We start from the raw sequence: 72,089 nt of genomic DNA on the forward strand, positions 1-72,089 counted from the left end.
TCAATGGCGGCTGCTGTAATCAGAGAGAAGATCAAAGCTAACCTAGCGACTGTCAATCAACAAACCAGATTCCCCTTCCCCAGACTCAGTGACAGCATTCTATCAGACAGCATGCTAGGAGCAGCCTATGCAGCACCACTCACAATTGCAACCTCCAACATGACTGAGACCTATAACCTGATATATGCATTGGCAGCAGCAGTCCTAGAAATGCTAGGCTACAAAATGAAATACTGTTATAACCACCACCCCCGGAGACGATGATTGGAAGCCAGGATGAAAACCACAAAAGTGGAGGTCAATAGACTAACTAAGCTGCAGAAAGGAGGAAAGACCAAAGTCCTATCTCGGCTACTAAGGAAGTACAGAGATAAATCCATAGCCGAAGCACTGGAAACTGCCAAGGGTGGTTAACAGCTCTGGCTACCAGACCACAGAGGTACACTAAGAACACAAAGGCCAAGCAAATAAATGCACTCTTTTGCAAAAAACCAGGAAAAAGTATTCACACAGTTCTAGAACATCAACACGCCAGTACATGAACCAATCAAAGCAGCAAATGAGGAGTACTGGAAGGATATATGGGAGAAAGAAGTGAAACTCCTTTTTACCAGGCATTTCTAGAACAATGGTTAGTTAGCCCTTCGTTAACAAGCCAATGGACTTAGCTGTGAGAAAACCACCTTCCCAAACTCCATACATCTAGGATCGATATGACTCTGGTTCCACCAGACTGTGAGAGCCAGGATGTTTCCAACACCCACACCCCCGCAATCAGAGAAAGCACCGTGTAAATGCTGCCCACTTGCAATTACCCATTGGCAAGAAATAACAGATTGTACACTGCATACAGTTATAAAGGAAGTATACTTATAAATTTCATCTTTATCAAACAGTTAGTAGGAAAAAGAAAGAAAGAAAATGGCCCATTACAATTAACCCAGTCCAAATATGCACATAAGCTGGAGCTCATTTTGCAGCTGACTTTAACTCACGTGCTGAAGCCACAATCTGTGTGAAAGCACTCATTACCTTCCGAGTGTCGCTGGACATCCATCTCAAATGAAAGGACTCCCCCATGGGAATATTGGCCCTTCCTCCTTGAAACCATTCTTCTGCACAAAGCACCTTGCATAACAAGGATGGCATCCTCAGCCTTCTTCCCTCCTGTCTTCTTTCAGCTCTCATCAAAAGCTGATGACCCACACCAGAGTCCAAACTTCTCCACCAAGCATTTTCTATAACCTTTTCCCATTTCCACCATCCTGATTGGCTGACACAATGTTCCTAAGTTGAACATAGTCCCTTATCTTTAGATCAAACCCAAACATGCTTAAAGCAGACAGATTGCTCCAACAAAACTGCTAAAATGAAACCTCTACAGCATAGCAATAAAAAATCTTCTCCAGAGCATTACATTCTCCCCCACCAAAAAGGTACTAGCCTGTCTATGGGTTTCCTGACTCTTTGAGAGCTCCTTATCCCATCTTCGGCTCCTCCAAATTCAACCAGCCCCTGTGGCTCTTCCTGTGTACCAGAGAGTGCTTCCTCCTGTCTATCACTCGTGTCTTTCAGCCACTCAGGTCCCCCCGTTCTGTGACTGAACTTAATTTCCTTCAGTTTAAGCAGATGCTGACAAACATCTTCAGTCTCTGCTTGTTCTTAATACTAAATGTGTCAAATACTGGTTGCAAAAGGATCTATAAAGCAAAGTAACTTGAGAATGTTCATCAAGTATGGCCTTAGCATAAACACCTTCAAATGGATGGATACATCAGAGTTTGGTCCCACTAAACCTTCAGGAATAGTGCTTTGTACTTTAGTATTTTCCTTGATACACTGGTAGGAATGTATCCTCTCTGAAACACCAGTCCATTCCTTTACTGGGTCCCTCCGTAGTTTTACCTCTTTTCTTCACTGTTTGATTAACCGCTGACTTACTTTCCAAAGATTTTCCTGTCCTTCAGAGTCTCTGTTGAAATGTCCATCTTCTCCACAGTTGCAACAGGAAACACTGGTCACCTACCTGGTCGAGGGACCTCACTCAGTGGCAGCCTTCACCTTGGTACGTCTCACCAGTGAGTCCGGCTTCCTATAGGTTTTGTCATGCTTGGTGGCAGCACCAGCTGATATAATCCATAATACCTCATTCTCAGATCTTTCCCCATATCCTGCAAAACCCCCGCTTGTGTGGCATCGGGGATGCTTTAGCAACAGAGGTTACTACTGAGGACTGTACCCTGCTGATGGAGGCAAACCGCTCTTCCATCACGTTTTCCTCCTCTCTAGCTTCTCTGAGTAACTCGGTAAAAGATGGAGGAGGATGCATCTTGTGGGTCATTCGAACATGTAGAGCAATCAGGTCATGTGACAGCGCGCCCTTCACAGCTTGCTCCGTCCTCAAGCGATTTCTCTCAGACAGTAGAATGGCCCCTTTGTGGCACCAACAATGCAGCAGCTTCTCCAACCTGAAAATGTGGGCAGACAACTTCTCTCCTTCCTCCTGGAATGCGTGCCTAAACTTCATCCTAAGGTCGGCTACACTTCCAACAGTGCCAAAAGCATCTTCCAAAGCTTGCAGATAATTAGTTGATGTGGCTAATAGATTTTCTGCCTTGAGGAACCTCACTATATCAGCAGTTGGCTCCTTTAAGCTCTCTACCAGTGTCTGTTTTTTTGTATTATCTGAGCACGGCCACTCATCCAGTAACTGAGATGTCTGCTCAGCCCAAGCCTCATATTCTTCTTCCCCATCAGGTGTGGGCTTGACCCCAGAGAACACTCCCAGCCTACAATAACTTTGGCTCTCTGCAGGTACACTTCTGCATTTATCAACCAGCCAAAACCAGCTCAGAATGTAAATCAACAGCTGAAGGACCCATTAGCCCTTTCACATCAGACAACTCCTTCTCCTCACTCTGCAAAAATGAGAGCAACTTGTCTTTAAAGTCTCCGCCCTCAGCTACAGGAAACTTGCCTTCCAGTTTGGCACCCTCATCTTCACTCCCCACTTCTCTGAGAGTATGGACGGCCCATGGCTCTACTTCTCCAGGTGTCCCAGTGGCACCAGGCAGATCCGTTCCCATTATGCCCCTGCTAATCTGGACGAACACAGCATCCTTACCAGCCAATTGATCAAAATGCCATTCAACAAGGGTAACTTTCCCTAATACTTTAATGGTACTTAAACCCCTGATCAACAATTCATCTGGGCTACAGATATCACCCCTGCTCAGAACACAAGCATTAGTTGCGAGTAATCTCTTTGAATCCCACCAAAGCTTAGTCTCTGCAGCACCCAAAATCAAGTATCTTAATTCTTTCCCAAGCATGAGTTTAACCACACAATCCACTTAATAAATTCTTACAACACATTCACAATATTAACAAATCAGATCCCGGATGAGCCCCACAATGGAATCGCTTTTTACCGGGCGTCTCTAGAGACATGACTGGTTAGCCCCTCACTAACAAGCTAATGGACTCACTGGTGAGAGAACCACCTTTCTTGAATTCCGTACGTCTAGGGTTGATATGGCTTGGAGCCCACCAGACTGGGTGAGCTGGGATGTTTCAACCACCCACACCTCCCAATCGGAGTGAAAATTTTTAAAATGCTGCCCACTTGCAATTGTCCGGAAGAAATAACAGATCATACACCACATACAATCATAAAGAAAGTATATTTACAAATTTCAGCTTTATTGAACAGTTAGAAGGAAAAAGAAAAGAAAAGAAATAAAAAGGGCCCATTATAGTTATCCCAGTCCAAATGTGCACATAAATTAGAGCTCATCTTGATGGGCTCTTTAACTCATATGCTGGATCCACGGTCTGCGAGAAAGCACACACCACCTTCTGAATGTTGTTTGAAATCCATCTCAAAACATGGGTCTCCCAGGGGAGTATTGGTCATTCCTCCTTGAAGCTATCCATCTGCGCAAAGCACCTTGTGCAACAGGGTCGCATCCTCAGCCATCTTCCCTCTTGTCTTCTCCCAGCTCCCACCACAAAGACCTTGACCCACACCACACACACACACACACACACACACACACGTGAAACAGAGAGAACGATGTTGTTTACTTAAGTACCGATGGCTTAGACTGTGGATTTCAGCTGTAGGAGTCGCAAACAGGAATATTTCATGATTCCCATCAGAGATGTACATGAAAAGTCGCCACGTATCGGTGCCATCTCGAGCTATTGGATGTTGGACTCTCGCCATATTCCACCGAAATACAACTCTGGGCGGCACGGGAGGTCGTTCCTGCCTGTGGCCATCGAACTTTGCAGCTCCTCCCGTGGAGGGTCAGACACTCTGAGCCAATAGGCTGGTCCTGGACTTATTTCCATCTGGCATAGTTTGCATTTTGTTGTTTGATTGTTTGTGGTTTTTGTATTGCTATATTTATGCTCTATTCTTGGTTGGTGCAGCTGTAACGAAACCCAATTTCCCTCGGGATCAATAAAGTATGTCTATCTATCTATCTATCTGGACAAAGGCGTAGAGGGAAAGTGTGAGGGAGAAACAAATGAAATAGATTAAACAAATTAAGGGAAAGTAAAATAAAGGGACTGACAGAATAACCAACTCTGTTAATGGGTAGCATCTGAATTGTTTTGTCATTGATGGATTCATCATAACATCCCATTCCCAAGTATTTGTGTAATAATCTTGAAAACATATGTAATGTCCGTCTGATATAAACCATATTCATACAAGACATTTTACAACAAACGGAGTTGTAATTTAAACAATTTATGGCACTAGAAACACTGACAAACTTATTACAGAGAAAGATTACTTGCTCTTAATTACTCCCATGGAGTGACTGGCAAGGAAAAATGCATGAGGAGGCTGACAATTCTAATGCTCTTCACTTTATTATTAATCATGGGAGGCTGACAACAGAGGAATTTTATTGCCATAACCGGTATTCAGAATTAACAACCCAATGAGATGTTATATTTCTGTCTGTCAAGGATGCTCTCCGGTTTTTAATTAAAGTGCACAAAAATACTTATTCCAAAACACAAGAATACAAGACCACCGCGGTAGCACAGTGGTTAGTGCGATGCTATTACAGCTTCAGGCATCGGGGTTCAGAGTTCATTTTCAGCATCCTCTGTATAAGTTCACACGTCCTGTCCATGAATATATGGGTTTCCTCCCACAGTCTAAAGACATACAAATTGATCATTGTAAATAGTCCTGTGATTAGGCTGGGGTTAATTAGATGGGCATGCAGCCTCTATATTCCTTATTTTTTAATGATGATAATACTGCAAAATATTTCATCATGGTAGCCCAGCGGCTAGCATGACACTATTACAGCTCAGGGTGTCAGAGTTCAGAGTTCAGAGTTCAATTCTAGCGTCCTCTGTCAGCCATTCAGCGTCCTCACTGTGACCACCAGGGTTTCCTCACAGGACAGTTTACAATGACTAATTAACTACTAACCCGCTCCAAAGATGTATGGGTTAGTAGGTTAATTGGTCATTATAAATTGTCCTGTGATTATGCTAGTTTAAATTGGTGGGTCGCTGGGTGGTGCCATTGGGCCAGAAGGGCCTGTTCCACAATGTAACTCTAAATAATAAAAAAAGAGATTCCGCAGATGAAGAAATTCCAAGGTATCACACACAAAATGCTGGAGGAACTCAACAGGCAAGGCAGTGTCAGTGGAGGGGGATAAAGAGTCGATGTTTCAAGCTGAGACCCTTCATCAGAACTGGAAGAGAAGAGGAGGTTGGGAGGAGAGGAAGGTGGTAATGGGTGGGTGGGTGGGTGGGTTAGGGAGGATGAAGTAAGCAGCTGGGAGTCGATATGAGAATATGGTAAAGAGTAAAAGAAGCAGGAAGCTGACCGGTGACAACAATGGACCGTGGGAGAAAGGGAAGGAGGAAGCAAAATGAGAATCAGATTTAAGATCACCAGATATGTTGTGAAATGTGTTAACTTCCAACACTAGTCCTATGTTCTAGGTTCTATTTCCTAACAGATCAAAGTTCAAAGTATATTTATTATCAAAGTATGTATACTATATACAACATTGAGATCCATCTCCTTGCAGGCAGACACATGATAAATAAGTATAGAGAAAAAAGCTGACTAACACTAAATATATATATATATATATACACACACACACATATTCAGTTTAGTGAGCAGAGCAGCGGACACCCCGGCTGAAATCTGGAGGAAAACATACAGAGGATGCAGAGGGGGATCACAAAGGTGAGGAAAGCGGACCGGGTCAAGACAACAGAGATTTATGGAAAAGAGAAGTTGGGTGGGTAATAAAATGGACGAGTTCACGGCGCTAGCCAGGCATCAGAGAACATTTCGGGAGTGCAGTGTTATGTGTTTTACTGGAACGGGGCTGCACGAGGACATACCCGATCAAAACTTTTCCATGGACGGCTTCCAGACCGTTCGGGCTGACCGGAAGTGCACTGAGAGTGGTAAGCGTGAAGGAGTTGGGGGCTTACTGTTCTGTTTAACAACAGATGGTGCAATCCAGGTCATATTACGATTGAGGAACGTGTTTGTAGACCAGATATTGAACTTTTTGCTGTTGGACTCTGGCCATATTCCACTGAGATACAACACTGGGTATCATGGGAGGTTATTCTTGCCTGTGGCCATCGAACATGCAGCTCCTCCCATGGAGGATCAGACACCCTGAGCGAATAGGCTGGTCCTGGACTTATTTCCATCTGGCATAGTTTGCATTTTGATGTTTGATTGTTTGTGGTTTTTGTATTGCTATATTTATGTTCTGTTCTTGGTTGGTGCAGCTGTAATGAAACCCAATTTCCCTCAGGATCAATAAAGTATATCTATCTATCTATCTACTACGGAGGGTAGTACCCATGATGGAGCTGACTAATTTTACAAGTTTATACAACTTATTTTGATCTTGTGCAGAAGCCTCCCACCCCCCATACCAAATGGTGATTCAGCCAGCAGGGACACCAGACTGGTTCACTGCCCTATCCTATCAGATTACTTCTTCTTCCACATTTTACCTCCTAGCTTTTTATTGTATTCCTGCTCCCCCACCCAACACCCACTCACTTGCTAATTTGAACACCTCCCTCTCCCACCACCTTCTTGTTCTGGCTTCTGCCCCCTTCCTTTTCAGTCCTGATGAAGGCTTTCGACCCAGGGTGTTGACTCTTTATTCCTCTCCACAGATGCTGGCTGACCTGCTGAGTTCCTCCAGCAGTTTGTGTTTTTTTTCCAAATTATCATGGATTGAGATTCTTCAAAATATTTTAAACCAGAAAATCAAAGCTAGACTGTAATCCTAAATTTACATATGCAACTATTACAATTCTTAACTCATAGACATTCATTACTTCTGGTAGGCGTGGACCATCAGCTTCAAAGACTGACTGCCTGTAAAAATAGTAATATTAACCAAAAGCAATTTTGATCTAATTGATCTGGAATATCTTTGTTTATTTATGTCTTTAAAGTAAAGCTGGTGGTTGGTTCCTTAAGATTGGCATTATCAGGGGTTGGGATAAGCTTCCACTACCCATTAAATGCTCCCAATTGCCTACGTCTCTAATAAGTTCTGACAATCATGTCCAGCTCCTAGCCTTCACGTCTGGCTTAGCTATTAAGCCCAGCAGAACTGTTTCTACTGATGAGAGAAGGGGCAAAGGTGGGTTACTGGCCCTAAAACCAGTTGCTTCGGGACTTTTTCCCAGGGTTGAAATGTCTAATACCAGACGGCATGCAATTAAGGTGAGAGGGGGTAATTTCAAAGGAGATGTGAGGGACAAGTTTTTTCCACAGGGAGTGGTGGGTGCCTGGAATGAATTGCCTGGGGTGGTGGTAGAGGCAGATATATTACAGACTTTCAAGAGACTTTTAGATAGGCATGTGAATGTGAGGAAAATAGAAGGGTACTGACCTTATGTTGACAGAAGCGATTAGTTCAGTTGGCTATTTGATTATTAATTTATTTGGCTTGGCATAACATTGTGGTGGAAGGGCCTGTTCCTGTGCTGTTCTATGTTCTAGGTTCTATTTCCTAACAGGTCAAAGTTCAAAGTACATTTATTATCAAAGTATGTATACTATATACAACCTTGAGATCCATCTCCTTTCAGGCAGACACAAAGTACATCAGTGATTCTAATTCCAATTCTAAATGTTCTAATTGTTCCTGCTCCAACCACTTCCTCTGTCAGCTTCTTCCATATACACACCACCCTCTGTATGAAGAAACTGCTCCTCAGTTCCTCTCTCTATGCCCTCTAGTTTCCTCTGGGAAAAATTCTCAGTGCATTTGCCCTGTCTACGACTCTCATGATTTTATACACCTCTGTAAGATCTCCCTTCCATTTCCAACAATCCAAGGAATGAAATTCTCATCTGTCCAATCTTTCCCTATGACCCAGGCCCTCGAGTCCTGGCTGGATTCTCATCAATATAGATGTATGATAGCAAAACATAAATATATACAGTGGATGCCGGTTAATTGGATCACATCAGGACATTTTGGCCTAATTAAGCATCTGCCCCAATTAGCCAAAGTTTCATGGAATTAGTTAAAAAGTATAAGAGACAAGCTGAATAACAAGCTATGTATTTAAATGAAATACAAAACAAATTAGAACACTACCAATACTACTGCAGTACTGTAAAACTACAGTATATTAATTCCTAATAGTTATCAACAGAGGAATTCATCCAGTGTACGGATAAACAAAATCAGTGTAGTCAATCAGAACAGATATTAGACTACCTTCATGCAATGCTGTTGATGATTGCATCCTCCAATCTTCATTTTCATTTTAATATTACAGACAATTGCTGGTACCTTCAAATTCTTCACAATTTCTAACTTAGTGAATTAGTGAAATCATTTCATTTTCACTCCCAGCCATTTCTGGCTTCTCCAAATCTGAATGCTTGAAACTACAGACAGCAAAATATTTCAGAATAGTGTCACATACCCTGTGATGGGTTAAAGAACCAGCAGAGATGGGAAACACTTTGGAGTCCAGTATTGCTATTAACTAATGATATTTATTAGTAACTATGCAATATAGTAATATAAATGTAGATAAATCAAACAGGTTAGCAATGATTATATATAAGTAAGTATATCAATAAGTGGAGAAATATATATAAAAATCAAGCTTCTTCAAGTCTAGGGGTAAAAAGATACAGTCTTAAAGTTCAGTTCAGTTCGTAGTTTTGAGTTGAGTAGTGATGGACAGAGAGAGAGGGAGAGAATTGAGTCTTCAGTTGAACTGACGCCATCGATCTTCTCGTTGTCCTCCGAAATCCTTCAAAAGTCACCGACTGTGACTTCAACAAAGGGGACTGGTTTTCTGTGTTGGAGCTATCACCCAGGCAAGGGTGGAAACATGGACAACTCCCCACTGGTCACTGCCTTTCCTTTTCACTGCAAGAGCTGCTGATCGATCTGCCTGATCGATCCTCCAAGAACCCACTTTTTCTGCAGGCACAACAAAGCTCATTCAGTGTCCAAAACATGTGTCTCTGGTCTATTATCTGACCTCCTATTTATCTCACCGTACTGAGTATCAACTGTCATTCAAATAACTTCTTCTTCCTCTCTCTGTGTAAGAAATGCACAAGCAGGCAAATGTCCTTGTGAAGTATCAACACGCTGCTGAAAAATCAGAACATCGATCGGCCATTAAATAACGTAACCCTCCATCACCATAGCAACTTACGAGCTGCTCGGTGCCATGTCCAATTCAGCAGAAATCCAAAAGTTAACCGGTTCTTTCTTGTGCCTTAAAATGATGGTCTAACAGTTAGTCTTCATCTCTCTCTCTTTTCAAAACAACATGTTGGTGTTAAATAACTTTCTCTCTCTCTTTTCAAAAGCACAGTTCACAGGGGTAATTCAGGACCCCATCACAATAGTCTTACTGTTTATTTCTCACCAACCAACAGTGACAAAAATCACTTTTTTTTAAACACAAATGAAACTGATGCTACTTAAAAACTGTTCACAAAAGAGCGCATGACTGACGTTAGTTACAACCTGTTCAACAACAGTCTCCTGCCCCAAGAAAGTGACCTAGTGTCCCAAATAAGCAAGTGGAATCCCAGCAATTTTCTCAATTAGTTTTTGTTTTTTAAGAGTTGTGTCAAATAAGTGGCTGCCACAATTAAATGATGGCCCAAATAACCAAATCCATAGTATTTCTAATTTCCAGGGCCTAATCCTGAATAAGGTTATTTGTTCCCAACTAAAGATCTCCCTATTTTACACATTCACAGATACTATTGGGGCCATTTATCCCACGTAGGAACAGAATTAGCCCATTTGGCCCATTGAGTCTGCTCCATCATTCCATCAGAACTGATTTATTATCCCTCTCAACCACATTCTCTGCCTTCTCCCGGTAACCTTTGATGCCCTGATTTATTCACATATCATAAGTCCCTTTGTTGGTCGGGGTCAACCATGGAAGTTACATCCAAGCTGTCAATACACAAGAGAGGGCAGTATGATATGGAGAGCAAGCTGCTGCCCAAGTAGTAGGGTCCCCTTTTCCACACAACCGATGAATCCAAAGGACCAATGCAGTTTAGAATTAGCAATATTGCGAGAGTTTCCAGTCAGTGTTGAACTTAAGCTAGGTCTGGCTTATGGGCTCCAGCTCCGAACTTTTCCTCGGGGTTTACCCCCGAAGCCTTCCACATGAGTGGTGATCAGCGGAGGTTTGAGATCAGAGTTTTCCTTCTCCAAGATGAGCTGCCAACCACGGCTGATGAGCTCCATCTGCCCAAAGTCAGGAACCTGCCTTTGCCCTTCTCCTGTCAGTAGAAACTGTCCTGCTGCCTCAGGCTTAGAAGCTAAGACGCACCTGAAGGCCAGGAGCCACACTTGGTTGTCAGAGGCTATTTGAGATGCATGTCATTTGTCACGTGATTGGCAACAATGAATATCAATCGAGTCAGGTTTTATAAAAACAATCAAACATTTATTAAACGCTACTTAATATAAAAAAATAAACAAACAAAAATCTTAACCGGAAGTAAACTGCTACGCGTCCATTTAACAAACCACCACTCAGTGCTAGTTCTTAAAGTGATAAATGAGAGAACAGTTCTTAAAGTGGTAAATTCAAACACAGTTCTTAGAATGGTAAATTCGGAAGTCCAAGAGATTTATACAGTCAATTAGGAGAGAGCTTCCTGAAGTAAAGAATTCCTCGAAGAGACAACGTTAGTGCCAATCCCAGCCAGATCTTGCCTTGTCCGCAGGATTCATGACGACGGAAATAAAATGGTTTAAAGGCACTGACCTTTTCCTCTGGATACTAGATACTGCACAGCCTTTTCTGCTTCTTTTAGGAGAGACTGTCTCATGTTCTTTCTTGAACAAATTCAATAATGGTCGATTCCCTCCAAAACTGCTGAACTTCAGGTTCCCGTCTTCACTCTCAAATATTACTGAAAAGATACATCAACAAACCTGACAACGATTGGTTAAATTGCTGGCCCAACACTTTTGTACCTTACAACAGAACATAAAACTCCGTTTCAAATCAAAACTGCGTCATAAGGCAAATATGCATCAGAGGGGAGTATCTGGCTGATGTTCTAGCTGGAAAACTAACTGCGTCACCCCAGGGGTCTCCTTTTATTCCAGATGAACATGTCATCATGTAACCTCGTATCGGTGGGAAATTTACATCATGTGACCTCCGCAAGACCACTACATCATCCTCATAAGACAGTCACAAGATATCCATAAGGTATGTAACACATTGGGAGCATTAAACAGGTAGTGGGAGCTTATCTCAACTACCAGACCCCAGCTATGACAACCTTAAGAAACCTATTCCTCTGTGCAAAAGTCTTCCCTGCCAGAACACAAGGCCAAGTCCTCTACCTATCTCTCTTTTAGCCCCTTCCTTTCGCACTTCCCATTTTATAAAGAATGAAGCAAACTGGAGCAGAACATGAACAATCTGAAACTCCTGATTATCCCATCGCTCCATTCTCTCAGTCTCAGGAATTATATTGGAGAGAACAACATTACCCAGGTGCACACACAAAATGCTGAAGGAATTCAGCAGGTCAAGCAGCATCTATGGAAATGAATAAATAGTCAATATTTGGTTGAAAATGTTGACTATGTATTAATTTTTCCGCCACTTCCGCCATACTTCCATACTTCCGCCACCTTCAACAGGATCCCACCACTAAGCACATCTTCCCTCTCTACCCCCTTCGCTTTCCGCAGGGATCGTTCCCTCCGCAACTCCCTGGTCCACACGACCCTCCCCACGGATCTCCCACCGGCACTTATCCCTGTAAGCGAAAGTTCTACACCTGTCCCTACACCTCCTCTCTCCCACTTCAACTCTGCTTCACATTCCCATCCGGATATGTCCATACATGGCATCCTCTACTGCCATGATGAGGCCAAGCTCAGGGTGAAGGAGCAAAACCTCATATACCGTCTAGGTAGTCTCCAGCCCCTGGGCATGAACTCTTTGAATTCTCCAACTTCCGGTAATTCCCTCCCTTCCTTATCCCAGTTTCACTCTGCCCCCTTCTCCAGCTGCCTATCATCTCCCTCTTGGTTTTCCCTCCTTCTACTACCCATTGTGTTTTCCCCTATTCTTTCTTCACCTTTCCTGCCTGCCTCCCCTCCCCCACCCCTTTATCTTTCCCCTTACTGGTTTTTCACCTGGAACCTACCAGCCTTCTCCTTCCCACCCTCCCCCCACCTTCTTTATAGGGCCTCTGCCCCTTCCCTCTACAGTCCTGACGAAGGGTTCCAGCCGGAAACATTGACTGGTCGTTTCCACAGATGCTGCCCTACCTGCTGAGTTCCTCCAACGTGTTGTGCGTGTTGCTTTGACCCAAACATCTACAGAATATTTTGTATTCATTTCCATAGATGCTGCCTGGCCTGCTGAATTCTTCCTGCATTTCAGAATCAGGTTTAATATCACTGGCTAAAACATGCCTTGCGGCAGCAGTACAGAGCAATACATAATAATAAAAACTATATATTACAATAAGAAGTATATATATATTAAATAAATAGTGAAAAAGTGAGGGGAAAAAGTAGTGAATTCGTTGTCCATTCAGAAATCTGATGGTGGAGTGAAGAAGCTGTTCCTGAAATGCTGAGTGTCTGTCTTCAGGCTCCTGTACTTCCTCCTTGATGGAGGCAATGTGAAGAGGGCATGTCCTGGATGATGGGGGTGCTTAAAGATGGATGCTGCCTTTATGAGGCATCATCTTTTGAAAGTGTCCTGGCTGCTGGGTAGTCTAGTGCCCATGATGTAGCTGACTGGGTTTGCAACTTTCTACAGCTCTTTCCGATCTGCTGCAGCAGCCCCTCCATGCCAGATGGTGATTCAAACCTTTAGAATCTCTCTACAGTACATCTGCTTCAACTTACGAGTGTTTTTGGTGACATACCAAATCTCCTCAGACTTCTGATGAAATGTAGCTATTGTGCCTTGTCATTTCATCGGTGTGTTGGGACCAGGATATTGACCCCAGAAACTTGAATCTGCTCACCACTTGTAGAATCTCTTCTGTTAATAACACATCCCTAGATTTAGTTTAGAAAACCTGTCACTTTAATGTAGATTAAACTGTCAGTGGGGTGATAAGGAACTCGTTTATTGAGAGTTGAGCGTTGGGTGGGGGGGGGAGCGGGTGGGAAGCAACTTTTCGAAATAGTGATGGGATTGAAAAATCTCATCAAATTTACTAAGTACCTGAAAGGCTTAACCTCAGCCTGGACTTTGAGCCTGCAAGTGGCTGGAATGCACATGATGGACCAAATGGCCTCTTCTGTGTTGTAGGTCTCTATGCTCCTCTCATTCAGTGTCTGAAGGGCTGAAGCTGAAGACTGCACTACCTCAGGCTAAACATTTACGGAGATACAAATGTGGCCTTGAACTGACCATTTTAAAAGGCTGTAAATTTGATAATATACAGACTAACAGCTCTCATGTTGGAGCATCTTGTCTGTTAAAACGCTATTTGCTAAGCCTATCTCATGTATCCTCAAGTGTTCCAGCACAGGGCACCTAGATTCTGATATCACACCATCAGACAACACAAAACACATTAAGCTCCTTGTATGGAACACAGTTCCGACCATTTCTTGCCAGGAGCCTCAATAAGGCAAACTGAGTATCTTCTACTGAATTCATTTGAGAAGCTATCAAAGGAGCTAATTTCAATATTATGTTTTATTTATATGTTACTGTGTACTTTACCTTCTTGTGTTTTTTCTTGTGCTGCATCAGATCTGGACTAGCAATTATTTTATTTACCTCTACATTTGTGTACTGCAAATGACATTAAACAATCTTGAATCCCTTGAGTCTCTTGAATTAGCTTCAACTGATTAAAAAATAATCACATATTAGCTTCTCTCCCCAGTGCAAATGGTCAATAGTCACAAGGCAAAATAAATTTATGTGCATGAGTGTTTTGAAAAGATCCTCACATTTCAGTGTCAAAAGTATATGGAACACAAGCCAGAATAGACTTTCTCTTCCTTTTCCACAGATGTCTCACCAATCTCCTATTGAATGCTGATGGAACACAAACTGTTATGGAAAGAGCAATGAAGAACTTTTTTGCATCTGGATGGCCAAGGACAGACAAAGATGGAGGACTTTCGTTGTTGCTCTAAACGTAGGTTAATTTGGATTCCAACTTGGAGCAAACATGGGAGAAAGGCATCCATCTCCATCCACCCTTTATTACCCCTTGAAACAGCAATGTCTTTTCATAAAAGTTTTTTCATTGAAAACCCTGGAAAGCTTTCAGCTCGGGTGATTTTTGAAAAGGTGTTGAACTCCCCACCAAGCTTTGTCCACAATGTACTGTGATGGTCACCATCGTCATTATGTAGCATGTCGTATGACATCAGAAAAGTCCATCTCCCCCACACCCCCATCCTCACCACATTCTACAGAGGTTGTATTGAGAGCATCCTGAGCAGCTGCATCACTGCCTGGTTCGGGAATTGCACCATCTCGGATCGCAAGACCCTGCAGCGGATAGTGTGAGGTCAGCTGAGAAGATCATCGGGGTCTCTCTTCCCACTATTACAGACATTTACATCACACGCTGCTCCTGTAAAGTCAACAGCATTGTGAAGGACCCCACGAACCTCTCACACAAACTCTTCTCCCTCCTGCCACCTGGCAAAAGGCACCAAAGCATTCAGGCTCTCATGACCAGACTGTGCAACAGTTTCTTCCCCCAAGCCATCAGACTCCTTAATACCCAGAGTCTAGACTGACATCTACATCATTTATTATTATATTGTAATTTGTCCTCTACTGTGTCTATTGTCTTGTTTATTATTTACTGTACTGCCCTGCACTATTTTGTGCACTTTATGCAGTCCTATGTAGGTCTGTAGTCTAGTGAAGTTTTTGTGTTATCTTATGTAGTCTAGTGTAGCGTTGTGTTGTCTCACTTAGTCTAGTGTAGTTTTGTGTTGGTTCGTGTAGCACCATGGTCCTGGAGGAACGTTGTTTTGTTTTTACTGTGTACTGTACCAGCAGTTAATGGTTGGCATCTGTTAGTCTTGCGAGACCATGGATCTGCGCCTGGAAAGTCTTCACTCTCCAGGGCGCAGGCCTGGGCAAGGTTGTATGGAAGACCGGCAGTTGCCCATCTGCAAGTCTCCCCTCTCCATGACACCGATGTTGTCCAAGGGAAGGGCAAGGGCCGATACAGCCTGGCACCAGTGTCGTCGCAGAGCAATGTGTGGTTTAGTGCCTTGATCAAGGACACAACACGTTGCCTCGGCTGGGGATCGAACTCACAACCTTCAGATCGCTAGTCCAATGCCTTAACCACTTGGCCATGTGCCATAAGCCACGTTTATGGTTGAAATGACAATAAAAAGCAACTTGACTTGACTTGATCATTGTGTGCCATGTCGTATGACATCATCATTATGTGCCGTGTCATATGATGTGCACGATCATGGTCTCCATGACCATGATTGTTCTGGGATATTTTTTCTACTGAAGTAGTTTGCCATTGCCTTCTTCTGGGCAGTGCCTTTACAAGATTGGTGACCCCAGCCATTATCAACAGTCCTTCGAGATTGTCTGCCTGACGTCAGTGATTGCATAACCAGGACTGGTGATACGCACCAGCTGTTCATATGACCACCCACCACCAGCACACATAATCATAACTCTAATAAGGGGACTAAGTAGGTGTTACACCTTGCCCAAGAGTGAATTGCAGGCTAGCGGAGGGATGGAGTGCCTTAAATTTCATCTGTTAGAGATGCATCTCCACCCTGCCACCAAAAATGTGAGGGCAGCAGAGTGAAAAGATAACTTGTCTTTGAAGGCACTGCCTCGGGCTGAATGCCAGCTTCCAACCCCACCAAGCTCTAGAGATCAGGTCAGAATGAGGTGCATCAATCACATCCTTGTGATGCTCAGGTAAAACCATGATTAGTAAAGCTGCATCATGGGCCCATGAAGTTCATGAAGTTGAAATGCTAATGGAAAAAGCTCATTGAAACATGGAGAAAGCCCGCATCAACATGTAGAAAGCTCGTGTAGAAACCACATTGAGTGGGTTCAAGAGGGACTGCGAGGCTGAGGCTACCTTGGCTTAGCAGAGACAACGGTGTATGAAGTAACAGCTGACTTAGACAGAAGTGATCTTCTCTCTAAGAAGGTGCCTGAAGAACTGACCAATGGTGCAAATCATCTAATATGATATGGTGTAAATGGCAGTAAGTAAAGAACACAGGCTGTAAGTATTTTGGTCAACTGCACGTCACTGGCTGGATAATTGATCCTCTTTCTCAACAATAAATTTATCTTTAAATGCTCTGATGGAGAGTTCACCTCTATTATCAAGCAAGACTGCCCATTGAATGATATCCATTCAGCTCTATTTTGTACTTTCAGACTAACAGGTTCTTTGACTTAATTGATTTGTCTTTGCCTTTTCTGAGTGGAAATTAGCAACCAAATTCATTGTGGCCATAGTTCCCTTTATAGACAATAGACAATAGACAATAGGTGAAGGAGTAGGCCATTCAGCCCTTTCACTGTGATCATGGCTGATCATCCACAATCAGTATCCAGTTCCTTATGTTTACTGATGTTGTTTCGAAGCCAAGATAACAGCTTACTGGGAGTTTGAGAGCAAAGGAATTCAATAAAAAATATTACCAATAACACTTTTTTGAAGTAAATTGTGGTAATCCATCACCACAAACAATGAAGAAGTGAGAGAATTTGCGTGATGTGCAGGCTGGTGCGCTGCAAAATCAATGCACTTGGAGTTGGAGCCTTGCTGGTTGGAGTGAACGATTTGGAGGGGAGAAGGCAGGATAGAGGAGTTCAAATGCCTGTCCAGCTGGGCCGGGTGCGAAGGTGAATCATTCTAAGCTCCAAGCCAACTTGGAGAAGTCGCGAACGGCTTCTTCAGCAGCAAAATCTAGGCTCGAAGTGAATGGCTGGGTGGGATATTCACAGCCCAGGGCAACTCACCATGCTGCAGCCTGGGTTCTAACACGAGGTACAATAGGCCATTTGGACAATCTAAAGACTGGAAGACAGGGTGATGGGCGAGGTTGGATCGTTCAAGGCGCCAAGCCAATTTGGAAAGGTTGAGAGTGGCTACTCTGGCAGAAAAATCTAAGCCTGAAGCGATTCACCACAGAGGGGCCAGGTCACAGGGCAAGGTTCAGACAATATAAAGGCTGACACAGTTAGTCTGGGGGTTCCTCTCTCCAGTTCACTAGGTTAATGAGACTGTCCTCTGCTGCTTTGCTTCATGTCTGCGAACTTCACAGCGATTTGCCCCACAAGTATGATGAACTGAAAGGTGAGGCTTTGGGCCTACTCTGGGCGGCTCCAGGGATTTTGACCTAAGGACTCAATTTGGTTCAGAATGATGTTGTTGTTGCTTGCTTCTATTGTTTGCATAATATTTTTGTGTTTTTTTTTCTCTTGGGTTTGGTCTTTTTTTTACTTGGGTACTTTTGGGTTCCTTGCTTTTTGACCGCCTGTAAGCAAACAAATCTTAAGGTTGTATAAATTATATATTCTTCAATAATAAATGCACTTTGAATCTTTGAACCCATGTACTCTAAAAGCTACAGATACATAGAATTCTAACACAGATAAAGCCCTCCCCACCATGGAGCCCATCTACACAGAACGCTGTCACAGGAAAGCGACATCCATCTTCAAAGATTCCCGCCACCCAGGCCATACTCTTTTCTCCCTGTTGCCATCAGGAAGGTGGTACAGGAGCATCAGGACCTATGTCAATGGTTTCAGGAATAGATCCTACCCCTCAACCATCAGGTTCTTGAACCAGAGGGGATAACTTCACTCACCCATCATTGAACTTACTTCACAACTATGGACTAATTTTTAAGGGCTCTACAAATCGTGTTCTCGATATTTATTGTTTATTATTATTATTATTACTTTCTTTTAGTATTTGCACAATTTCTTGTCTTTTACATACTGGTTGTTTGTCCTTGTGCAATTTTTCATTGACTCTGCTATGTTTCTTACTATTTGCTGTGAATGCCCACAAGAAAATAAATCTCAGGATAATATACGGTGACATATATATATACTTTGATAATAAATTTACTTCCAATTTTGAACTTCAATGAATTTGTCTTGCTCTTTTTGTGAGTAGAAATTGGTAACTGTGTTTATTGTTCACATGGCTTCCTGATTTTTTTTAATGCTAAGATAATGATGCTTCCGCAGATCTAACTAAACAAGAGCACACACAAAATGCTGGAGGAACTCAGCATGCATGGTAGCAACTATGGCAAAGAGTAAACAGTCAACGTTTCGGGCCGAGACCCTTCATCAGAACTGGAAATGAAGGGGAGAAGTCAGAGTAGGATCAGGGAAGGGGAAGCAGAAGGCGATAGGTGAAATAAGGAGAAGAAGAAGTGTTGAAATAAAGACCTAGGATCCTCAGAGGGTCGAATTGAGAAGCTTGAAAATGTCTCTGGAAGCCATATGGCACAAGATGGTGGTGAAGACAAGTTGCCAGGAAGTGTATGTGGCTGTGGTAGTGGGTTGGGGTGAGCACAGAGTCAAAGAGTCGGAAGGCGGCAGAGATCACAGAGCGGGAGCAGTGAGAAAGAGTATCACTGAATTCCCATCGAAGGCAAGACTTAAGCTTCTTCAGGGTAGGAATCCCTCAAAGAGATTTTGCAGTAGTAGTAGTAATGAGCAAAAAAATCTTCAACTGAGAAAAAAACAGGTTGGCAAGCGGAAGAAGTGCTTCACCTGCCCCTACACCTCCTTCCTCACTGCAATTCCCCTTCTACCTTCTACGCTCCAAAGAATAAAGACCCAACTTGTTCAACCTTTCTCTGTAACTTAGGTGCTGAAATCCAGGTAATATTCTAGTAAATCTTCTCTGTGCTCTCTCTATTTTGTTGACATCTTCCGTATAATTCGGTGACCAGAACTGTACACAATAATCCAAATTTAGCCTTACCAATGCCTTGTACAATTTTAACATTACATCCCAACTCCTGTACTCAATTCTCTGATTTATAAAGGCCAGCATACCAAAAGTTTTCTTCACCATCCTATCCACATGAGATTCCACCTTCAGGGAACTATGCACCATTATTCCTAGATCCCTCTGTTCTACTGCATTCTTCAATGCCCCATCATTTACCATGTATGTCCTATTTTGATTAGTCCTACCAAAATGTAGCACCTCACATTTATCAGCATTAAACTCCATCTGTCAATGTTCAGCCCACTCTTCTAACTGGCCTAACTCCCTCTGCAAGCTTTGAAAACCTACTTCATTATCCACAATGCCACTTATCTTAGTATCATCTGCATACTTACTAATCCAATTTACTACTCCATCATCCAGATTATTAATGTATATGACAAACAATATTGGACCCAGTACAGATCCCTAAGGCACACCACTAGTCATCGGCCTCCAATCAGACAAACAGTTATCCACCACTACTCTCTGGCATCTCCGTCCAGCCACTGCTGAATCCATTTTACTACTTCAATAGTAATACCTAACGATTGAACCTTCCTAATTAACCTTCTGTGTGGAACCTTGTCAAAGGCCTTACTGAAGTCCATATAGACAACATCCGTCACTTTACCCTCATCAACTTTCCTAGTAACCTCTTCAAAAAATTCAATAAGATTTGTCAAACATGACCTTCCACGCACAAATCCATGTTGACTGTTCCTAATCAGACCCTGTCTATCCAGATTATTATATATACCATCTCTAAGAATACTTTCCATCAATTTACCCACCACTGACATCAAATTCACAGGTCGATAATTGCTATGTTTACTCTTAGAACCCTTTTTAAACAATGGAACAACATGAGCAATACGCCAATCCTCCGGCACCATCCCCATTTAATGACATTTGAAATATTTCTGTCAGAGCCCCTCCTATTTCTACACTAATTTCCCTCAAGGTCCTAGGGAATATCCTGTCAGGACCCGGAGACTTATCCACTTACATATTCCTTAAAAGTGCTAGTACTTCCTCTTCTTTATGTTGCTTTTAACAAAAAAATTTACACAAAACAGAACTACCAATATCTACACAGATATTACATAGAACATGGAGCAGTACAGCACAGAAACAGGCTTTTTGGCCCATAGTATTATGATAAACCAATGGTGTCCAAGTGGATATGTGTCTTTACCGAAGGAGGTGTAAGACACTTCTTCCCTTCGCCAGCCTGGAGGCCACCATTGGGCAAGTTGTAGCACCTGCTAAGGCCTCTGATCAGGGTTAATTGAAGCCATGGGAGCAGGTGGTGGGTGGTCGTATGAGCAGCTGGTGCATATCACAATTCCTGGTTATTTGACCACTGGTACCAAAATATAAGATCTCTGAAGAGTATTGATAATGGATGGGGTCACCCATCTTGTAAAGCAGTGGTCCCCACCCACCGGCCGCAAAGCATGTGCTACCGGGCCGCAAGGAAACGATATGATTTGGCGATAGGAGTCAGCTGCACCTTTCCACATTCCCTGTCACACACTGTTGAGCTTGAACGCATGCGAGGTCGTTACCTGCGCGTCATCCATGTCGGTGTGGGAAGAAGATCAACTCCTCAAGCTTGCAAATGACGGCGGGCTGAAAAGTATGTTTGACATAACATCTCTGCCGGCATTCAGGATCAAAATCAAGGCTAAATATCCTGAGATAGCCACGAAAGCACTGAAAACGTTGCTTCCATTTCCAACATTTTTCTGCGAAGCGGAGTTTTCTGCAATGAATGCAACGAAAACTAAATTGCGGAATAGACTAGACATAAGGAACCCCCTTCGAGTATCGCTGTCTCCCATCACCCCTCGATGTTGTTGCAGGAAAACAAGCCCAGGGCTCCCACTGATCGGCGATATTGGTGTGTTGCAATGATTTTATATGTTCATACGGGGAAAATATGTGCTGTGTGTTTGATATCCAAACGTTACTTAAAATGTTTTGATGTTATTGACTTATAAGTGACTTATATAACCATATAACAATTACAGCACGGAAACAGGCCATCTCGGCCCTTCTAGTCCGTGCCGAACGCTACTCTCACCTAGTCCCACCGACCTGCACTCAGCCCATAAACCTCCATTCCTTTCCTGTCCATATACCTATCCAATTTTTCTTTAAATGATATCGAACCTGTCTCTACCACTTCTACTGGAAGTTTGTTCAACACTTACTTCAAACTCCTCTGATAATTGACTTATCGCTATATTCATGCGAGGAAAATATGCGCTGTGTGTTTAATGTTAAATACGTTAGATAAACCCTTTTAGAAACAAAATTGAGTGTATTAGCCACTTATCACCTATATTCTGGTCGTGATTAATACCCCCCCCCCACCATCCCGAACGGAATCGCCAAAAACGAATTGCAGAAAAAAAGGCACGTACACGCATACGCAAGTTACGCATGCGCACTGATGCCCGCTCAAGGCTTCATGGTCATTGTAGTCAACGTATTTGACTGCTGCTCTTGTCCGTTGGCAACCCTAACCCCCCACCCCCCCGTCGAGTCGGCTGGTCCGCAAGAATATTGTCAATATTATACCGGTCCGCAGTGCAAAAAAGGTTGGGGACCCCTGTTGTAAAGGTACTGACCAGAAGAAGACAATAGCAACCCACTTCTGTAGAGAAATTTGCCAAGAATAATCATGCTCATGGAAAGACGATGATCACCCAGGCCATACGACACGGCACATAACAAACAAACCCATAAACATGCACTTGTTCAGTGAATCCCTTGTGGTTACAGTTCTTTGTATCATTATGGCATACATAAATAGTTGTACCAGCTTTGGTCTGCCAACTGCTAAAGGCAGAATCTCTCAGTGGCTACCCACTTCAGTCCCATCCTGACATGTCTGCATGTGACCACCTCTACTGCCATGATGAGCCTAATCTCTGGTAGTCTCCTACTTGATGGCATGAACATCAATTTCTCTAACAACCGGTAATTTTTACCCTGTACCTCCTTCTCTCTTTTTTCCCATTCCTCATTCTGGTTACCCTCTCACGCATTCTCCACCTCCTCAACTGCCCATCACCTCCCTCTGGTTTCCCTTCTCCTTCCCTTTATTCCAAAGTAGATTGTCATCTTCGATTAGATTCCTTCTTCTTCAGCCTTTTTCCTCTTCCACCTCTCCCCTCCCATTTTTTACTTCATTTACCCTCCCACAGCTGTCCATCTACCCCCTCACTTGGTCTCACCTTCACCTGCCAGCTAGTCATCCTTCCCTCCATCACATTCTTAGCCTTCTTCGCCTTTCCTTCCAGCACTGATGAAGGTTCTCAGCCCAAAAAGTCAACTTTTCATAGAAACATAGAAAACCTACAGCACAATACAGGACCTTCGGCCCATAAAGCTATGCCGAACATGTCCTTACCCTAGTACTGCCTAGGGTTACCCATAGCCCTTTATTTTTCTAAGCTCCATGTACCTTTCCAGAAGTCTCTTAAAAGACCCTATTGTTTTCGCTTCCACCACTGTCGCTGGCAGCCCAATCCATGCACTCACCAATCTCTGCACAAAACATTTACCCCTGACAGCTCCTTTGTACCTACTTCCAAGCACCTTAAAACTATGCCCTCTTGTGTTAGCCATTTCAGCCCTGGGAAAAAGCCTCTAACTATCCTCACGATCGATGCTTCTCATTATCTTGTACACCTCTATCAGGTCACCTCTCATCCTCTGGTGCTCCAAGGAGAAAAGGCCGAGTTTACTCAGCCTATTCTTATAAGGCATGTTCCCCAATCCAGGCAACATCCGTGTAAATCTCCTCTGCACCCTCTCTATGGCTTCCACATCCTTCCTGTAGTGAGGCGACCAGAATTGAGCACAGTACTCCATGTGGGGTCTGACCAGGGTCCAATATAGCTGCAACATTACCTCTCAGCTCTTTTCCGTGGATTGTCAGCTTGTCGTGGTGGAGAAGCTTGTGTGGTCCTGTGATCCCAAGAGCAATGTCGTCTGGAGCTATGCTCCTGGTAGGGTCACCCATGACGGTAAGGTAGAGGGTGAGGTCCCTGACAAAGAACAATCCAACCAAGACCTCAACGGTGGAACAGGCGGACGAAGTTACTTCGAACTCAATGGCTGTGAAGGCGGATGAAGGCTGCAACAAATCCATCAGCTCCAATCATCGTGGTTTCCATGCCATTGGAATCAGTTGGTTGATTTGTGAAGTACCGTGTGCTTCTTGGAGTGCAACATCAAGTACACGTTAAACAAATACACGCACAGGCATCTTCGCTCTGTGGGCTACTTCTTCAGAATGAAGACCATCATCCTCAACCTCGAGGGATAGCCTTGACGACGACCTCTCAGCACTTAAACTTAATCCTACGGTTGATGAAGACCAATGCACCATATGCCTTTTTAACCACAGAATCAACCTGCGCAGCAGCTTTGAGTGTCCTATGGACTCGGACCCCAAGATCCCTCTGATCCTCCACACTGCCAAGAGTCTTACCATTAATACTATATTCTACCATCATATTTGACCTACCAAAATGAACCACCTCACACTTATCTGGGTTGAACTTCATCTGCCACTTCTCAGCCCAGTTTTGCATCCTATCAATGCCTGGCTGTAACCTTTTTATTTCCCTCCATTAATGCTTCCTGACTTGCTAAGTTCCTCAGCATTTTGTGGGTGTTACTTAAAATTTCCAGCACCTGCTAAATGCCTAGTGTTTATGAAAGGTTGGCATGTCTCACATTTTGATCAATAGTTATAAGGCACATCAATGATAGAATAATGTAGGACAGAAGCGTTTGATGAATCTGAGAGTAGGTTAAAGGGTCAGCACAACATTGTGGGCTGAAGGGGCTGCACTGTGCTGTAATGTTCTATATTCAATGTAATATCATCCATTGATGCTGGGAATGTTGTGTCAATGGACAGAAGAGAGACAGGAACCTGAAGATCCACTTTTGACAATTCAGGAACAGTTTCATTCTGTCCACTATCAGATTTCTGAATGGTCCATGAACACTAACTCGTTCTTTTTTGTTGTGTTTTGCAATTTATAGTAATTCTATGTCTTGCGTACTGTGACCAAAAAACAATAAATCTCAGATCATATAAATCAGGGATAATTAATCTTATTATGACTTGCATATGCTCTACTTCCATTCAACGAAACAGAATTTTGCAAGTGGAGAACAATAGAAACTCTTTTGAACATCTTTAGGTGGTGGGGTGGAGTTACGTCTCAACCCAAAGAGGCGTAAGGTGCTCTTTTCCTCCGCTAGTCTGGAGGCCATCCTTAGGTAAGGTGTAACACTTGCTTCGCCCCTGATCTCTGAAGTGTATTGATAGTGGCTGGGGTTACCCTTCTTGTAAAGACATTGCCCAGAAGAAGGCAATGCAAACCACTTCTGAAGAAATATTTGCCAAGAACTATCAAGATCATGGAAAGATATGAACGCCCACATCATACAACATGACAAAGAGTGCAATAAACAAATCAAATGGCTGACTAAATGAAACACTTCCATACAAATGATGTCTATGTCCTTCCATTTTCCTCACATTCTTTTACCTATCAAAATATTCTTCTCATGGGCCACAGAGCCAGGTATAGTAACATATAACATCTCACTAAACATTCAATGCCTAACCGAAAAAAAATCAGTCAGTTTGTACTTAATGTAATCTGCTGTTTTATTTTATATGTGGTCACTTACAATTTACAAAAACATTTGACGACAGCAACACACACAAAATGCTGGAGGAACTCAGCAGGTCAGGCAGCATTTATGAAAATGAATAAACAGTCAATGTTTCAGGCTGAGACCCTCCATCAGGACTGGAAAGGAGAGGGAAAGATGCGAAATAAGAAGATGGGGGAAGGGGGGGAATGCAAGTTAGCAGGTAATAGGTGAAAGCAGGTGAGGGGGAAGGTGGGTGGGTGGGGGAGAAATGAAGAAGTAAGAAGCTGGGAGGCAATTGGTTCAAAAGGTAAAGAGCTGAAGAAGAGAGACTGAAGAGTTACCAGAGTTTGGAGGAATTGATGTTCATGCTGTCAGGTTGGAGGCTACCCAGACAGAACATGAGGAATTGCTCTTCCAACCTGAGAGTGTCCTCTTCATAGCAGAAGAGAGGATCTTGGACTGATATGTCGAAGTGGGAGCAGAGATTGGAATTAAAATAGTTGGCCACTGGGAAATTCTGCTTTTTGGAGATGGAGTAGAAATGCTTGACAAAGCAGATCCCCAATCTACCAATCTATGTTGGGTCTCACCAATGTAGAGGAGATCACATCAGAAACATCAGATACAGTAGGTGACCCCAACAGATTCACAGATGAAGAGTTGTCTTACCTGGAAGGACTATTTGAGATTGACTTTTTCTTCCAACACTTTGTGTAAGTTTTAATAGAAAGTCAATAATGACAGTATTGGAAATTTTGAAGAGTATTTCGGCTTTTTAGCGCTTTTATTGAAATAATTATCATTGTGCTTACAGGCCCTGACATGGAGAGCTGTGCTGTAAGTGAATATTTAGTTATCCGCAAGAAATGGCAAAATTTTTGAATTTGCAGAATGGAGGAAACCATATTCATTGGTAACTGTCATGGAATCAGTGAAGCAACTCACCATGAGTATTTGGGAACCCTACATTGTCCTATTGGTGAATGAGTTTCCAAAATTTTGTCACTTCATTAAGCACCACAAAAGGTAGGCTTTCCTGGTGGGCACTCATTTCCCATTCCCATTCTAACATAGCGGTTCATGGCCTTCTCTACTGTCATGATGAAGCCACACTTAGGTTGGGGGAGCAACATCTCATATTATGTCTGGGAAGCCTCCAACCTGATGGCAATTTCTCCACCCTCTCGCTTCTATCTTTTTCCATTTGCCATTCTGGTTATTCCCCTACCTCATCTCCTCTCCTTAAATGCCCAACACCTCCCTCTAGTGCCTCTCCTCCTTCCCTTTCATCCATGATCCACTCTCCTCTCCTATCAGATTCCTTCTTCTCCAGTCCTTTGCCTTTTCCACCCATCACCTCCCATTTTCTTACTTCATCACTCCTCCCCATCCATCTGGCTTCACCTGTCACCTTCCAGTTTGTCCTCCTTCCCCTTCCTCCACCTTCTTATTCTGGCTTCTACCACCTTCCTTTCCAGGCGTGATGAAGGGTCTCACCCCAAGATGCTTATTCATTTCCACTTGCTTTTAGAGTTGAAGTTTCAAAAAATAGGTTGTGAGCAACCTACAAAGCAAATTGCAGAGGTATTCCATGTCTAACATTGATAGGTTATGATTTACGGGTTGCTTTTGAGGCTAAAGATTAATGGCATTCATTACTACCAATCAGGCTGGTATCAAACTTTTAACTTAGTTTTTAAATTTAGTGGTACAGTGTGGAATGGGGCCTTCTGGCCTTTTGAATAAGAATCAGAATTAGGTTTAATATCATCAGCATTAGTTATGACATTTGTTAACTTTCCTGCAGCAGTACAATGCAATACATGACAAAAACAGAAAAAAACTGATCTGCAGTAATTATACATATGAATATTAAATAGTTACATTGAAATAAGTTGTGCAAAAACAGAAATCAATAATAAAAAGTAGTGACGTAGTGTTCATGGGTACAATGTCCATTCAGAAATTGGATGGCAGAGGGGGAGAAGCTGTTCCTGAATCGCTGAGTGTGTGCTTCCTTCGTGATGGTAAAAATGAGAAGAGGGTATGTCTTAGGTGGTAGAGATCCTTAATGATGGGCGCCACTTTCTTGAGGAACCGCTGCTTGAAGATGTCCTGGATACTATGGAGGCTAGTGCCCATGATGGAGCTGAGTAATTTTACAACTTTCTGCAGCTTACTTCAATCCAGCGCAATATTTCCCCAACCCCACATCCCAGAAGATGACGCAGCCAGTGAGAATGCTCTTCCCCAGCAACCCCCGGTTTAACCCAAGCCTAATAGCAAGTCAATTTACAATGATCAATTAACCGATGAGTCTTAGTAGGTTAGTTGGGAGGAAGCTGGTGCACCCGGAGGAATCCCATACATTCCTCGGGGCGGACGTACAAACTCCTTCCAGGTGACAGTAGGATTGAACTCCAAATTCTGACACCCTGAACTGTAATAGTGTCATGTTAACCACTACGCTAATGTGGTGTCTATAAATTGTTAAATTTATAACACATTTGAGATCAACTTGATTTTTTAAAGTGAGAAGTGGAGCCGGGGTGACCTGCAGATAACTGCATATGCCTGGACTCTTTCCGTTTTGTTTTTTACATTCTGTGTTTTTCTTGGTCTCTTTGACCATTTGCATGGCCAAGGGGTTAAGGCATTGGACTAGCGACCTGAAGGTCGTGAGTTCGAACCCCAGCCGAGGCAACGTGTTGTGTCTTTGAGCAAAGCACTTAATCACACACTGGTGCCAAGCTGTATGGGTCTTAATGCCCTTCCTTTGGACAACATCGGTGGCATGGAGAGGGGAGATCTGCAGCATGGGCAACTGCTGGTCTTCCATACAACTGGAGAGTGAAGATTTTCCAGGCGCAGATCCATGGTCTCGCAAGACTAATGGATGCCTGATGTGCAATTTATTTTCTTTTGCATGTGGGGGGTTGGATGTTTATCTCTGAATGGGTTCCATGGTTTTCTTTATTTTGTGGCTGTTTTGAAGATGAATCTCAGGGTTGTGCACTGCAGACATACTTTATATGAAATCATTTGACCTACTTTGAGAGAGAAGATGGAACAAAGAATGGATATATTTTAGCATTAATCATGAAATATAAACTGAAAAATGGGTATTTGTGTTAGTGTTTCATTATATTTTAATGGAAGATATTAAGTACAAGATAAATAGCATTGTATTAGACATCAGAGAAACACAGCAAACACATAATTACCGCATAAATGCTAATCTGCTGAACTATTAACATTCTTAAATAAAGCAAATATCAGATTACATGAAGTGATATTTATCAATCCTTATGAAGGAGCGTATTATACAGTCCTGTTTCTTGCCTTCGGCAGTCACTGGTAAACATCAAAACTCTTTGGTGATGTGATTTGCTGGAGGGAGTTTCTTTCCTCTGCTGAAGCAGAAGTGAACAGGTACAGAAAGAAATGAAGAGACAAGGGACACTGGACAGGAAAATAACAGGCCACGCTCGGTACTCAGACGACTGAGTCAGTACATCTGTGAAGAAAGATAGGACTGTGATCCTTTCCACTCACATTTGATTCATGTTTCTTTCATTTATTCTAGTTCCAAATTAATGTCAAACTCCACAATTGTTAAAAAGCTGAAAAGAACAGGGTCAGGGGGATTTCTGATCCCTGTGTTCCATTATATTTAGAAAAATCTCACACCTAAAATTGATTACCTGATGCATCTAACCCAGACCCACAACACCTCCTCATTAGTCAAGAAGACACAGTAACAAGGAGAGTGAGGCATGCAAGGTTCTGTGTCTCCATTCCAGCAACATACAGGAACATCATCGGTAGCATCCTATCTGGCTGCATCATTGTGTGGTATGGAAGCTGCAAGCGGTCAGACCACAAGACCCAAAAGACAATAGTAAACACCACCAAGAGGATCACTGGGGTCTTCCTCCTCTCTATTTGAGACATTTACTGAGAGCATTTTAAATGAAACAAGCCAGCAAGCAAGTTTATTTGTATAGCACTTTTCAAACACAAGGCTATTCAAAGTGCTTGACATAGAACAAGATATAAAAATCAAACATCAAATTTCAGACAAATAAGAAAATAAAATCATTTAAAAAATGATAAATGGAAGTTACAGTGCAATACATTCTGATTAAAAGCTATATTGAAAAGAAAAGTTTTAAGCTTTGATTTAAAAGTGCTTAAAGTTGGGGCAAACATTGGATCCACTAGAAGGTTATTCCAGATATCTAAAAGCTGCTTCACCATGTTTAGTTTTCAGCCTGAGAACGGTAAGCAGACCGGCCCCAGATGACCAGAGAGCTCGGGAAGGTTTAAGCCATAGAAAGGGTGCAGAGGAGATTTACAAGGATGTTGCCTGGATTGGGGAGCATGTCTTATGAGAATAGGTTGAGTGAACTTGGCCTTTTCTCCTTGGAGTGACGGAGGATGAGAGGTGACCTGATTGAGGTGTATAAGATGATGAGAGGCATTGGTCGTGTGGATAGCCAAAGGCTTTTCCCCAGGGCTGAAATGGCTAGAACGAGAGGGCACAGTTTTAAGGTGCTTGGAAGTAGGTACAGAGGAAATGTCACGTGTAAGTTTTTTACACACAGAGTGATGAGTGTGTGGAATGGGCTGCCGGGGACGGTGATGGAGGTGGATACGATAGGGTCTTTTAAAAGACTTTTCGATAGGTACATGGAGCTTAGAAAAATAGAGGGCTATGGGTAACTCTGGGTAATTTCCAAGGTAGGGAAATGATCGACACAGCATTGTGGGCTGAAGGGCCTGTATTGTGCTGTAGGTTTTCTACGTTTCTATGTTTCAATAATGCAGCAAGAGGTCGGAGAAATATTTTGGCCCTAGACCAATCAGTGCTTTATAACCCAGTCATAATATTTTAAAATCAATCCTCTGATGGACAGTGTAGTGATTTGAGAACGGGAGTGGTGTGTTCTTAGTGAGGTCTCTTGCAGTAGCGTTTTGAATGAGCTGCAAGAGACCTCACTAAGAACATACCACTACACAGAGACCATTACACATGAAGGGGCCAAAGCATTGTTAATGATCCCTACCAGCCATTCCACAATCTCTTTGACCCCCTACCATCAGGAAGGAGGTACAGGAGCATCAGGACCAGCACTGTCAAACTGCGTAACAGCTCTTTCCCCCAGGCTGTGAGATCAATGTATACCCTGCCACCACCGAGGTCTCATCACTAGGACAGCAAGCTGTTTACAGTTTACTGTACTATTTAACTGTGCTGCGCATGATATATACTTTGAATTATATTCTATTAATTTATTTGGTCGATGCACCATTTGGTTATATATATGTACAGTCAGATGACAATGAATTTTTACTTGAACTTGAATTTTATATATGTAGAAACCAAGTGCATAATCAGAATTCATTGGGAATATTACCCACTCGAATCCCAGAATGAAGTTATCATCACTGATAGTGTGTTGCTTAGAAGCAGCAGTAGAGTGAAAGGCATTAAAATTACTATACACTCAGTGAACCCAGTACAGAAGCGCACTCTCATGAACTGTTCTTTCAGGATCTCTCAAGGTGGAATATTATTCTTGCCCTTAAAATTTATTTATTTATCTATCTATTTTAAACAATAGACAATAGACAATAGGTGCAGGAGTAGGCAATTTTATGTACCTCTCTGCCTACCTACCTCTCTATCTATCTATCCATCCATCAACTTATTAATTTTATTTACTTATCTATTCATCTATTTTTTTCCCTTCAGAGCAGAATAAATTGACTATTGCCTACACTGGCCGATTTAAACTCTGGGCCATCTTCAATTCGAACCACTGTCAATTCAGTATTGTGATTAATTTTAATAGTTTTGAAACAAAAACTTAGTATGTGAAAACTAATTAATTGTGCATGTTATCCATTTGAAAGTGAGGGAAACGATGGTCTTCAGAAAAAGTCTGACATAAATACACACTCAGTGCCGACTTTATTAGGAGCACCTGTACACCTGCTTGTTAATGCAATTACCGAATCAATCACATGGCAGCAACTCATGCATAAAAGCATGCAGACATGTCACAGGTTCTGTTATTGTTCAGACCAACCATCAGAATTGGGAAGAAATGTGGTATAAATGACTTTGGCTGTGGAATGATTGTTGATGCCAGATGGAATTACAAAATGGCACCTGCATACAATGCTCCCACAGTTGACATCTTCTGGATAAATCATGAATCCATTTATTTCATTTCTTTTATGCTTTTAATGTTTCTTTTTCTTTATCTTGAGTGTGATTCTGGAATTGTTGGAGCCTGTGATTTGCAGTTTGGAGATCATTTGAGTGTTCCAGCACTCTGCAGTCCCCAAAAGGAATCGGCAAGCCGGAGGCAGTGAGCGTGAACCTCATGGCAAGGAGACTGAGGGACGAGGCACAAGCTGACGTTCGTCTCCATTTCATTGATTAAAGCTTCCGTTGTTCTCTGTTTAAAATGACAAGGAAGGGTGTAACGTGGAGGAGAATGTGGAGGTGGAGGGAGAGCACGGCTGCCTGCCTTTTGATCGCAGTCACATCACTTTGCTACGGAGGGGAGACTGCCTTTCCATCGCTGGTGGGATCACTCTCCTGCTGGATAGCGAAGAGGCTGCTGCTGTGCCCGGAGAAAGTTACCCAGGATTTTTCCATTTTGGATATGGATATGGATATAGACTTGGACTATGGATTTCCTTTCCAGACCTATAGTTTTTCATATTCCATGTTTCTCTCTTGTTTCTTTTTTGTGTGGGGAGGAGGTTTGGGGGCCGATGTGTCTCGTTCCATTCTCGATTATTTCTTTGTGTGGGCAGCAGGGATCTGGGGATTGATGATTCTTTTCTTCCTTTGTTTTGTGGTCATCTCGAGAAGAAGAATTTCAGAGTTGTTTACATTGGTAATAAACGAACTCTTGAACCTTTTCAGTATCTCAGAAACTGCTGGTCTCCTGGGATTTTCACACGCAACATTCCCTAGAGAATAGTGCAAGAAACAAAAATTACATCCAGTGAGCAGCAGTTCTGTGGGAAAAAATGACTTGATAATGAGAGAGGTCAGAGGAGAATGACCAGACAGGTTCAAGCTGACAGGAAGGTGACGTTAACTCAAATAACCACATCATCGTTTCAAGATGGTGCCGGTATCTCGCGTCTCTGCATGTGCTTTCCCGAGCAAACTGCCCTCTACACTATCCTATACCTGAGAAACCCTCCTAAACCCCCAATCTGCTACATCTAGCAAGATCAACAGCACTGGCGAAGCTACTGACCCAGCTGGAGATCACCGCGTCAGAATTGCTTCTTCAACTCCGGACCGCACCTGGACCCGACCAGCAAGGCCTGGTCCGAGGCCCACTACGTTCCCGGAGACCCTCAGCCTGCCACCGTGCCGAAGCGCTTGGAGACGCGGCCCATTCCACCAGCACCTCTCCAAAGCAGATGACCACACAGAAGTGACGTCGGAGACCTCAAGGTGTCCCAGACGCTTCCCCAGAGCGCCCACCGTAAAGCCCCGTTGGTGGCCATCCATACTCAATGACTAGGCCTCCACAGCTACCCGTGGCAACAAATTCCACAGATTCACCACTCTCTGGCTGAAGAAATTCCCACTCATCTCCGTTCTAAAAGGACGGCCCTCTAGTCTGAGGCTGTGTCCTCTGGTCTCAGACTCCCCCACCAAAGGACACATCATCTCCACATCCACTCTGCGAAGGTTTTTCGCCATTCGATAGGTTTCGAAGAGAATATAAAATGCCCAGGATGGAGAAAGCCCTTGGATTTAGGACGAGAATACTAACATTCCGTTTCAGAGCATGGTCTAGAAGCTGACTGCGGTGGACAGGAGGGCTCTACTCAAAACTGCCAGGTACCAGCCTATCCACCATCAAGGAAATATATACAGAAAGGTGCCAGAACAAGGCCAGCAATATCATGAAGGATCTGAGTCACCCTGCTCATGGACTGTTTGTCCCACTTCCATCAGGGAGGAGGCTATGTAGCATCCACGCTAGGACCACCAGACTCAAAGAGAACCAGAAAGGATTAGAATTCTCCCATGCCATTTGATTTTTATATTGTCTTTGTTCATCCTAAATAGAATTATAATTTATCATTAAAATAATCAGTAATATGAAGTATAAGGTCTTAAAGCATTGAGACCACCAGACTAAAGAAGTTATTTTTTCCAAGCAGTAAAGCTGAAAAACACTTCCCCCCACTAACCCACCCTTCCACCACTGCTTTATCACTTCCTATCAGACACCATGTGTGCAGACTTTCCTGTGCCTAATGTCACATTACGGACACAGAATCAATCTATGTAAATAAGCTATCTTATGTATTTATATTTATTGTGTTTTTTATCATTGTGTTCTTTATCTTAGTGTGTATTTTTGTGCTGCATCAGATCCGGAGTAACAATTACTTCATTCTCCTTTACACACGCATACATGAAACTATTGTGATAATCTTGAATCATCCATTTCAGTTCATCCTTCACTTATTCCAAAATGTTGTAACTGTTCCTGGGCATTCATTGTATCATGGAATGATGTATTAAATGGAAAGGTAAAACGGTACTCTGCTGTTGTAATCGCCTAGCTTTGAAGGGGGAGTTCCGGCTCTCACTATTATTTGGCGAATAATGACAACTTTCAAGTATCTTGCCTCTAATTCTCCTTGGGGCTTCAGAGAATTGTTAGATCAGGAAAACATCGACCTTACTACACAATACAGATGTAGGTGTGTAGCAAAGAAATTAAAACAGGCAGTGAAAACTTCCAGAGAGCATCACAAACGTTCTGCCTAATAACGTTTTATCTTTGATTATCTTGTATATCTTATTAATAGCATAATTTGGCTAAACTGGCCTGGACTATTAAAACCAGCTTAAGCCTTAAATGGCATTTCTCAGAGGCCTCCAGTGGTCATGCTCAGCCACAGATGATATGTCCTGGCTGTCTAGACATGCAACGCTGGACAGTACGATATGGAGGCAAGTTGTTGCCCATGTAGCAAATGACACCCCCCCGCCCACCATGCGTCTGAAGAACCCAAATGAATGGCAGAGACCGACACAGTTTGGCATCATCAGTGTCGTGGGAGTTTCCAGTCAGCATTGAACTCAGACAAAGACTGTCTTTAGGGTTTTATGTCAGGATTTTTCCCTTGGTGTTTACTCCTGAACCCTTCCCTATGAGTGGGTATAGCTGCAAGACAACGGAGGTTTGATAACAGAGTTTTCCTTCTCCTTAATGAGCTGCCAACTATGGCAGACAAGCTTCGTCTGTCTGAAACAACTGATTGTAAAGTGCCAGTAACCTGCATTTTCCCCTTTGCCTGTCAGTGGAAATAGTTTCTCCTGGTTTAATAGCTAAGCCGCATGTGAGCGCCAGGAGCTAGATTGATTGCCAGAGGCTATTTGAGATGCATGCTATTGGGAGCATTTAGTAGGTAGTGGGAGTTTATTCCTGTTACCACCCCCGGCTATAACAACCTTAAACAACTAAGACTGACATCACTAAATACAAATAAACTAACTATTATTTTGGTATGTGTTACGCTGAAATGATGGTCTTGCATTTAATCCTTTGGGATTGGGATTCAAGGATGTTAACATTCTCTCAGTTTGCAAAATCCTCCCTAAGATATTGAGAAATTGACATGTAAAGCAGCGGTGTTCCAATTTCCTGCCACAGTCCGAAGATGAACTGGTGAGTAGGTTAATTTGTCATTACAAATTGTCCCGTAATGAGGCTGGGGTTAAGTTGCTGGGGTGCAGCTTACTTTGTGCCGTATTTCTTAATAAACAAATAAATTAGTTTGAGACTTTTGCTTGTTTATGTAGAGTTTTCTTGGTAACTTCTGTTGTATTTCTTTATTTTTCCTGTAAATGCCTGCAAGAAAATGAATCTCAAGATAATATATGGTGACATATATGAACTTTGATAATAAATAATATTTTGAACTTTGAAATTTTGCTTTCAAATTTGAACTTTGAACTCCATGGTGGCACAGCCATTATCATAATGCGATTTCAGTGCCAGTGACCAGGGTATAATACCTGCTGCTGACTGTGAGGAGATAATAAGTTTTCCCTGTAATTGAGTGTGTTTCCTCCAGATGCTCTGCTATCCGCCCACACTTCAAAACATGTTTGAGTTAGTAATTGGTCACGAGGGTGTAATTGGGTGATTGTGGCTCATTGGGCTGGTAGGGCCTGTTACCCTGCTTTATATCTATTAAACAAAAGCAAATAAATAAGTAAGCGAGGGTTAAGAGACTCATATGAGTTTCTATTTGAAGATGAAGTTGAGTGAGAGCAGTACCTAACACATTTGTCCTGATGGGAGATTTTATTTTCCTAAATATTGATTGGCATCTCCCTAGAGCAAGGGGTTTAGATGGGGTGGAGTTTGTTAGGTGTTTTCAGGAAGATTTCCTGACACAATATGTAGATAAGCCTACAAGAGGAGAGGCAGTACTTGATTTGGTCTTGGGAAATGAACCTGGTCAGGTGTCAGATCTCTCAGTGGGAGAGAATTTTGGAGATAGTGATCATAACTCTATCTCCTTTACAATGGCATTGGAGAGGGATAGGACCAGACAAGGGAGAAAAGCGTTTAAGCAAACACATCAAAGTTGCTGGTGAACGCAGCAGGCCAGGCAGCATCTCTAGGAAGAGGTACAGTCGACATTTCAGGCCGAGACCCTTCGTCAGGACTAACTGAAGGAAGAGTTAGTAAGAGATTTGAAAGTGGGAGAGGGAGGGGGAGATCCAAAATGATAGGAGAAGACAGGAGAGGGAGGGATGGAGCCAAGAGCTGGACAGGTGATAGGCAAAAGGGATATGAGAGGATCATGGGACAGGAGGTCCGGGGTAAGAGACGGCGGGAGGGGGGAACCAGAGGATGGGCAAGGGGTATAGTCAGAGGGACAGAGGGAGAAAAAGGAGAGTGAGAGAAAGAATGTGTGTATAAAAATAAATAACGGATGGGGTACGAGGGGGAGGTGGGGCATTAGCGGAAGTTAGAGAAGTCGATGTTCATTCCATCAGGCATCAGGTTGGAGGCTACCCAGACGGAATATAAGGAGTTGTTCCTCCAACCTGAGTGTGGCTTCATCTTTACAGTAGAGGAGGCCGTGGATAGACATGTCAGAATGGGAATGGGATGTGGAATTAAAATGTGTGGCTACTGGGAGATCCTGCTTTCTCTGGCGGACAGAGCGTAGGTGTTCAGCAAAGCGGTCTCCCAGTCTGCGTCGGGTCTCACCAATATATAGAAGGCCACATCGGGAGCACCGGACGCAGTATATCTCCCCAGCCGACTCACAGGTGAAGTGTTGCCTCACCTGGAAGGACTGTCTGGGGCCCTGAATGGTGGTAAGGGAGGAAGTGTAAGGGCATGTGTAGCACTTGTTCCGCTTACACGGATAAGTGCCAGGAGGGAGATCAGTGGGGAGGGATGGGGGGGATGAATGGACAAGGGAGTCGCGTAGGGAGCAATCCCTGTGGAAAGCAGAGAAAGGGGGAGAGGGAAAGATGTGCTTAGTGGTGGGATCCCGTTGGAGGTGGCGGAAGTTACGGAGAATAATATGTTGGACCCGGAGGCTGATGGGGTGGTGGTGGTAGGTGAGGACCAGGGGAACCCTATTCCTAGTGGGGTGGCGGGAGGATGGAGTGAGAGCAGGTGTGCATGAAATGGGGGAGATGCGTTTGAGAGCAGAGTTGATAGTGGAGGAAGGGAACCCCCTTTCTTTAAAAAAGGAGGACATCTCCCTCGTCCTGGAATGAAAAACCTCATCCTGAGAGCAGATGTGGCGGAGACGGAGGAATTGCGAGAAGGGAATGGCGTTTTTGCAAGAGACAGGGTGAGAAGAGGAATAGTCCAGATAGCTGTGAGAGTCAGTAGGCTTATAGTAGACATCAGTGGATAAGCTGTCTCCAGAGACAGAGACAGAAAGATCTAGAAAGAGTAGGGCCGTGTTGGAAATGGACCAGGTAAACTTGAGGGCAGGGTGAAAGTTGGAGACAAAGTTAATAAAGTCAACGAGCTCAGCATGCATGCAGGAAGCAGCGCCAATGCAGTCATCGATGTAGCGAAGAAAAAGTGGGGGACAGATACCAGAATAGGCATGGAACATAGATTGTTCCACAAAGCCAGCAAAAAGGCAGGCATAGCTAGAACCCATACGTGTGCCCATAGAAAAGCATTTAATTGGAGTAAGGGGAGTTATGAGGCTATCAGGCAGGAAATTGGAAGCTTAAATTGGAAACAGGTGTTCTCAGGGAAAAGTACGGAAGAAATGTGGCAAATGTTCAGGGGATATTTGTGTGGAGTTCTGCATAGGTACGTTCCAATGAGACAGGGAAGTTATGGTAGGGTACAGGAACCGTGGTGTACAAAGGCTGTAATAAATCTAGTGAAGAAGAAAAAAAAGCTTACAAAAGGTTCAGAGAGCTAGGCAATGTTAGAGATCTAGAAGATTATAAGGCTAATAGGAAGGAGTTTAAGAAGGAAATTAGGAGAGCCAGAAGGGGCCATGAGAAGGCCTTGGCAGGCAGGATTAAGGAAAACCCCAAGGCATTCTACAAGTATATGAAGAGCAAGAGGATAAAACATGAAAAAATAGGACCTATCAAGTGTGACAGTGGAAAAGTGTGTACGGAACCGGAGGAAATAGCAGAGGTACTTAATGAATACTTTACCTCAGTATTCACTATGAAAAAGGATGTTGGTGATTGTAGTGATGACTTGCAGCAGACTGAAAAGCTTGAGCATGTAGATATTAAGAAAGAGGATGTGCTGGAGGTTTTGGAAAGCATCAAGTTGGATAAGTCGCCGGGACTGGATGAGATGTACCCCAGGCTACTGTGGGAGGCGAGAGAGGAGATTGCTGAGCCTCTGGCGATGATCTTTGCATCATCAATGGGGATGAGAGAGGTTGCGGAGGATTGGAGGGTTGCGGATGTTGTTCCTTTATTTAAGAAAGGGAGTAGAGATAGCCCAGGAAATTACAGACCAGTGAGTCTTACCTCAGTGGTTGGTAAGTTGATGGAGAAGATCCTGAGAAGCAGGATTTATGAACATTTGGAGAGGTATAATATGGTTAGGAATATTCATCATGGCTTTGTCAAAGGCAGGTCATGCCGTACGAGCCTAACTGAATTTTCTGAAGATGTGACTAAACACATTGATGAAGGAAGAGCAGTAGATGTAGTGTATATGGATTTCAGCAAGGCATTTGATAAGGTACCCTTTGCAAGGCTTATTGAGAAAGTAAGGAGGCATAGGATCCAAGGGGACATTGCTTTGTGGATCCAGAACTGGCTTGCCCACCGAATGCAAAGAGTGGTTGTAGACGGGTCATATTCTGCAGGAGGTTGGTCACTAGCGGAGTGCCTCAGGGATCTGTTCTGGGACCCTGAATCTTCATGATTTTTATAAATGACCTGGATGAGGAAGTGGAGGGGTAGGTTAGTAAGTTTGCTGATGACACAAATGTTGGAGGTGTTGTGGATAGTGTGGAAGGCTGTCAGAGGTTACAGCGGGACATTGATAGGATGCAAAACTGGGCTGAGAAGTGGAAGATGGAGTTCAACCCAGTTAAGTGTGAAGTGGTTCATTTTGGTAGGTCAAGTATAATGGCAGAATATAGTATTAATGGTAAGAGTCTTGGCAGTGTGGAGGATCAGAGGGATCTTGGGGTCCAAGTCCATAGGATGCTCAAAGCAGCTGCGCAGGTTGACTCTGTGGTTAAGAAGACATACGGTGTATTGGCCTTCATCAATCGTGGAATTGAATTTGGGAGCCGAGAGGTAATGTTGCAGCTGTATAGGATCCTGGTCAGACCCCACTTGGAGTACTGTGCTCAGTTCTGGTCGCCTCACTACAGGAAGGATGTGGAAACCATAGAAAGGATATTGAGGAGATTTACAAGGATGTTGCCTGAATTGGGGGGGGGGAGAGCATGTCTTATGAAAACAGGTTGAGTGAAGTCGGCCTTTTCTCCTTGGAGTGACAGAGGATGAGAGGTGACCTGATAGAGGTGTATAAGATGATGAGCGGCGTTGACCATGTGGATAGTCAGAGGCTTTTTCCCAGGGCTGAAATGGTTGCCACAAGAGGACACAGGTTTAAGGTGCTGGGGAGTAGGTACAGAGGAGATGTCAGGGGTAAGTTTTTTACTCAGAGAGTGGTGAGTGCGTAGAATGGGCTGCTGGCAACGGTGGTGGAGGTGGATACGATAGGGTCTTTTAAGAGACTTTTCGACAGGTACATGGAGCTTAGGAAAATAGAGGGCTATAGGTAAGCCTAGTAATTTCTAAGACAGGGATATGTGGGCTTTGTGGGCTGAAGGTCCTGTATTGTGCTGTAGGTTTTCTGTTTCTCCTTGGGAAAGGAGAGGGGAGGGTGTCAATGAATTTTTGTTATCCCTATTGGCTTCAGGGTGACATAAGTTGTGAATTCTGAAGAAGATTAACAATGCTGGAAATACTCAACAAGTCAGGGAACATGTATGGAGAGAGCAACACACACAAAATGCTGGAGGATCTCAGCTGACCGCTCAGCGTCTATGGAAAAGATTACAGTCGACATTTCAGTCTGCTTATCTACTTCTGGTCTCATCAATATACACCAATACTCCATTTGCCACAAAAAGTGGACATTCCAGTAGTCACTCATTTTAATTGCACTTCCCATTTCCATTCCAACTGTCAGCCCATGGCCTCCTCTACTGTCGTGATGAATGAACACTTAGTTTGGAGGAACAACACCTTATAATCAATTTGGGTAGCCTCTAACCTGACTTCTCCAAATTCTAATAATGTCCACGCCCCTTCACCATTCCCCATTCCCATTTCCTTCTCTTACATCTCCTAACCTGCCTGTCTCCTCCCTTGGGTGCTCCTCCCCCTTTTCTTTCTTCCATGGCCTTCCGTCCTTGGTTATCAAACTCTCCCTTCTCCAGCCCTGTATCTCTTTCACCAATGAACTTCCCAGCTCTTTACTTCATCCCTTCCCCTCTTGGTTTCACCGATCACCTGTGTTTCTTCCACCCCCCCCCCCCACCTTCTAACACCGACTCCTTTTTTTTTCTCCAATCCTGATGAAGAGTCTCGTTCCAAAATGTCAACTGCACTCTGTTCAGTAGATGCTGCCTGGCCTGCTGAGTTCCTCCAGCGTTTTGTGTGTGTTGCTCGGATTTTCAGCATCTGCAGATTTTCTCTGTTACTACCATAGTGTATTCATTCAGATCTCTAGATGAATGCTAGAATATGACCCAGTCCACTAACTGAAAGCAATCCCATAATCACTCCTGTGACTCCTGTGACCACCTCACTGTTGTCCTAATTTCTGGATCTTTGCTTTTAGCCTCTGCCTGTATGCAGGTAGGAGCAGGACAGCCAAGTGATCTGATTTACCAAAATGCATTCTGGGCAAGGAACAGTAGATGATCCTCAACTTAGTATAACAGTAGTCTGGTAAATTGAGACCTCTGGTACTGCAGGTTGTATGCTGTTGGTAATTGGGCAGGGTTTTCTTCAAACAGGTCTGATTGAAGTCTCTGACTATTAACTTGAAACGCCTCGGGATGGGCTGTTTCTTGTCTGCAAACGACATCATGCAGTGTCGCGAGTGTTTGCTTATGGTCGGCTGCTGGTGGTATACAAACAGCAGTCAGGAGTACACAGGAGAACTCCCAGGTAAATAGAATTGATGGCATTTGACCGTGAGGTGTTCCAAGTTGGGGGAACATGAGACAGTAAAATGTGAAAATAGTTGGAGCTGAATGCTTTATCTACAAGGCACTGTATGTACTTTGATAATAAATTTACTTTGAACTTTTAACATAGTCCTTTTGCATGATCATAGGATCTGGGCACTTTTCCTCATGTTATTTCTAATTTTTCCTCTCCCCCAGTTCATATCTGTGAGTTTTTGTTCGCAACACATTCACCAATACGAATTCATTCACCTGTCAGTAGAAATCGTTTCACTGGTCTTAGCGGCTAAGCCACATGAGGGGACCAGGGGATGGGCTTGGTTGTCAGAGGATTTCCGAGATGCATAACATCAGGAGCATTTAATAGGTAGTGGGAGCTTATCCTACTATCACCTCTGGCTATGGCAATCTTAAGAGACCTGCTTTAATTAAAACCAGTAAAAACAAACTGCAGATACTGGAAATCTGATACAAAACCAAAAGATTCTGGATACCCTCAGAAGCTGGGAAAGCAGCTCTGGAGAAAAAAGTAAATTTTCAAGGCCAAAGACCCTATATCAGAACTATGTCTAATTCAACATTGCATAAATTTGACCCTTAAGAACTGCCAACAGGAACATTATTCTACCATGTTAATGCCAGTACATTGAGGATTGTCAGTTTTATCTGCTATATTCACTCCCAGACATAAATTATCTAACATGTCTCAACAAACTTTGACTCTAAGATGCATTTTCAATTTTCTTTAATTTCTTATCATACAATTGTGACTAATTTTCTGTTAGTGTCATCTGGGCAGATAGCACGGCATTTGTTCTGTGATTATAATAAATTGTCAGCAAATAGAGACCATATGATCATAAGACCATGAGATATGGGAGCAGAATTAGGCCACTTGGATCATTGACTCTGCTCCACCATCTCATCATGACTCATTTACTATCCCTCACAGCCCATTTTCCTGCATTCTTCCCATAACCTTTGATGCCCTTATTAATCAAGAACTTATCAACCTCCACTCTAAATATACCCAATGACTTGGCCTCCACAGCCACCTGTGGCAATGAATTCCCTGACTAAGATTCATTCACTAATGAGGGTGGTGAATCCAGATGAATTCCAGCAGGTCATATAGTTTATGTGAAGAGCCTTTACTGATAAAACTCATTAAGGCACACAACAATTATGGAAACTTATCTTTTAGGGATTTCTTTTGTTAAATTATGTGCATTCTTTGTCTAGTCAAGAGCTCACATGTTAATCACTGCCCTGTGAATATCAACTATCACCTCAGGAGGCTTAACTGGGAACATTGTATTCCATTGATGTCTCTCATGGGGAACAGTACTGGCCAATTAATCAGCAGCAATAATTACTTGTACAATCAGCAAAATACTCAGACTTTTATGTTCCAAGATTCTTTTATTGCAACATACATGTCGAGGGGCTCCAGACCTCTCCTTGCTGGAATTCAGAAGAATGAGGGGTGACCTCACTGAAACCTATCGAATGTCGAAAGGCCTCGATAGAGTAGATGTGAAGAGGATGTTTCCTATGGCGGGGGAGTTTAAGACCAGAGGACATTGCCTCAGAAAGGAGGGATGCTCTTTTAGAACAGAGATGAGGAGGAATTCTTTTAGCTAGAGAGTGGTGAAGTTGTGGAATTCATTGCTGTGGAGGCCAAGTCATCGGGTATTTTGGGATAGACTGTAAATTAGGGCAGGAGAAAAGACAGGGAGAAAGCGGGAGATTGGGGCTGAGAGGGAAAATGGATCAGCAATGATGAAATGGTGGAGCTGATTTGATGGGCCAAATGGCCTATTTCTGCTCCTCTATCTTATGGTCCTTTGGTCTTAAATGTACTTACTGTATTAGAACTGTTTCTTGAATGATTTAAAGTTAATATTAAAATATGTTCAAAGTAATTTGTCATTTGGGCCTCTCTAAAAGGTTAAATTATATTTCATAATAAATTACTGTATAATGGCATATCCACTGGTAGTAAATTATGTGAAAAATACAAGCTTAAGGTAATACATTGATTATGATGCATAATCTCTGATTGCTTTTCATTTCTTAACATAGCTAAATTAAAATTATAATATTCATACACACTAGCATAAATCAGGACAAAGAATTCATTTAAGGGCTTGCATTCAAGGTGAGAGGGGATAATTTGAGAGATGTGACAGGCAGGTTTTTTACACAGGGACAGGTGGGTACTTGGAATGTGCTGTATGGGGTGGGGTAGAGGCTGATACATTAGAGACTTTTAAAGGACTTTCAGATAAGTACGGGAATGTGAGGAAAATGGAAGGATATGGACACTGTGTAGCTGGAATTTGTTCAGTTGGCCATTTGATTACTAATTTATTTGGTTTAGCACGACGTTGTGGGCTGAATGGTCTGTTCTTGTGCTGTATTGTTCTACATTTCAAGTCAACAATGATGCAGATGTTCTTCAATATCTGACATGTTTGTTGTTTCCTAAAATTAGGATGTTAGTAACAACACCAGTGGGGATAACCTCACTCAACTTCATTTGCACGAACAATGAACTGTTCTCACAAACTATGGACTCACTTTCAAGGACTCTTCATCTCATGTTCAACATAGTTATTTATTATTCTTTCATTTTCTTTCTTCTAGTACTTGAACACTTTGTGGCCTTTTGCACACAAGTTGTCTTTTCTATTGGTGCAGCCTTTTGTTGATTCTATTATAGTTATCGAGTATCTCAGGATTGTATTTGGTGACATAGATGTACTTTGATGATACATTAATTTTGAACTTTGAACTTTATCCATTGTGCATCATCTGACCAAGAATGTGTCCAGTCTTAACACTGAGGCCATTTTTTGTCAGTTCTCTGCTGACAGTGTATCAAATATCTCACATTTATTGTATAGAACATTAACGTAAATATACAGACAAATCATGGCTTATAACATGTTTTTCTAAGAATTTATGGAATATTATGGTTTAACTTTAATCATGAATACTCGGGGTGTGCAGCGTGTCCAGGGAGGGGCAGCACCTCTGGTGAAGGGGCTCGTCATGTCCATTCTGGGGCAGCTCACTCACCCTTGGCCCCACCAGACACTCAGCTCTCACCTGTGGATCTCAGCAGCTGTTTGCATAAATGAAAATATATATATATGTGTTAAAATTATGAATCAGGTCAAACTTTCACAGGCTCTCTATTCCGTAGAGTTCTGCTGGTTATTTTCTGCTCTCTTACAGTTTACCTGCTACCCCACTTTTCCACTACATTCGATTGGTAAGTGTAGCAGTGAAGTAGAGACACGCAAATGAGAGAGAGAGAGAGCCGAATGTGATGTCAATCCACTCTTTTGACACTACGAAGAGGTATGTGCAATTAGCTTGTTTATTTCAAAGTTCAAACTAAATATATTATTGGAGTACATATATGTCACCATATACTAGCATGAGATTCATTTTCTTGCAGGCATTTACAGTAAAACAAAAGAAATTCAATAAAAAACTGCACACAAAGACTGAGAAACAACCAATGTGCAAAAGACGGCAAACTGTGCAAGTAAAAACACAAATAATAATAATGATAAATAAACAAGTAAATAAAAAAATACTGAGAACATGAGTTGTAGAGTCATTGACAGTGAGTCCACAGGTTGTGGAATCAGTTCAAAGTTGAGGTGAGTGCAATTGAGGAGGACAGGATGGCGGCACGACGGCAGCGCGCGCGGCCTCTCTGATGATGAATATGTTACCTGTCAAGTAGGGGATCGTGCACAATTCTGATTTGATAGAGATGGACGTGACAGTACAGAGGAACATCTGGAAAACTTCTGAAATGCCTGCTTCGCTGCTGCTGCTGCTGTGTGGTAACCGGAATCTCCGGAGCAGAAGGCCCCGAATCCTCGGCTTTGCTTGTTTCAGCGACCAGGGCTAGGTCGAAGGCGCTCGGCAGAGGATGGCGCTCGGGAGGCTGTATCGGAGGGGATGGTCGGAGGCTCGAAGTTCACGGACGGACGGACTCAGTGTCCGCTGTGGTCGGCTGCTTCCAAGGCATCGGCAAGTTGACGGTGCCTGGAGGTTTATGGCAGAGAGTTTCTCCCTTTTGCCGCCTGCTATCGGGGACTCGGGGACTTTTGAGAGTTCTTTTACCGTGCCCATGGTTTGCTCTTCATCAAATTATGGTTTTGCTTTGCACTGCTGTAACTATATGTTATAATTATGTGGTTCTGTCAGTGTTAGTCTTTGGTTTGTCCCGTTTTCTGTGATATCACTCCGGAGAAACATTGTATCATTTTTTAATGCATGTATGCATTTCTAAATGACAATAAAAGAGGACTGAGTGTTCTCATAATCTACATTATCCATATTGGTTCAGGAGCCTGATGGTTGAGGGGTAATAACAGTTCCTGAACCTGGTGGTGTGGGACCTGAGACTGTTATACGTCCTGCATGAAGGCAGCAGTGAGAAGAGAGCCTGACCTGGATGGCGGAGGGACTTGAGGATAGATGCTTCTTTCCTGTGTCAGAGCTCCTTGTAGATGAACTGAATGGTGGGGGGGGGTTTCCGTGTGATTGACTGAGCCGCATCCATTACTTCTGCAGGCACTTCCACTCTTGGACATTGGTGTTTCCATACCAGGCCCTGACGCAGCCTGTTGGCATGCTGTCCATAGAATTATATCAAAGTTTTAGATGACATGCTAAACTGGCGCAAACTTCTAAGAAAGTAGAGGTGCTGCCGTGCCTTCTTTGTGAAAGTACTTAAATGATGGTCACAGCACAGATCTTCTGAAATTATAACACTGAGGAATTTAAAGTTGCTGACCCTCTCCACTCTGACCCCAATGAGGACTGGCTCATGGACCTCCGATTTCCTCCTCCTGCAGTCAATAATCAGCTCTCATTTTTCATATCTTCTAGTACTTCAAAGTATTTTTATTAGAGTTATTTTTATTTATATAATAATGTTAAAAATAATACATAATTATACTGATATGACAAAATCAACAGTCAGTGCCTGTTGCCAATTGCAAAGATGAGGCTGAGACTTCTGAGACAGCTGGACTCCCTGTCACTGAGAGAGGTTGGTGCTTGGTTCAGCCATTGGCATCTCCCGCAGACGAAGGAGTTCCGCTGGGTGTCACAGCAGGGTCCTGGTCTCTGCCTACAAATATACTCCGTGATGGTACAGTGCCTATGCTGCCGATAAACTTGTTCATGTTTTTCAATAAAGTTTTATGCATGAGTTCCACTGTACAGGTAAATAGCTCCAGGTAATTTATAGTCATTCATTTGCTATTTGTTAAACTGCATTAGCATTGCACATGCAACAAATCTATTATTTTTGATATAACTTACATATCTACTTAAGCCCTTCATCCTTACTGGGGCATAGGCTGCCTACAGCAGCTCACCAGGGTCCTCTGTCCTGGGCCGGTCTCTTTCAAGTTGTCCCCAGGCGTAGCCATCTTTGAAGATGCTTCCTCTCCCAGGGATGAGGTCTTTGGAGGTTCTGTAACTCCGGGTCTTTACACGGTGTGGTTGCTAGTCCCATGTGAACCCTCCTATTTTCAAAGCTGGACTTGTGACCATCCGCAGCAGAGATTTTTTTTATATATAAACAATGTTCCACCCTGGATTTATTCAATCACACCACCATCAATTCGGTAACATCATAATATTTAGCAGCCACAGGATTAACTGATCAAACAGTCACTTAGAGTAGGATCTGCCAACGTGAGGGTATGACTTTATTAAGAGATCATGTTCCAGTACAATAATTTGCTAATGAAACCTCATGGACAGTGTTCTCAGGGATTTACCACTCTTGTTTGTTTACCTAGATGATTTTTTGGTAGCCAGCCCTTCTAGAGATGAACATCTCTTCAGCTTGAAAATCCTTTTCAAATGCCTTAGTCAGCACCACCTTATTGTTAGGCCGGTGAAGTGCCCGTTTGATCAGTCCCTGGTCGATTTCCTCGGACACCGCGTCAATGCAGCAGGGGCAGTTCCCCTGGTGGCTAAACTTGGGTCTGTTAAGCGCCTCCCTCAGCCAGTCATCGTTAAGGCCCTGCAGAAGTTTTTGTGCATGGTGAACTTATATCACCATTTTGTCCCCAAAGTAGCTCAGCTCACTTGCTAACTCTGCAAGGCCTTTAAGGGCACAACGGCCAAGCACAGTAGGGTCCATGGTGTTTGCAGACACTAAGCAGGCATTGTCTAATGCAACTCTGCTAGCGCACCCTCTCCTAGATGTGCCGATGGTTCTCCACACTCTCACCAATTGTCACGGTGCATGAACAGTTGTTTAATGGCACTTAGCAACCTCTCACCTTTTTTAGCCGTCAGCTTCGTCCCTGTGAGCACAAGTACAGCACATTAGACCGTGAGCTTTAGGGCCTGTAATTGGCAGTGCGGCAGTTTCATTGTATCCTAGAGAAGCGTCCATTTACAGCTTTTGTGGATCATAAGGCCCTAACAGTCACCATAGCTAAGGTTTCTGAATCTTGGTCTGCTCGAACAGCAGCACCATCTCTCTTTTATTTCACAGTTCACCACAGACATCCAGCATGTTGCGGGGAAGCGTAACCTTGTGGCTGACTGCCTTTCGCAGTCCTTCACTGGTACTATCCATCTGAACAGCGTTTCGACCATGCGAATGTGGATTTGGTTGGCCCATTGTCCCCGTCCTGCGGGTTTACTCACCTCCTCACCATTGTTGAAAAGATCACATGTTGGCCGGAGGCAGTGCTACTGTTGTCCATTTCAGTCGCGGAGGTGTTCATTGGCTTGTGGTTTGCTCGGTTTAGCATCCCATCGGCTATCTCTTCAGACCGAGAGACACAGTTTATGTCTGAGCTTTGGTGTGTGGTTGCCTGTGATCTGGGGGTCAAACTGCACCAGACATCAGCTCATTACCCTCAGGTCAACGGTCTGTGTGAGCAGTTCAACTATTCAATGAAAGCCGCTCTCCGTGCATGCCTCAGTGTGTGGACAGACTGCCGTGGGTCATGCTGGGCCTGAGGATGGCCCCTAAGGCAGACCTTCAGTGCTCTTCTGCAGAACTCATTTCTAGGCAACCCCTGCGAGTGCCAGGAGAGTTCCTCCCAATGTCCACGGTCCCACTGTCTGCGTCGCAGCTGCGGTCGGCTTTTATGGACAACGACAAAACTTTCACTCCAGTGCCCACGACACAACATGGCCTACCACGGTCGAACCTGTTGCCGAGTCTGCGGGAGGAAAAGTATGAGTTTGTACATCATGACGGACATCGGGGTCCCTTACGGCTGCCTTATGACGGCCCATTCCATGTGTGGAAAGTGGAGGATAATTTTTTATGCTGGACTTTGGAGGCATCCCGGACAGTGTTTCTGTGGAGCATCCAAATGGTGGTTATATATATATATATAAAACCAGCATTTGTTTGTTGTTGGAAAAAAGTGTGTGTTAGAAGTGACTACACGCATGTCAATTTTTGTCAACACACCTACATAAGTCCTTTTCACCTGCTGCTTCAATATCTTGCGTGCTTTCTCACAAATGCTTTGAACGATCATCTATTTGTTATGTGCCATGTTGTGTGATGTGGACAATCATGGTCATTCCAATGACCATAAGATATAGGAGACAATTTAAGCCATTTGGCTCTCCTACATTTCATCATGGCCGATCCATTTTTCCTCTCAGTCTCAATCTCCTGCCTTCCCTGTATTCCTTCATACCCTGACCAATCGAGAATCTATCAACCTCTGCGTTAAATATCCATAAAGACTTGGCCTCCATAGCTTCCTGTTGCAACAAATACCACAGATTTGTTATTCTCCGGCTAAAGAAATTCCTCCTCACCTCCATTTTAAAAGGACCCTCCTCATTCTTTGTAATTCCGGTGAATACAGGCCCAGAGCCATCAAATGCTCTTCATATGACAAACTGTTTAATCCTGGAATAATTTCCATGAACCTCCTTTGCCCATTTCAGCATACCCTTTCTAAGATAAGGGGCCCAGAATTGCTCACAGTACTCTAATGAGGCCTCACCAGTCCTTTATAAAGTTTTAACTTCACATTCTTGCTTTAATAACCTAGTCCACTTGAAATGAATGCTAACATTGCATTTGCTTTCCTCACTATAGACTCAACCTAAAAATTAACCTTCAGGAAATCCTGCACAAGGATTCCCAAATCCCTTTGCACAGCAGATTTTTGTATTTTCTCTACATTTACAATAGTCAACCCTTTCATTTCTTCTACCAAAGTGCATGATGATTCACTTCCTGAGACTGTATTCTGTCTACCACTTCCTTGCCCTTTCAGGTCATCTGTCTAAATCCTTCAACAGTCTCTATTTCCTCAAAACTACCTGCCCCTCCAGCTACCTTTGTATTGTCTGCAAACTTTGCAAAAAGACATCAATTCCTTCATCCAAATCATTGACATATAATGTAAAAAGAATCAGTTCCAATACAGATCCCTGTGGAACACTACAAGTCACCGGCAGCCAACCAGAAAAATTTCCCTTTATTCCCACTCTTTGCCTCCTGCAAACCAGCTACTGCTTTATCCATGCTAGAGTATTTCTGTAATTCCATGGGCTTGTAGCTTGTGAAGCAGCCTCATGTGTGGCACCTTGTCCAAGGCCTTCTGAAAATACAAGTACACAACATCAACCAATTCTCCTTTGTCTATCCTGCTTGTTATTTCTTCAAAGAATTCTAACAGATTTGTCAGGCCAGATTTTCTGTTGAGGAAACCATGTTGACTGCGGCTTATTTTATCAAATCCCTCCAAGTACCCCGAAACCACATTCTTAACCATCGATTCCAACATATTCCCAACCACTGAGGTCAGACTAGCTAGCAAAAAATTTCACTTCTTCTGCGTCTCTCACTTCTTGAAGAGTGGAGTGACATCTGAAATTTTCCAGTCTTCTGGAACCATTCCAGAATGTAGTGATTCTTGCAAAATCATTACTAATGCCTCCACAATCTCTTCTGCCACCTCCTTCAGAACCCTGGGTTTAACACCAACTGGTCCATGTGACTTATCTACCTTCAGACCCTTCTATTTGCAAAGAATCTTCTCTCTAGTTATGGTAACTTCACACAATTCATGACCCCTTTCACCTGGAACTTCCACCGTACTCATAGTGTCTTCTATAGTGAAGACTGATGCAAAATTCTTATTCAGTTCGTCCACCATTACTATCTCTCCAGCATCATTTCCCAATGGTTTGAAAGCACTGTCACCTCTCTTTTACACTTCATGTATCTGTGAAACTTTTGGTATCCTCTTTAATTTTATTGGCTAGTTTACTTTCATATTCTATCTTTACCTTCTTAATGACTTTTTAGTTCCCTTCTGTTAGTATTTAAATGCTTCCCAATCTTGTAACTTCCCACTAATATTTGCTCTATTATATGCCCTCTCATTGGCTTTTATGTTGGCTTTGACTTCCATAGCTAGCCTTATCATCTTGCCTTTAGAATATTGCTTCCTCGTTGGGATGTATATACCCTGAGAGTTGCTTCCAGAAATTCCAGCCATTGCAGCTCTGCCATCATCCCTGCCACCGTTCTATCCCTATCAATTCTGGTCAATTCCTCACATGCCTCTGTAATTCCCTTTACTCCACTGTAATACTGATATATCTGACTTTAGCTTCGTCTTCTCAAATTTCAGGGTGAATTCAATCATATTATGATCACTTGCCTCTAAGGGTTCTTTTACCTTTAGCTTTCTAATCTACTCCGCTTCATTGCACAACCTCCAATCCAGAACAGTTGATCCCCTAGAGGACTCAACGATGAGCTAAATAGCCATCTCGTTGGCATTCTGGAAATTCCCACTCTTGGAATCCCACAACAACCTGATTTTCTCAACCTACCTACATATTGAAATCCCCATAACTATTGTAATATTGCCCTTGTGGCCTGCATTTTCTACCTCCTGTTGTAATTTATAGGCCACATCCTTACTACTGTTTGGGAGCCTGTATACAACTCCCATCAGTGTCTTTTTACCCTTAGCTCTATCCACAATGATTCAACACCTTCTGACCCAATGTCACCTCTTGCTAATAATTTGATTTCATTTTTTACCAATAGAGCCATGCCACCCCCTTTGCCTTCCTGCTTATCCTTTCAAAACAATGTGTATCCTTGGACATTTAGCACCTACCTATAATCTACTTTTAGCCATGATTCAGTGGTGCCTACATCATACTTGCCAATCTGTAACTGTGCTACAAGTTCATTGGCCTTATTCTGTATACTGTGCACATTCAGATTTAAAACTTTTAGTCCTGTATTCACCCTTTTCAATTTTGTCTGCCTTTTACATTGCAACTCTGCCTGTTAACTGCAATTTTGCCCTGTCATCAGCCTCTCCTTGCTAGGAGTATCAGTACACTTTGTCTTTGTTTGAAAGCCAACTACACCACAGGGGTGTGTTCTCAGCCCCATCCTCTATTCTCTTTTCACCCATGACTGCTCTACCATTCACACCACCAACACCATTGTCAAATTTGCTGACGATACCGCCCTAATAGGTATCATATCAGACTGTGATGAAACAGCCTATAGGGAGGAGGTACAACATTTGACAGAATGGTGTTGTCATAATAACCTGGACTTGAACATCACAAAAACCAAGGAGCTGATAGTAGGCTTCAGGAAATCAAGGCGCGTCGAGCACTCTGCTCTGCACATATACGGGAAAGAGGTGGAGAGAGTAGAGAGTTTCAAGTTCCTCGGCGTCCACATCTCGGATGACTTCACCCGGACTGCCCATATCTCTTATCAGGCGGGGAAGGCCCAACAGAGGCTCTACTTCCTAAGGAAGCTAAAGCACGCTCTCCTCCCTCATCACCTGCTGATCAACTTCTGTCGGACAACTATAGAGAGCCTCCTGACGTATTGCTGTGCAGTGTGGTTTGCCAGCTGCACAGAACAGAGCAGGAAGGACTTGCAGCGGGTGGTGAGGGTAGCAGAGCGGATTATTGGCACAACATTACCCTCCTTCAGAGACATTTATACTGGCAGACTTCAAAAGAAGGCTACTTGTATTTCAAAGGATCCCACTCATCCTGGACATCACCTGTTTTCTCCTCTACCTTCTGGGAAGAGATACAGAGCATTAAGGACGAAAACAAAGAGACTCTTTAACGGCTTCTACCCACAAGCAGTGAAACGTATAACACCTCCTTCCCTTCTCCTGCCCCCCTCCTAAGACGGTGGAAGCTAAATGCATCACACTTACAGGAATGGCAGCTGTGCAATAGCCCTACCTCCCCCCCATCCATATTATTAATTTTGGACTGCACTCCTGAGGTTTTAGAGTTTATTTTATGTATATATTCTTTGTCATGCTGCAAAACGTTGAGCTGCTAAACTGTGTTTCATTGCTCCACAACAATGACAATAAAGATATTCTTCTTCTTCTTCTTCTTCTACCTCACCTTCAGCACTATCAATCCAGTTCCCATCCCCATGCCAAATTAGTTTGAATCCACCTGAACAACTCTATTAAACCTGCCCGCAAGGATATTGGACTCTCTCAGGTTCAGGTGAAATCTGTTCCTTTGGTATAGGTCATAACTTCCCCAGAAGAGATTCCAATGCTCCATAAATATGAACCCTTGCCCCCTGTATCAGTTCCTCAGCTACGTGTTTACCTGTCAAATCATCTTATTCTTACCCTCACTGGCAGCAATCCAGAGATTAATACCCTGGCAGTCCTGTTTTTCAGCTTTCTACCCAGCTCCCTAAAATCTCTCTTCAGGGACCTCCTCACTTTGTCTTTGATGCCAGTATGTACCAAGACTTCTGTCTGCTCACCCTCAGCGTTGAGAATGCAAAGCACTTGATCAAAGACATCCCCAATTCTGGCACCACAGAGGCAACATACCATCCAGGTGCCTCTGTCTATCGTGCCCACGAAACCTCGTCACTGTTCTTCTTCCTAAAGAATTTCCTATCAGCGCTGCAGTCCTCTTCAGCACTCTGCTCTTCAGAGCCACCGCACTAGACTCAGTGCCAGAGACCTGCTCATTGTGGCTCCTTCCCTTGTAGGACATCCTCCTCCACCGTATCTAAAGTTGTATTGAGCGGAACTATTGAGGGGAACGGCCACAGGTGTGCTCTGCACTTTCTATACCTTCCTTCTCCTGACAGTCACCCAGTTACCTGTCTCCTGCATCTCAGGGGTGACTACCTCCCTGTAGTTTTTTTCTATCACCTCCACATACTCTGTATCTGCATAGTCGAAGGTTATCCACCTGCTGCTCCCGTTCCTTAACACATTCTCCCAGGAGCTGCAGCTCAGCGCACCTGGTGCAGATGTGTTTACCTGGGAGACATCCCACACACAGTACAAAACACTCCCCCTGGAGCCAGTCTCATGATACTCTGCACTAATGGATGAGGACCGAACAATTAAGTACAGAGAGAGAGTAACTTACAAGACAATCTACCTCACCCGAGCCTGATGAGCCAGTGACACCCTAGAGACTGGCACACCCCAAAACAATGGCTGCTCCGCTTGTCATTGAATTATTTTTAGTGGTCCTTTCTAATGAATCCCTCTCGCTGATTGGTCACTCCTCAACTCAGAGACTCTGCCGTAAAACTCGGCGTTTGAAACCTCGATCGCTGCCCTCATTAAAACGCCACTCTTTTCACACACCCCTGGTGTGGATTGTCCAACTCAGAGGAAGCTGGCTCAAAGCTCTGCTTTTTAAATCTTGAATGCAGAACTAACTGAAAGGTAGCTCTTCTTACGCAATGTTTCTTGCTGATTGGTTGCTACTCAACTCAAGGAATTTGCCATGAAACTCTGACTTTTAAATTTTGATTTCCACCCGGATTAAAAAGTCGTTCTTTTTACACATCCCTGGTGTAGATTGTCCAACTCAGAGCTTTTCTTGGCAATTTTTTCTACAGAAGTGGGTTGTCATTGCCTTCTTCTGAACAGGTGACCCCATTCATTATCAATACTCTTCAGAGGTTGTCTGCCTGGCTTCAGTGGTCCAATAACCAGGATTTGTGATATAAGTCAGCAGCTAAAATAACCATCCACCACCTTGTCCCATGGCTTCACGTGACCCTGATCGGGGGCTAAGCAGGTGAAGCACCTTGCTCAGGGGTAACCTGCAGGCTAGCCGAGGGAATGAGTGCCTTACACCTCCTTTGGTAAAGATGTATCGCCACCCCACCAGCCAGGTATAGAACAGTTCTTGCAACAACAGGTCACGGGTCAGGATCATTAGTGGTGCATCATGGAGAGGGCCATATGGCGGAAGAATCTTGGAAAGGGGGAAGGTCAGTGAATCAGTTTTTGGAGAGATCGTGACCTTGATCCTAGGTTGGAGCGCAAGGCGATGGTTACAGCTGAGTTCTCTGACTCCCCACTCATCAGGGGATGGTTACAACTAGGTACCTGGTTCCCCACTCATTGGGGGATGGTCACAACTGAGTGCCCTGATACTCACTTATTGACCCTGAACTCCACTTTTCTTTTCTCCAAATGATTAACTGAAGCTGCTTGAATCACAGTCTGGTATGGAGGGGCTACTGCACAGGATCAGAAAAAGCGACAGAAAGTTGCAAACTCATTTAGATCCATCAGTATCTAGGACATCTTGAAAAGGTGATGCCTCAAAAAGGCAGCATCTGTCATTAAGGATCTCCGTCACCCAGATCACGCACTGCCAATGCAAAACAACAAATTTCATGATATATGCCAGTGATATTAAACCTGATTTGGATTCTGATTCAGATTATCTTGAGGGTCTTGTTTTCTAAGGTTCTTGACGAGATCAAATGACTGATCCCTTTCAGAAAGCCATTTGGCGAAGAGAGGGTGACATTATCTAGAGTTTGGGTAGTGATGAATTTCTGATTTGGTGAAGAGTGGAAGAATGCTCTTGGTGATGGAGAACACTCAATAATGCGCTCTGACACACACACACACACACACACACACACACACAACCTTGTCATTCTGCTCTTGTGCTGAGCATACACACTTCAATATCTTCCCCAGTTTATCTCAAAATGGACCATATAACCATATAACCATATAACAATTACAGCACGGAAACAGGCCATCTCAGCCCTTCTAGTCCGTGCCGAACTCTTACCCTATCCTATTCCCACCGACCTGCACTCAGCCCATAACCCTCATTCCTTTCTTGTCCATACATCTACCCAACTTAACTTTAAACAACAACATCGAACCTGCCTCAACCACTTCTGCTGGAAGCTCGTTCCACACAGCTACCACTCTCTGAGTAAAGAAGTTCCCCCTCATGTTACCCCTAAACTTTTGTCCTCTAATTCTCAACTCATGCCCTCTTGTTTGAATCTTCCCCACTCTCAACGGGAAAATGTCTAACCATGTCAACTCTATCAATCCCCCTCATAATTTTAAACACCTCTATCAAGTCTTCCCTCAACCTTCTACACTCCAAAGAATAAAGACCTAACTTGTTCAACCTTTCTCTGTAACTTAGGAGATGAAACTCAGGCAACATTTTAGTAAACCTCCTCTGTACTCTCTCAATTTTATTGACATCTTTCCTATAATTCGGTGACCAGAACTGTACACAATACTCCAGATTTGGCCTTACCAATGCCTTATACAAATTCAACATTACATCCCAACTCCTATACTCAATGCTATACTCAACCCTAAAGGGTTTGGCTTTCCCGCCATACATAGTGGAATATTCCTTTTATTTAGTAATGAGGATTTGTAAATGTGTATATGTTGTTTGTATACTGTATTTAAGGTCGATACTTCTGTCTATTTTATAATATGATTGTAACTACATTGTGGGATGCATCATATTCTGATTCGTGTGTAGTCTAAGTTAGCTTTGTAGGTAATTGAAGATGGTAACTCATGCTGAAATAAAAATGTTCTCAGTAGAGAGAGAGATTAAGCTTCAAGGAGTTCACACTGGACATAGCATGTAGCTATAATTGTGTACTCTGGTAGATTTTATTTGTAAACATTGGTAGTTTTCTCTTTCCTAATTTCACTAATTTTTGTAAGTTTGATTCTTTACACACTCAATAAGCACCATTGCAAAATCCACACACGTAACACTCTTTCTCTCCTCAGTCCCAAAGAAACAAAGCAGAAAGTACTTGTTAGATCCTAATTGGCAGATAGTGTTCAATCCAAAAATGACAAACTGTTTTATATATATATTATTCTCACTTTGAATCAGCCTGTTGCCTAATTCAGGGAACAGCGTCTTGACCTGCCCACAAAGCTTTCTCCTGTCAAACAGCTTGAAAGTAAGCCACTGTGGCTGTGTAAAATAGCTTGGGTCATGAAGAAGATAAGGTAGATTAATTCACCCACAACAGAGGCTGAGAGTATGTAATCTGACAGACACTGGAAAAATAGAGTGGAGTCACCAACAATAAGGAGAAATGATGATTGATTGGAGAAAGAGCATTGTGCCAGAGATGACAGAACCCTTGGGAACTGGTGAGTTAATGGAAAAAGAGTCAGAATAGAAGCTATCAAATACAATACAGATTAAACCCGACTGCCTTGAATATCACTTAGATGGCAGACCATTTTGTGGTGATTTGATTTTTCAGCTTGCCAGAACCTGTCTAAAGTTAAGTGATATGTTTTTGCCATATATATATATATATATATATATAAATCATTGTCTGGCGATTATAAGGACTTGGGAGGATATTGGTGCAAGCTTTCACATTTTGCTGGCCTAGGTCTCTTGCAGTAAAAGAAACAGAGAGTAATTACGTTTGTCATCAACACTTGCAAGACAAACCTGAAATCAGGAGTTTACAGTGGAACAGTATGACAATGAAAATGACACTTTATAAAAGTGGATTCTTGTGGAGGGGTAGGTAATGCTGAGGAGACAATGCAATTGCAGCAGGACTTAGAATGGGCAAAAAACTGGCAGATGGAATACAGTTTTGAGAAATGTATGATAATGCACTTTGGTAAAAGGAACAATTGTGCGGACTATTATCTAAATAGGGAGAAAATACAGACATCAGATGTGCAGCGGGACCTAGGAGTCCTTGTGCAATACTCCCAGGAGGTTAATTTACAGGTTGAGTCTGTGGTAAAGAAGGCAAATGCATCGTTGGAAATTATTTCAAGGCGAATAGAATATAAAAACAAGGAGATAATGCTAAGGCTTAATAAGACATTAGTCAGGTCGCACTTGGATTATTTTGTCAACAGTTTTGGGCCCCATATCTCAAAAAATATGGGGCCCAAAACTGTCATTGAAGAGAGTCTAGAGGAGGTTCGTGAGGATGATTCTGGGAATGAAGAGGTTACCATATGAGGAGTGTTTGACAGCTTTGGGCCTGTACTCACTGGAACTTAGAAGAATGCGGGAGGATCTCATTGAAACCTACCGAATGTTGAAAGGACTAGATAGGGTGGATGTGGAGAGGATGTTTCCTATGGTAGGGGTATCCAGAACTAAAGGGCACAGTCTCAAAATTTAGGAGTGACCCTTTAGAACAGAGGTGAGGAGGAATTGTTTTCAGCCAGAGAATAGTGAATCTGTGGAATGCTCTGCCACAGACTGTGGTGGAAGCCAAGTTCATGGGTGTACTTAAGGTGAAAGTGATAGTTTCCTGATCAGTCAGGGCATCAAAGGTTATGGCAAGAAGGCAGGTGTATGGGGTTGAGTGGGATCCAGGATCAGCCGTGATGGAATGGCGGAGCAGGCTAGGTTGGCTGAATGCCCTAATTCTGCTCCTATGTCTTATGGTCTAATGTTCTTATTATAAGTACTTGTATTATCGAAGTATGTATACTGTACCAGCTGGTGGTGTACTAGCATTGCACTGGAATTCAAAAGAATGCGTGGGAATCTTATTGAAACCTACCAAATATTGAAAGGACTAGGTAAGGTGGATGTGGAGAAGATGTTTCCCATGGTGGGGGTATCCAGAACTAAAGGACACAGCCTCAAATTTTAGGGGTGACCTTTTAGAACAGAAGTAAGGAGGAATTGTTTCCAGCCAGAATCCTGGGTTCGAATTCGGTCAGCTCCTTGTACGTTTTCCATCCGTGCCAGATTGAGTGGCGAGCGAGCAACTCGGCCTTGCAAAGCACAGGCAAACAGCAAAGAAATTGCAAGGTTGCTGCCCAATGCACCACAAGGTGAGGAGAGGAACGACAACAACAATGATGTATACGACATACAACCTTGGGATTCCTCTTCTTGCAGGCAGCCACAGAATGAAAAAAACACAACAGAACCCATTTTTTTAAAAACTTGCGCAACAAAGACCATGAAAGAAAGAACAAATCGTGCAAACAATGAAAGCATATAGAAGGTGATCCGCAGAATCCCCGAAAGCGAGGCACAGCCACGGAGCCAGCACAATGCTGAGCTGATGGCCGATGATTGTGAGCTACAGCAGCAGAAACAATTCCACGCTGAAGCTCCAGAGGTTAGTTACTCTTGAAGCGTAAAAAGATTTAATTTTATTTTAAATCAGTATTTTATTTACCCACGCATTGCTGGTGTTTATTTGCCTCCAGTATCGTGGGTGGAACAGCTGCATAGTAGTAAGCACAATTACTTTATAGTGTTTGCCATTGTTGATTGGGGTTCAGTTCACCCTGCTCTCTGTGAGGAGTTTGTACATTCTCCCCGTGACCGTGCGAGTTTCCTCTGGGTCCTCCCATTTTCCAAAGATGTAAAGATAGGGTTAGGCTGAGTAAATTGTGAGATTGCTATGTTGGCACTGGAAATGGTGACTCTTGCGGGCTGCCCCCAATATAAACGTCAGTGATTTGATTTGCTATAAATAATGCATTTCGCTGTATGTTTCAACGTACATGTAACAAATGAAGATAAACTCCTTTTGGCATGGTATGCATTAATACAAAAAGCCTAACTCAGACTTTGTGCATTGGACTAGGGTTGGATAGCACAACGACAGAAAATTAGAAATCATGAAATTCACATCTACTCTTTGAACATTTATTAGGCCCTAAGGTTTAATACTAATATTTTAGAATAGAAGAAGGGCTTCCTGCAAAAAATATAGTTACTTATTTACAATGCACCTGCAAGTTAGTAATAACTTTAAGTAAGATAGATGTTGACCACACTTTTGTAAATTAATGTTAACTTGACACTATTTACATGATTAGTTACAATGCCACTATGGCCACAGCTGCAAGAATAATATATTCACAATGATTGGCCATAAAGTGAAAGTTGAATCAGTTTTATCCCTCAAAGGTATAGATCTGAAATATAAATGTATCTGTATTAAGCATAACAGCAGTCTTTAATTTTCTAATTGTGTTGATACTATATGACCTGTCACAACTTTTCTTACTCTGAATGACCTCAGCGGATGAACCTCCACACCTTTAATTCTTCCCGTAACAGAATAATAATAACTTATTTGTAGAGCACTTTTCATACTGATAATGTAGTTCAAAGTGATTCACTATCAGATAAAGTGCAAGCATGAAAGAATGTAAAAAATAAAAGTAAACATGAAAATAAAAGGCAAAAAGATGTCAGTTAAAAGCAAGATTATATAGATTTCTTTATAAAAAAAATAGGTTTTGAGCTGGTGTTTAGAACTTTCCACTGAGTCTGCATCCCTTCTAATTTTGAATTCCACAGTTTGGGAGGGCAGCTCAAAAAAGCTGACCTGCTAATTATCTTCTGAGGGAGAATTTTTAAACTTAAGGGACTGGTGGAAGAAGACTGGAGAGCTCGAGCAGCATTTCTAAAACAAAGTCAATTTGTGATGTATTCAAAGTTCAAACTTCAAAGTAAATTTATCAAAGTACCGTATACAGCCCTGAGATTCACTTTCTTGTGGTCAGTCACAGTAAGTGTAAGAACCACAACAGAACCAATGAACGACCATACCCAACAGGATGTCAAAAACATTGCAAATACAGAAAGAAAGAGAAGTAATATTGATAATAATAAAAAAATTAATAAATATTGAGAACACGAGATGACGAGTTCTTGGTTGTGGGAGCAGTTCAGTAATGGGGAGAATGAAATTATCCCCTTTGCTCAAGAGCCTGATGGATGAGGGGTAATAACTGTTCCTGAGCCTGGTGGTGTGGGTCCTGAAGCTCCTGTACCTTCTCCTTGATGGCAGCAGTGATAAGAGAGCATGGCCTGTGTGCTGGGGATTCCTGATGATTGGATGCTCCTTTCCTGCATCAATTCTCCGTGTAGATGTGCTCAATGGTTGGGAGGGTTTTACCCATGATGGACTAGGCCGTTTCCACCACTTTGTCTAGTGCTTTCCTTTTCCTTTCAAGGCCAGAGGTATTTCCACACCAGGCTGTGATGCAACCAGCAATATACCCTTTATCTATAGAAGCTTATTGATGTTTTGGATGTCCTCCTAAGTCTTTGCAAACTTCTAAGAAAGTAGAGGAGCTGCTTTGATTTTTTCGTAATGGTACTTACGTGCTGGACTCAAGACAGATCCTCAGAAATAATAGGTTCCAGTAAGCAGGGTAATCCATGACACCTATGTGTTTAAATATTGTACTGCATCAGGAGTTGTGTCAGGTATTTGTGGGGATTTATTTATTGGCAGGACTTGAGCATCACTGGAAATGCTGGTATTTATTGTTCATCTCCTACACTGACGAGAGGGACAGTTGTTCATCACCAACACTGTCCTACACTGACGAGAAGGGCAATTGTTCATCCCCTAACCTGATGAGGGGGTGCAGTTGTTCATTCCCTACACTGATGGGGGATGGGGGTTACAACTGTTCCTCCCCTACGGATGAGGGGTTCATATAAAAGACAACCTATCAATGCATCTGTAAAGAAAACAAGACAGGGGCTGCAATTCATTTGGAGTTTGAGGATATTTTGTTTATCAACTAAAACACTCGAAAAGTTCGACAGATGAATCATGGAGAACATTCTGACTGACTGCATTAGTGTGTGGTGAGGGGTGGGGTGGGGATCGAAGTAAACTGCAAAGAGAGGTAAAAGTAATTAGCTCTATCATAGGCACTAGCCTCTGCAGTATCCAAAACATCTTCAAAGAGCGGTGCCTCAGAAAGGCAGCATTCATCACGAAGAACCACCACCTCCCAGGTCACGCCCTCTTCTCATTTCTACCATCATGGAGGAGGTACAGAAGCCTGAAAGGTACACATTCAGCGAGTCAGGAACAGCTTCTTCCCCTCTGCCATCTGATTTCTAAATGGACATTGAACTCATGAACACTACCTCACTACATTTTTCTTATTTCTGTTTTTGCACTACTTTTTTCATTTAACTATTTAACATGCATACTTGATATATACTTACTGCAATTCATATTTTCTACAATTATCATGCATTGCATTGTACTGCTGTTGCAAAGTTAACAAATTTCATGACATATGCCAGTGATATTAAGCCTGATTCTGATTTATTAATGTTGGGTTCAAATCACATACAGACCACACCAGGTAAGGTTGGCAGACTTCTGCCTGCTGCCATCTGGAAGAAGGTACAGGAGCCTCAGGACTCACACCATCAGGTTCAGGAACAGTTATTACCCCTCAACCATCAACCCCTTGAACCAGAAGGGATAACTTCACTCAACTTCACCCACCCCATCACTTAACTGGTCTCACAATCTATGGACTTGCTTTCAAAGACTCTTCATCTCATATTCTTGATATTTATTGCTTATTTATGTGTTATTGTTACTTTGTTTATTTGTTTCTTTATTTTTTTATTTGCACAGCCAGGAGAATGGAGTTGAGAGGGAAAATAAATCTACCATGATACAATGATGGGCTGAATGCCTAAACCCTGCTCCTATGTCTTGTGGACATGTGGTCATACTTTGTTGTCTTTTGCACATTGGTTGTTTGTCCATCTTTGTTGTATGAAACAAAGGTTCAGAACTTAAAGAGGGGTAACTTTGAAGGTATGAGACGTGAATTAGCTAAGATAGACTGGCAAATGACACTTAAAGGATTGAAGGTGGATATGCAATGGCAAGCATTTAAAGGTTGCATGGATGAACTACAACAATTGTTCATCCCAGTTTGGCAAAAGAATAAATCAAGGAAGGTAGTGCACCCGTGGCTGACAAAAGAAATTAGGGATAGTATCAATTCCAAAGAAGTAGCATACAAATTAGCCAGAGAAAGTGGCTCACCTGAGGACTGGGAGAAATTCAGAGTTCAGCAGAGGAGGACAAAGGGCTTAATTAGGAAGGGGAAAAAAGATTATGAGAGAAAACTGGCAGGGAACATAAAAACTGACTGTAAAAGCTTTTATAGATATGTAAAAAGGAAAAGACTGGTAAAGACAAGTGTAGGTCCCCTGCAGACAGAAACAGGTGAATTGATTATGGGGAGCAAGGACATGGCAGACCAATTGAATAATTACTTTGGTTCTGTGTTCACTAAGGAGGACATAAATAATCTTCCAGAAATAGTAAGGGGCAGAGGGTCCAGTGAGATGGAGGAACTGAGTGAAATACATGTTAGTAGGGAAGTGGTGTTAGGTAAATTGAAGGGATTAAAGGCAGATAAATCCCCAGGGCCAGATGGTCTGCATCCTAGAGTGCTTAAGGAAGTAGCCCAAGAAATAGTGGATGCATTAGTGATAATTTTTCAAAACTCGTTAGATTCTGGACTAGTTCCTGAGGATTGGAGGGTGGCTAATGTAACCCCACTTTTTAAGAAAGGAGGGAGAGAGAAACCGGGGAATTATAGACCGGTTAGCCTAACGTCGGTGGTGGGGAAACTGCTGGAGTCAGTTATCAAGGATGTGATAACAGCACATTTGGAAAGCGGTGAAATGATCGGACAAAGTCAGCATGGATTTGTGAAAGGAAAATCATGTCTGACGAATCTCATAGAATTTTTTGAGGATGTAACTAGTAGAGTGGATAGGGGAGAACCAGTGGATGTGGTACATTTGGATTTTCAAAAGGCTTTTGACAAGGTCCCACACAGGAGATTAGTGTGCAAACTTAAAGCACACGGTATTGGGGGTAAGGTATTGGTGTGGGTGGAGAATTGGTTAGCAGACAGGAAGCAAAGAGTGGGAATAAACGGGACCTTTTCAGAATGGCAGGCGGTGACTAGTGGGATACCGCAAGGCTCAGTGCTGGGACCCCAGTTGTTTACAATATATATTAATGACTTGGATGAGGGAATTAAATGCAGCATCTCCAAGTTTGCGGATGACACGAAGCTGGGTGGCAGTGTTAGCAGTGAGGAGGATGCTAGAAGGATGCAGGGTGACTTGGATAGGTTGGGTGAGTGGGCAAATCCATGGCAGATGCAATTTAATGTGGATAAATGTGAAGTTATCCACTTTGGTGGCAAAAATAGGAAAACAGATTATTATCTGAATGGTGGCCGATTAGGAAAAGGGGAGGTGCAACGAGAACTGGGTGTCATTATACACCAGTCATTGAAAGTGGGCATGCAGGTACAGCAGGCGGTGAAAAAGGCGAATGGTATGCTGGCATTTATAGCGAGAGGATTCGAGTACAGGAGCAGGGAGGTACTACTGCAGTTGTACAAGGCCTTGGTGAGACCACACCTGGAGTATTGTGTGCAGTTTTGGTCCCCTAATCTGAGGAAAGACATCTTTGCCATAGAGGGAGTACAAAGAAGGTTCACCAGATTGATTCCTGGGATGGCAGGACTTTCATATGAAGAAAGACTGGATGAACTGGGCTTGTACTCGTTGGAATTTAGAAGATTGAGGGGGGATCTGATTGAAACGTATAAGATCCTAAAGGGATTGGACAGGCTAGATGCAGGAAGATTGTTCCCGATGTTGGGGAAGTCCAGAACGAGGGGTCACAGTTTGAGGATAGAGGGGAAGCCTTTTAGGACCGAGATTAGGAAAAACTTCTTCACACAGAGAGTGTTGAATCTGTGGAATTCTCTGCCACAGGAAACTGTTGAGGCCAGTTCATTGGCTATATTTAAGAGGGAGTTAGATATGGCCCTTGTGGCTACGGGGATCAGGAGGTATGGAGGGAAGGCTGGGGCGGGGTTCTGAGTTGGATGATCAGCCATGATCATAATAAATGGCGGTGCAGGCTCGAAGGGCCGAATGGCCTACTCCTGCAACTATTTTCTATGTTTCTATCTTTCTTTTTTATTAACTCTATTGCTTTTCTTTGTATTTACTGTGAACCACCACAAGAAAATGAATCTCAGGTTTGCACATGGTGACCTATACATAATGTACTTTGTTAAAAAATTTACTTTTATAGATTTTACTGAAGGACCCTACTCTGAATGGACTGTTCCAACAATACAATAGTTTTTTTGGTCATTGTTACTGTGACTCAGTTCATTTTGTATTTACCTCCAGAATTCATATTCATGCCTCTTAATTAATGGTCCAGAAATCTAACTGACTGTCCAGTAACTTACCCATCCAATGGTTCAGAAACTATATGGCTTGTCCAGCAACTTACCCCTTACAATGGCCCAGAAATCAGACTGCTTGTCCGGTAACTGTCCCCTTCAATAGTTTAGAAATTATATGAGTTGTCTCACAACTTACTCATTCAATAGTCCAGAAATCTGATTGCTTGTCCAGTAACTTTCCTGTTCAATGGTTCAGAAATCAAACTGCTTGCCTAGCAACTTAACCATTCTTTGTCTGTAACCTTGTCTTTATGCTTATCTTTATGCTTTATGCTTCATCTGTTGAGGTTCCTTATGGTTGTTATAGCTGGAGGAAAGAGTGAGGCTAAGCTCCCACTACTTATTAAATGCTCCTAAAGACATGTAGCTCCTGGCTTTCATGTGTAGCTTACCAAGCCCAGGGAAACCATTTCTACTGAAAGGAGAAGGGGCAAAGATGGGTTACAGGTGCCTTAAAACCAGTTGCTTTGGGCAGGTGGGGCCCATTAGTCATGCTTGGCTGCTCATACTCGAGGAGGAAAACTTCTGATCACAAACCCTCTGCTGTCTTGCAGGTGTAAACCCAGAGGGAAAAGCTAGAGGTGGAGTCCCTAAGGCAGTCCTACGTTGACACACACAAAATGCTGGAGGAACTCAGCAAGCCAGGCAGCATGTATCGAAAAAGAGAACAGTTGACATTTCAAGCCGAAACCCTTCTTCAAAAAGAGAGGGAAGAAATAGTGAGGCAGTGTTCATGAGTTCAGTGTCCATTCAGAAATCTGGTGGCAGAGGGGAAGAAGCTGTTCTTAAAATGTTGAGTGTGTGTCTTCAGGCTCCTGTACTTCCTCCCTGAAAGCAGCAATGAGAAGAGAGCATATCCTAGGTTGGGAGGGTCCTTAATGAAGGGTCAGCCTTTTTGAGGCATCGCCTTTTGTTTATATCTGTTACTTCCACGGCTTTAAAGTCTTTCGGTCCCAGTGTTGCCTTTGTGGTTAACGTTTTTAGTCATAAGGGTAATGAGATTTAGCTGTTTCCCAGTTTGCAGTCACTTTGATTCTATACACTAATTAAATATTTTAAAGTGCGTCTTTCCTAACTAATGGTGCAACCTACATTGGGAAATTGCTGCTGCATTTGAGATGTGATGGTCAAGGACAGTCAGGAGTACAAATTGAAACCAATTAATTTGGTTCTCATGAACAATAAGCATGCCTGGTAAGTTCAGAGGGAATGATTTCAAAGGAGATGAGAGCAGCATTTTTTTTCCCAGAGAGAGTGGAGGATGCCTGGAATCTGTGCCTGCTGGTAGAGGCAGATACGTTAAGGATTTTAAGACACATTTAGATAGGCATAGAAATGTGAGGAAAATGGAAGGATATGTAGGCAGAGGAGATTAGTTTGGTTGGTCATTTGATTACTAATGTAATTGAGTTGGTACAACATTCAGAAGAACAAGGGATGATCTCATTGAAAACTATCAAATGTTGAAAGGCTTCTTTAGAGTGGATGTGGAGAGGATGTTTCTGATGGTGGGGGAATCTACCATCAGAGGACACAGGCTCAAAGTAGAGGAGGGTCCTTTTAGGATGGAGATGAGGAGGAATTTCTTTAGCCCGTAAGTGGTGAAGCTCTGGAATTTGTTGCTACAGGCTGCTGTGGAGGCCAAGTCATTGGGTATATTTAAGATAGAGGTTGACACATTCTTATTCACGGCATGAAGTGATGTGGGGAGAAGGCAGCAAGTGGGGGCTGAAGGGGAAAATAGATTAGACCTGTTGAAATAACAGAGCAGTCTCGATGGGCCAAACGTAGTCTTCGGTTCTGAAGGAGGGTCCCAGTAAGAAACGTCGACTTCTCTTTCCTTTCCATGGATGTTGCCTGACCTGCTGAGTTCCTCCAGCATTTTGTGTGTGTTGCTTTGGATTTCCAGGATCTGTAGCTTTCTTGTCCAAACGGCTTGGCTTAAACGGTCTTATGGTCTAACATTGTGTTCCCGTGTTGTACTGCTCATTGTTCTATGTTCTCATTGCCAGTTAGTGAGAAGAAGAAGAGCTAAAGACAATGAAAATTAAATATAGAAAGTAACGGGAAACAGATTGAGAGACATTATATGTGAATTGTTTGCTTCTATATTAAAGCAAAGCAAGTTTGTCAATAGAGTTTTAGATAACAACCAATTTTAAACTACGTGTTTAATTACATAATGTCAAACAATATTAACAACACGTACAAAATATTTCTTCACCAACAGTATTTTTAAATAATCAGAAGTTAAATAGTGAGTAGATATATTGTCGCTCATGATAAGTTCTTGCTTTAGTAATCAGTTAAAATGCAATAAATTATATGCTGCTTATTTTTCAGTCTTCTTTAAGAATTAGTCATCTAAATAATTCACATCAAATCACAACAATCATATAATTACCAAGAATTTAATTGAGGAAGTGAGTACATCTTTGCCTCGTACAATAGTTAAGGTTTTTAATCCTTCATAGTATTACCTGTCATTTGGACTACCAACAGTGTGATTAATTTTCAAAAGCTTTTCAACTCAATTGTCAGGACAGTGTTATTAATTCCATCAGGTAGAATTTATTTACATTTTTAGTAACTTGGGCGCTATGGTAGCATAGTGGTTAGCACAATGCTATTCCAGTTCGGGCATTTCTGGAGTTCAGAGTTCAATTCCAGTGCTGTTTTGTAAGAAGTCTCCGTGTGTCCTCCCCATGGAATGTGTGGCTTTCCCCGGGTCTTCCAGTTAACTGGTCATTGTAAGTTGTCCCGTGATTAGGTCAGGGGTAATTGGTGTTGTAGGAGGTTGCTGGGGCGACATTGCTCGAAGGGCCAGAAGGGCTTACTCCACACTATATCATTAAATAAAAAATTAAATTAAAATATTATGCATGATTATCATTTTATATTTTAAAAAGTGTAATTGTTGGCAGTTCATTTGGGTTGAGGCACTAGCAGAGAGACTGCAGTGTACAGATTTCTATTTTGTAAAGATATTCATGTGTAAATTCTATGGGGGTTTCTTTTTCTTCATAGAGCTTACATTAATTGTTGTTGTCTGTATTTGGCTACTTATGGCATCAGTTTACCTGCTACTATATTCTTTAGGAGCTCCACTGGGACTTCCATGTGTCCTGTTGCAAAGCAATCTCTTTTGCGGTGGAGTCCATATTCACGATGTTTCATTGTACTGGCATAGACTGCACCATTGTACATGACATGCAGTTTCAAAGGAACGCAAGAAGTTGCTTAGAAAACAAATGATCCCAAATCAGTTTTCCCTGTAGCAACGCACACACACACATACACACACACACACACACACACACACACACACACACACACACACACACACACACACACACACACACACACACACACACACACACAGACACACACACAGACACACACACACACACTCACACACACAGACATACACACACTCACACACACAGACATACACACACACACACACAGACACACACACAGACACACAGACACACACACACACACACACACTCACACACACACAGACACACAGACACACACACACACACACACACACACACACACACACACACACACACACACACACACACACACACACACACACACACAATACTGGAGGAACTTAGCTTGTCAGGCTATGGAGTGGAATGAACAGTTGACTTTTGGGCCGAGATGCCAGAAACAAAATGTTGGCGGGGGTGGGGGGTGGAAAGGATATTTATCTTCAATTTTTAACTTTAATTCTTTTTAACTTCTAGCCTAATGATGAATTTGAGTACAGAGAGGAAATTAAGAACCGGGTGGCATGGTGCAAAGACAATAACCTATCCCTCAACTTCAGCAAGGTGAAGGAATTGGCTGTTGACTTCAGAAGGAGTAACGGATCGCACAACCCCATCTACACCAGTGGTGCGCAGGTGGAACAGGTCAGAAGCTTTAAGTTCCTTGGGGTCAATATCACAAATGACCTGACTTGGTCCAACCAAGCAGAGTCCACTGTCAAGAAGGCCCACCAGTGCCTTTACTTCCTGAGAAAACTAAAGAAATTTGGCCTGTCCCCTAAAACCCTCACTAATTTTTATAGGTGCACCGTAGAAAGCATTCTTCTAGGGTGCATCACAACCTGGTATGGAAGTTGTCCTGTCCAAGACTGAAAGAAGCTGCAGAAGATCGTGAACATGGCACAGCACATTACATAACCAATCTTCCATCCGTGGACTCACTTTACACCGCACGCTGTCGGAGCAGTGCTGCCAGGATAATCAAGGACACGACCCACCCAGCCAACACACTTTTCGTCCCTCTTCCCTCCGGGAGAAGGCTCAGGAGCTTGAAGACTCGTATGACCAGATTTGGGAACAGCTTCTTTCCAATTGTGATAAGACTGCTGAACGGATCCTGACCCGGATCTGGGCCGTACCCTCCAAATATCCGGACCTGCCTCTCGGTTTTTTTGCACTACCTTACTTTCCATTTTTCTATTTTCTATTTATGATTTATAATTTAAATTTTTATTAGATTTGCTATCGATTTGTACTCCAGGGAGCACGAAGCGCAGAGTCAAATATCGCTGCGATGATCGTACGCTCTAGTATCAATGGTTTGGCGACAATGAAGTAATGAAGTAAAAGAAAGTAATGAGCCGTGCCACCCAGCAACTGACCTGTTTAACACGAGCCTAATCGCAGGATAATCCACGATGAACAATTTACCTACTAACTGGTACATCTTTGGACTGTGAGAGGAAACCAGAGCACCTGGAGGAACACCTCGCGATCACGGGGAGAACGTACGAACTCCTTACCGGCAGCAGCAGGAAATGAACCTGGTTGCTGATACTTGTAGAGTGTTGTGCTAAGCACTCGGGGCTACCATGCCACTGCACTCCTGTTATAAAGTAACACATGCTAAACAGTCAACAGCAATGGTTTTACTATTCCTGAAAAACTGAACCGACAGGAGGATTCCAGTGACATCATCGTCCAGAATGGCAGCTTAAATCAACAGCTCCTCTGGAAAAACACATATATTGCCCTGATAACCTATCAAATATAAGATCTTCTGAAAATATCTGAATTGATAATGGGGGCAAGAATGGAGATAAAAATAAAGCATCACTGTGGAGCCTATGGAAGAGTGAGGTACAACGCGCGGCTCTCCTACACGTGCGCGTGGTGGCGAGGCTGACGCTGGGCCTCGTTCAGGCGAAGCGGCAAATATGATAAGGATTTTGGAAGAGATAAGGGAAGTCCAAAAAGATATAAAACAGCAACTCAATGATATCAAGTCAGAGCTCGCCAACGTCAATCAGAAAATAGCAGTGGCGGAGACTCTAATTGAGAAGATGGAAGATAGCGTGCAAAATGTGGAGCAGATACTAAGTAAAACGATAAAAATATTAAATCAACAGGAAAGTACATTGCTTGACTAGGAGGGAAGATCGCGACGGAAAATTATCAGGATTTATAATGTTCCCGAAGGAGCGGAGGGGTTGTTGATGATGGAGTTTGTAGAAAAGCTGCTGCGGGAAGCGCTGGAGAATCCCCCGACTATGGAGATTGAAATTGAGAGGGCGCATCGTGCACTCATCCCGAGGCCTCCCGGAGACAGAGAAAGTAAGCCGCACTCAATAGTACTTAGGTTCCTTCGATTCAAGAGCAAGGTGGAGATTCTACGAAGGGCCTGCAGAAAGAAGAGGGTGTTTTGGAACGGGAAGTTAATATACTTTGATCATGATTACCCCCCGGCGGTCCTACAGAAAAGAAAGGAATATTACGAAGTGAAATGAATATTAAAGCAAGAAAAGATTAAATTCCAAACCTCGTACCCTGCTAAACTGAAGGTATTTTACAAAGGAGGGATACAGCTATATCAGACGGTGGAAGAGGTGACTGCAGACATGAACAACAGAGGACTGCCCGTTAGCATGGTCAAACCGAGGGAAAGTCTGGCTGAGCAGTTATCCCGAACTGCTTGGGAAATAGTAAGAGAACCGAGAAAAGGACGAGGAAGAGGACGAGAGAAGGATATTAGGAAGAGACTGTGAGTTCTCCGAAGACAGCCCTCACCTCCTCCAGAAGAGCCATTAGGTTTGGCTAACTTTAAAAGCGCTGATAAAGTAAACGGAAATAAAAATAGACGGTGATATACCTATCTCAAGAAATACGCATCGTAATGTGGATTTTATATTACCCAATTTTTTTTTATTAATTCATTCACTCCTTTTTCCCCACCTAAATGAGCATAGGAATACACAGGGAAATCATTTAATGTAATGGACATAGATTTTTTTACTTACTTTTATAGGTACTGCGGTGGGGGCCCTCAACTCACAGGTAGGAGGGTCTATCCCCCACGCCTAGATGTTTCTTCTAGCTCAACCCAGGGTCATCTGGAGATCCCAGCCTTGGAATCACACCGTTGTTACCTTTTTTTTATTATTCACGTTTCTTAGTTCTTATTTGTTCAGGGAGTAGATCGATTAAGTTATATTCTGCAAATTTCAATGATATACCAACAGATAAATACACATGGCGAAGGACAAAGTAAAATTAATTTCTTTTAATGTTAATGGGCTGTTAAATCCAATCAAATGAAGTAAAATTCTATCAAAAATGAAAAAAGAACAAGCCCATGTAGTATATTTACAGGAATCTCACTTAAGTGATCATGAGCATGGAAAAGTAAAGAGAATGGGTTTCACTAATTTGTTTTTCTCCTCATATAAATCAGGACATAGAAGAGGAGTTGCTATTCTCATCTCAAGCAAGATAAATTTTAAAAAAGTATTCAAAATGGAAGATAAGGAGGGCAGATATATTCTGGTAAGGGGGAATATAGATGGAAATCCAGTTACTTTATTGAATATATACGCACCCCCAGCAAGTGGTATTAGATTCTTCCAGAAAATTACTAATATTATGGTAACGGAAACAGAAGGTCTCTTGATATGTGGGGGAAACTTAAATTTACAATTACAACCAAACTTAGACTCTTCCAATAGGAAAACTTATGAAACTAAGTCCTTACATAAGAAAGTTAACACTCTTTTTGAGGGTATTGGTCCAATTGATATATGGAGGGACCTTTTCCCCGACAGAAGGGATTACACTCATTATTCTTCCCCCCATTCCATATATACAAGAATAGACTATTTTATAACATTTGGAAAAGATAAAGACAAAATAAACACCTGTGGAATTGGGACAATAGATGTAAATGACCATGCACCTATATATTTGTCTGTCGATTTTGACCTACAACCAAAGAATACTATTTGGAAACTAAATTCAGGTCTACTCAATGATTCCTATTTCAAGGAACAAATTAAAAAAGAAATGGGTCTTTACTTAAAGTTCAATGATAATGGAGAGGTTTCACCTCCCATTCTATGGGATACTATGAAGTCTGTTTTAAGAGGGAAAATTATAATGATATCTTCATATAGGAAAAAATAAGGAATAAAACATCAGAGGAATTACAAAATAAGCTGAAGGAACTAGAAGAAAAAACACAAATTGAATTTGGCACAGAATACACTAGAGGAAATATTTAAAAAATAGGAATGAAATTAATAGTTTGGCTACACAAGGAATTAGAAAAAAATTAATGTTTCTGAAAAAGAGACACTATGAAAGTGGATCTAAATCTATGAAAATACTGGCGTGGAAATTGAAAAGATAGCAGAA

Source organism: Mobula hypostoma, chromosome 1 (genome assembly GCF_963921235.1).
Source record: "Mobula hypostoma chromosome 1, sMobHyp1.1, whole genome shotgun sequence".
Taxonomy (NCBI): domain Eukaryota; kingdom Metazoa; phylum Chordata; class Chondrichthyes; order Myliobatiformes; family Myliobatidae; genus Mobula; species Mobula hypostoma.